The 72089-nt window shown below is 32.2% G+C and overlaps 7 protein-coding genes and 1 long non-coding RNA gene across 11 annotated transcripts in view; 3 read left to right on the top strand and 5 right to left on the bottom strand.

Annotated features, from left to right (window-relative positions):
* Positions 1–4852, bottom strand: part of LOC114400656 (caffeoylshikimate esterase-like) — a 5477-nt gene extending 625 nt beyond the window's left edge. The window contains exons 1-8 of one of the 4 annotated variants that reach the window (XM_028363216.1): positions 4720–4852; positions 4306–4505; positions 2490–2519; positions 2204–2330; positions 1961–2107; positions 1390–1520; positions 1171–1308; positions 838–994 (exon numbers count right to left, since the gene is read on the bottom strand). In XM_028363216.1, coding sequence (XP_028219017.1) covers positions 863–994; positions 1171–1308; positions 1390–1520; positions 1961–2107; positions 2204–2330; positions 2490–2519; positions 4306–4505; positions 4720–4780 — 966 coding nt within the window. In that variant the 5' untranslated portion in view covers positions 4781–4852 and the 3' untranslated portion in view covers positions 838–862. Of the gene's footprint in view, positions 1–837; positions 995–1170; positions 1309–1389; positions 1521–1960; positions 2108–2203; positions 2331–2489; positions 2520–4305; positions 4506–4677 lie in introns of all 4 variants that reach the window. The other 3 variants (XM_028363214.1, XM_028363217.1, XM_028363215.1) reach the window with 3 other exon arrangements.
* Positions 4853–9229: 4377 nt separating this feature from the next.
* On the bottom strand, positions 9230–13012 carry LOC114398551 (ATP-dependent DNA helicase PIF1-like). Its single transcript, XM_028360735.1, has 3 exons — positions 12826–13012; positions 9980–10243; positions 9230–9819 (listed from the first exon to the last, which is right to left on the bottom strand). The coding sequence occupies exons 1-3, from the start codon at positions 13010–13012 to the stop codon at positions 9230–9232; spliced, it is 1041 nt and encodes a 346-aa protein (XP_028216536.1).
* An 11688-nt stretch (positions 13013–24700) lies between these two features.
* LOC114398963 (60S ribosomal protein L36-3-like) lies at positions 24701–26530 on the top strand. The gene is made up of 4 exons (XM_028361053.1): positions 24701–24813; positions 24968–25073; positions 25960–26159; positions 26279–26530. The coding sequence occupies exons 2-4, from the start codon at positions 24972–24974 to the stop codon at positions 26307–26309; spliced, it is 333 nt and encodes a 110-aa protein (XP_028216854.1). The 5' UTR covers positions 24701–24813; positions 24968–24971; the 3' UTR covers positions 26310–26530.
* Positions 26531–32106: 5576 nt separating this feature from the next.
* On the bottom strand, positions 32107–32718 carry LOC114398550. Its single transcript, XM_028360734.1, has one exon. The coding sequence runs from the start codon at positions 32716–32718 to the stop codon at positions 32107–32109; it is 612 nt and encodes a 203-aa protein (XP_028216535.1).
* Positions 32719–35352: 2634 nt separating this feature from the next.
* LOC114398549 lies at positions 35353–52683 on the bottom strand. Its single transcript, XM_028360733.1, has 4 exons — positions 51899–52683; positions 51095–51637; positions 35525–35688; positions 35353–35426 (listed from the first exon to the last, which is right to left on the bottom strand). The coding sequence occupies exons 1-4, from the start codon at positions 52681–52683 to the stop codon at positions 35353–35355; spliced, it is 1566 nt and encodes a 521-aa protein (XP_028216534.1).
* A 138-nt stretch (positions 52684–52821) lies between these two features.
* Positions 52822–54274, bottom strand: LOC114398548. Its single transcript, XM_028360732.1, has 2 exons — positions 53681–54274; positions 52822–53583 (listed from the first exon to the last, which is right to left on the bottom strand). The coding sequence occupies exons 1-2, from the start codon at positions 54272–54274 to the stop codon at positions 52822–52824; spliced, it is 1356 nt and encodes a 451-aa protein (XP_028216533.1).
* A 1985-nt stretch (positions 54275–56259) lies between these two features.
* Positions 56260–58389, top strand: LOC114400828. The gene is made up of 4 exons (XM_028363472.1): positions 56260–56456; positions 56956–57149; positions 57254–57317; positions 57737–58389. Exons 2-4 carry the CDS (start codon positions 56989–56991, stop codon positions 58031–58033), a joined length of 522 nt encoding a protein of 173 aa, XP_028219273.1. The 5' UTR covers positions 56260–56456; positions 56956–56988; the 3' UTR covers positions 58034–58389.
* A 9555-nt stretch (positions 58390–67944) lies between these two features.
* On the top strand, positions 67945–70235 carry LOC114398354. Its single transcript, XR_003663586.1, has 3 exons — positions 67945–68271; positions 68369–69111; positions 69506–70235. It is a non-coding gene; the product is annotated as an uncharacterized LOC114398354 (long non-coding RNA).
* The last annotated feature ends 1854 nt before the right edge of the window (positions 70236–72089 follow it).

Genomic DNA, 72089 nt, shown 5'->3' with positions numbered 1-72089 from the left:
CAATCTATCAAACCCAAAAGCACGGGAAATTATTACATGGTCCAAAAACCACTATAGTCCCGACCAATCTTCACATGACATGACATGTAACCTAGTGTTACTTGTAAATTGAAAATTTTGATTATATATCACATGAAAATTGGTTAAGACCATGAACATGTAGTGGTTCTGATCCATGTATTATTTTCTCCTAAAGCAATTTTTCTACTGAGTCTATGACCATCTATAAAAATTCCAAGATATACTACCATGCAGAAAATGACACCATTTTTAGGGTTATTAGCTATAGGGTATGGACAAGGTAAAGTAACTTAGTAAGCTTTTCACATTTGAGGATAGAAGCATCAGCCACATTAATACAATGATACATGTAAAGAACTAAAGTTAGCTCATTTAGTGAGATAAATTATTCAAAGTAGATTGATGTGTTGTAAGAAGCATGCAAATATATTTATTGCCTTCTTAACTGTGAATTTAGATCAATTTAAGCATATTATAAATAAGAGACGAAGATCAATAGAAATGCCTATATAAGCAGCAGAGTCGTGTCTTGGGAAGCCAGAGCAAAAATGCAGTCTTAAAAAGGACCACTGTTCACTATTTCTACAGAAATGATTCTTAAACACTTGAAAATTTAAAGGGTCTTCTCTAGACACCTTTTTAGGGTTTTGTAGCTCTTTGTTTTAGAATTGATATATATATATATATATATATATATATATATATATATATATATATATGTGCACTAGTTTCAACTATTGAACTAGTTTTAGATGAAATACATACTAGCATCTTTGCCACATAAACTTATGACCTTTTTAAACCTATAACTTTTACCAAAATTTTCACCAACTCCAACCACCTAGTTTAGATAAGCCAGAAGATCAAAATATACTTCTTTCAATCGCTGTTCTATTTCTTCGGTAGTTTTAAGCATTTCTACAGCACTCTTCAAACGTGGTTTATCCTTGTAAGCAACAACATTGTAAGCAGTCTGCAAAATCATTAAAAAAGAGTCAATCTCTTAGTAACAACACACAGATTACCAAAAAGAAATGCATGAAAAGAATTGGGAAAAAATGGAGTCACACACAAGGAAAGATGGATCTTTGGATTTCTATTAGCAGACCAAAAGTAACATGTCGTTGGACTACATTACAAAATACAAACCTGTTCCCTCTTCTTCAAATCTCTGAATGCTGCTTCTGCTAAATCCTTGTTTGGAACTAACTTATGCTTCGGTAAAACATTGGCTAAACCAATCAGGATATGAGTGAGGAATTTTGGTGGAACCATGTCATCTGCAATCTACACAGATTTTTAGGTCAAAGGGAGATCAAAGCAAAGACCACCAGAACTCCAAACATGATTGTGTTTCAAGAATAATACTTTACACATAGGCGCAACAAGAATGGCACCATCCCATGCCTTAGGCTGTTTCAGGTGTATCTTTAATGCAACAGCTCCACCCATGGACTGTCCAAATAGGAAGCTGGGAAGAGAATGGAACTCTGGATTTTCTGCCACATAAACCAAATCTTTTGGATGAATACAACACTATCAATATGTAAGTAATTAGAAGATGTGAGGGATAGAGATCATCATAGGCTAACGCCAAGTAGTTTCAGACAGATGCAATAACAGAAAGAATCATATTGATTGATTAAAAGATGATGATGATGATTGAGATACAATGGTGTTCAATTTATAGATAACTGATTAACCATTTACTCTCTTAATACGATACTCCTTAATAATAAAATTTTTAACTTGTTTCCAATGCAAAATGAAAATAGATGTAACGTTTACAATTTTGTAAAGAATGTTTCAATATGTTTCCATGTTTTTAAAGCCACAGTTCTATTTTCCAGGCAAGGAAGAACATTAAGCAAACACTAACAATGTATTGAATCTCATGATGACTGAGAATTTCAAGGGGATGATGGGAGTATATAAATACCTTTGATTTTTGAGTAATGCTCAATGACATCATCAACAAGTCCATCAAAACTATGAATATAGCAATGGAGTCCTTCTGAGAGACCAAATCCTGGATAATCCATGGCAAAAACTGCATATCCAGATGATGCCAGCTTTCTAGCAATTCCTGAAAATAATTTCATAGAAACTGTTGAGTCGCTAATCCTCTAGGTAACTGAAGTTAGTTACTTAAAGCTACCAGTTCTTAGTACCAGCTACATGCCTTCAAAGAAAAAGGAGCAAGTGTCTCCATAACCATGACAGTAAAACACTGCTGCTTTTGGCTTAGATGCACTCGGAAGCCAACTTTTGCAGAAGATTTCTAGGCCCTTTGAGTTCTTCTCATATGACTGTTGTATAGCACACACATTAAGTTATATATCATCACATGTCAATAACAAAACAGGACAATGACAAGTTGTCATGGATGATATCAACTTGTTTGAGGTAAACTACTCAAAAGAAACATGAATTGCATGAAACCGTTTTAGACTAAACTTCTTGCTTACCTCTTCCATTTTTATTCCATCACATGGAGTCTGCAAAACAGAGAAACATAAAAGAGTTGATATTAATATTTAAAGGAAATAAAATTTTGCTAACTTAAAGTGAAATAGCAAATCAGATAAAAACAATCACTATGGAAATGTCTATAAATTGATGGATTTGAAACAACATGGAGAAAATAACTGTACAAATCTCATTGCATATGGTAGTCTGGATAGTCTGTGATGCAAATTGAGTTAGAAAGAATGAACAGGCCACAATACTAGAGTCCAAAAACAAAACAAAAAAAATAAAAAACAAGGAACCCAATATGTTTAAGGAATAATTAGTACTCAATCAAATTTACTCAACAATCTTAATTATCTTGAATCCCTACAGATTTTTCAGCAGTCTAGAAAATAAAATAGAAATTCTACAATACGCCTTTTTGAAATGTCTCTCTATAATACTTTATTGGATCGTGTTTCAAATTTGGAATAAACCATCAATTTCATCCTTGAAGTATTACTCTCTCTCTTAAATAGTTCTTAAAGTAGAAAAAATTATATAGTAATCCCTCAAATATTAAAATTCACACAACATAGTCTCTTAAGTACTGAAAAATCTTTCAAATTAGTCTCTCAACGTTAGTATAATATATTAACTTAGAGACTAAACTAAGAGATATTCAATAATTTAGGCTTGAGGGACCAAATTGATACTTTATTCTTCAAAATTGCATTCTGAATTGGAGCAATTCTTGAGCAAGTACAGTGCCCACAACCAAACAAAAACTTGGAAAATATTAGGATAACTTCAGCGTTGCATTCACTGCTCTCCTGTAAAAGCTGCACCGGTTATTATTTTAATACATCTTAAAACTTTGATTAATTGTGTATATAAGAACTATATTATGCAAGAATTACTCTAGAAAAAGACTGTTTTCCCCTAAATTATTGAATAACTGAACATGGTCAAATAATAATAAGCAAAAAAGTGTTTGAAAGAGTACCTATAACCTACCTAACATTTTTACTCTTGTATTATTATAGTTGTATTGATGGCTGACCCCTTTGCATTTAAGAAGTTGCAACTCAGCTACATTTAATAGCTACAACAGAAACCCCCCCTCCCCCCTGAATTAGACTTCGAGTGTTTATCTCACTAATCTGCCTCAATTTAAAGTTAATTTTGTTGAATTTGAGTTTCAACACATTTTCATTCTATTAACTCAACCTGGTTCAAAGTTAATTTTAACATGTTCAAATTAAAAGATTAGACCAAGGAGTCTAATTGCAAAGTGTGGGAGTATTGTAAACTCCTTAATATCATGTTTAATTCTTACGGATAAAAAAAATTAAAAGATTAGACTCATGTATTTTGAAGAATAGTTCACCTCACATTTAATACCTATAAGAGCGAACATACCAACCCCCCTAAAAATCCCCTTTGGCTTTACCAAAAAAGAGATAAACACAGAACACATTCTCTCCCTCTTTCCAACAGATTTGCCATTGCCAACAAGAAATCTCAAAGTCAATGTTCCAAATCCACGTAGCCATGTTGAACCGGTCTCAACAACCTATGTACTTTACCAATTAATATACCCTCAGCATTAAAGAAAGAAAAACAAAAAAAAGGCGAAAAACCAAATCTTCCTTGCAACATATCAATTGGATGCAGTCCCCCCCCCCCCCCCCCCCAGAATCAAAAAGCCAATAAAAACTTGCAAGACAGAATCAATCAAATTACAAAAAAAAAAAGATTAATTTCATCAATTCCACAAACAACACCAAAAGAAAAGAAACAAAACCAAAGACAAACCAAACCAAATCAAACCTTAAACAATATATGATCAATTCCAAGCTGAATATTCTTGAAGGCCTCACGTGCACGCCTTCTAGCACCAACTTCATCCATGTTAGCTTTCAAAATCTTCTTCAATTCTCTATCAACACCAGGTATCCCCATTATTGGCACCTTTATCACCTCTGTCCTATTACTCCTCTTCTTTTGGACACAAAATGCTGCTCTGAATTCTGCACCACCCCAAACACTTCGATTCAATTCTGATCTAATTTAATGTAATCTAAAGACCCAGAAACAGAATCATAGGAAACAGACTCTGACACACACACCCATTAAAAAAAACAGATATATATATATTAAAAAAAAAAATCGGTAATGGGAATAGAAAATTAAAAAGATTACTTTTTTTCACTTGTACTAGTTTTTATTCAAATAACTACCAACCATTCAAAGGGTAGCACCAGTAAAGCTTTGTGGGTCTTTGAGTCAATATGGATTTAATCATTATTTAATTGGAAACTGCATGAATGGGATCCGCAAAATAAGGAGAATATCTGACTCGGGAAAAAGGATAAGGATAAGTGGTGAAGAAATTAAAAGCTAATTAATAAGCAGCTAAATATTAAAAAAAAGTAAAAAATGAGAATAAAATATATTTTTTTATTTTCTTAATATGAAAGTTGATTGTGGAAGGTGGAATTTGACTAAGGTTAGAAAAATCTTGATTAAAAAATTTAAGAAGATAAGGAAAGAGAGAAGAAAAGTAGTTTTTGACTAAGGTGTTTTTGTTTTCTTAGTATGGAAGGAAGAAATATTGTGGGTTTGTTTGTTTATATGATTTTGAATTGAATACGTGTTGTTAAGGTTGGGATGAGATTGTCTCAATAGAGCAATAATTTGGATGATAGATTTCCAATTAAATACGAGTATACGAAAAAATATTTAATTAAAAAATTAATCTACTTATAGCATTTGTAAATATTTTTGGTTATTATTCAATGTATTTTATATTAAATATTTTCTTAAATTATTAGAACAAATATTAAGAGGATGTTATGAGAAGGATATAGTATTATTTTTAATTTATAGATGTATTTTACTTTTCCATAGAAATTAGCTAATGTATTTTTCATTGAATATTTTCCTAAATTATTAGAACAAATATTAAGAGAATATTATGAGAAGGATATAGTATCATTTTAATTTAAAGATATATTTTACTTTTCAATACAAATTAATTTTTTAATGGTTGAGTTTGATTTCCACAAATAAAAAATAGAGAATTTTAAAATAATAACTAGGGATTACTCAGAAATGACTAGTGATAGATTTAAGAACCAGTATTTTAGTTTATCTAATGCATAAGACAAATATTTATTTTATATAATTAAATATTATAATAAATAAATATATAAATATTATAAATTTATAAATTTATTAAAATTTTAAATATTATAATAAATAAATACTTTTAACATATAAATTATATTTATATTTATAATAAATAAATTGTATTATGATACACGATTTTTTTAGTTACCAATATTTTTTTAAAAATTATTGAAAATAAATTTAGAGATAAAAATAGAAATGATATGTTGAAAGAGATATGCGATTAAGAGTAATCAATACATTGCTTAAGGAGACTAATCTTATTTATAAATTTATTTTTGATACTTTGAATTCATTTATATTTGAATCAACAACTTGTTAGTTAATAAAAGAAGATTATTTTAAAATTATTGAGAAAAATAATTTAGACTAATTGTTAAATCAAATTATATTTTAAATTAAAATTAACAACTATTTAAAGAGACACACTTTGAATATATTTTGAGAAATTTGTAGTTTTTTACAACAAATATCTTGAAAAAATGAGTAGATATAAATTAGCAAATATCATATTTAAAAATAATTATAATATTAAATTAAATACTTAATATATAAAATTAAGATAAGAGATATAGTTTAAGGAGAAAGAGAATAATTTCTAAAAATTAAAATCAGTCTCATTCAACGACAACTCATAAAAACATTCATACTTTAAAATGTCACTTTTTTGGTAGGTACTTAAAACTATGTCTCTTAAAAGCATTGTAATTTAGATTATAACTAGTTTGCGACCCTTGCGTACGCACGGGTTGTTTGTAAAAATTTTCACATGTATGTTTATTTGATTTGTAAAGTAGGAATAAAATGAAAACTAATCTGAAAATTAAAATAGATTAAAGATTGATAATATATTTACATAGTAGAAAAATTGTTTTAAAAAGTAAGAAATATAAACATGACCATCATAAAGTGAAGTAGCAGTTTAACATTCTAAATTTATTCAGTATCACTGTCATCCCAGTTTTTCCTGTGTCAAATGATAATTTCCCATATTTTATCACGCCTGTAATAGAAAGAGATCTCATCACTGTGAAAGAAATTGTTGTTGGAAAGGAATTCATACCATTGTTGTACTACATATCTGTGGCCAATTCCAATGTCAAGGAGGAGAACATTCCACTGTAGTGGAGGTCCAATTTTTCTAAGTATCATCATGTGTTGGCCGCAGGCATTAACATGTGTAATGTCACAATTTGGGAGTCTCTGTAATGCGAAAAAAAGTGTTATACATAAACAACAATTTGTATAAGGAACAAAGAACAGCTTTTGATGGTTACCAACAGTTGGGGTGCAGCAAGCATTGACTGGGTGATTTTAATTGTCCAAATATGTTCTCTTAAGATTAGTCATGGTCTTCTACAGGTCTGGTGTTCTAGTGAGGGAGAGAAATGAAGGTCGAATATGGATTTGTTGTTACAAGCCAAGAAGTTAATGGTGATAGATTCATAAATTGCTAAATCTTTCCTGAACTGGTTTAGTCTGTCAGCGAAGTATATTTTGCCGCGATGTTGTCTTAGTATGATTTGGTATGTTGTTCCATCATATCTGATATGGACAAAGTCAGGGTATTCTAGTGCCCATTGTTGGTGGCAAAATGAAGGCACCACTATGGTGTTCTGCAAAAAGACATAGTAACAAAAGAAAATGAAACTATAGCAATGAAAGAACAAAAAAAAGCAAAGAGTGGACATATAAGATTACCCTATCATTGTGGAATGGTGTTGTGAACTACATGATTAATGGTTTTTTGTTGATTTGATATTGAATATGCAGTTAGATAGCATGGAAAAAAAAGATAAAATATGGTAATGAAAGATAATATTTTAAAGTATGTGGACAATGACAACAACATAATAAAATCAATGAATGTATGGTGGCATGAAGTGTATTCTGTAATTAATGTTGAGAGTGATAGTCATGGTTAAGGTAGCAGGTTTTATAAAGTGTATTATGCAATTAAAGATTGAGAAGTGAAGTGGGATTGGGTTGGAATGCAGGTTTAAAAATCAGAATAGAAAAGTTATGGCAAAGGTTTGGTATTTTTTGGTTTGGGATAGGACAACAATCTTGAAATTTGATGCACTGTGTCTGTTATTCTCATATGATGATATAGAGTAGGAACAATTATGTTGTTGTCTAACAAAACTCATGGTAGCCAACTAATACGCTATCCTGTTATTCATAAAATGATGAAGTATTGTATCAATTTTTGCATACTATGATTAATTTATATATGGTTATATCAGTTCTTGAACATTAGTTATTAATAAATTGTAGAAAAATAATGGAATATGGATTTCATATTGGGCATTCTTGTAGGTGTATATTCTATCTAATTACTATTTGAATCAATTTTATAATACTACATTGCAGATTAATATCAATAAACAGAAAAGATAGGAAAAATAATTCCCTATTTGTTGTTTGGCAGTCAAAGGATGACAAGACTAAATTTTTAGTGCTTATTCATATGTTGTTCATTGTTTAATTCTAAACTCAAAGTTGATAATATCAATCGGTCAAAATGGATCGGTGCATGCATTGAAAAGATTATCTAATTAAAAAGTTTTGGTTTGATTTATAGAACAGAATAGCAAGAGAAAAAGAAAACCTAAGTATCTAGTGAAAAAAGAAAGGCACAACTTTGGGAATCTGGATGGTGAGTTTCATCACAGTACCATAGTTACAGTTAAAATTTAAACAAAACAAAGTCAAATATAGTTAACAGAATTTTAATATATATTCTAAATAATTTGAGACTTGCCTTGCTTAAAACAGATGATGAGTATGAGCTCATCGTTGTCTCGGTTGAAGTGGAGGATGAGTCTAAACTCATGGTCGCAGTGGTCTAAGTATTGCTTTTTTTTAAAAAAAACAGAGGAGAAATGGATGGTTGGAGAAGAAAAGTTGTTTGGAAAAGAACCGTGGGACTAATGCGGTGGTTGGTGAAAACATGTAGGTGGTGGCACATAAATGAAATTGGGAATTGTAGAGCGTTGAATGCTGGTTTAGAAGATTAGACGTGGAGAGTGATCTGAATCATCATGATATATCTCTGGTGTTGCAGTCATCAAGTGTTTTTTTTTGTTACTGAATGTCATAAATAATATTGATAAATATAAAAATGCAGGGGAAAAAATTTATCAGAAAAAATCATTGTAATTATGTATTTGGCAAAAGATATATTCAATACTAATGGTCTCAACAAAACAATTATACATGTTCTAAATATATACTTTCAGAAGATGATATTTTGTACAGTAGATGTAATGATAATAATTAATTAATAATAGTAATAATAATAATAATAATAATAATAATAATAATAATAATAATAAATTTAAAATCAAGCAAAATAGATGCAATTTATAAATTGAATTTAGCAGTATAAATTGCAATAGAAAGATTTTAATGTAGAAGATGATATTATGTACCTTATAATAGAATATTCGACGGTGGCTGATATGATCTTGTATTTAGCTACATATGAGAGCGTATTTTTAGTGATTGTTAAATAAAGTAGTATTAGGAATAAAAACTAAGAATTGTGTTAGAGGAGAAATTATATTAACCTTCCTAGATTATTGAAGACTTCTTTGAAAACTACATTGGTAGTAGAAGTCATATTTTTCTGGTCTTTATCATGGATCAAAATTTTTAAACCTTTCTTTGTTTTGACCCTTGATAATGAAACATATAATTGACCATGGCTAAAAACTGGTTTTGGAAAATAAAGTCCGACTGTGGACAATGACTGTCCCTGAGATTTGTTAATTGTCATTGCGTAAGACAACATAATTGGAAATTGTCTACTTAAAGGTTTAAAAGGCCATGGTGATTGTGAAGGGGACATGGACATTCTTGGGATGTAAACCATATGGCCTGAATATTTGCCAGAAATCATTTCAGCCGCAATTACATGCTTTGCCAGTCTTGTAGTTATTATTCTAGTGCCATTACACAGGCCTTGAGTTTGATCTAAGTTCCTTAAAAGCATTATAGGAGTTCCTATTTTAAGCTTGATACAATGATTTGGCAGACCAGATGTCATCAATGAATTAAGGAATTCAGTAGTTATTGTTTGAAAATGACAACTTTCATTGGTTTCTGATTTGTCTATAGAGTCAGAACTTAGGTATTCCATGTGCTCACCTATGATAATTTCTGTAGTTAGTATAGCAATTGTAAAGTTAAAGATCTCTCCAAAACAGAGGAAACATAAAAGTAGATAATAATATTAAAAAAATTGGTAATTAAGCACGGTTAATTTAGATAGATGTAATATGGATTGGATTAGTGATTCTATGATTACCTGGGATTAATGATAGTAAATAATCATTGACCTGTTCGACTGTTTCGTTGGTTAAAGCTAATATTGCCCTATTGTTGAAGTACTGACCATCGTTGTGATGGTGTGTTAAATCTAGGAATGTTGAGTTAACTATGGCAGGAATTGGATCATCATATTCAGTTATCAACAGGTCCTCAGGGATTTCAATTGTGGAATAGCCATCATTTTCATGTCCAATAATTTCATCTCCAATGTCAAGGATCCACTTAGCAAATGTGGTAGTTTCTAGTTCATTTGGTGATTATTCATTGTTCTGCAAACGCATGTTTTTTGTCAGTCTTAAGACCTTACAGGAATCCCATAAATAAGAGGAATTGATTGTTGTGTTGACAATGTCTGAGCGACTTCCCCTTGGAATGACAGGCAGTATTTGTCGGAAGTCTCCACCAAATACGATGACTTTACCTCCAAATATTTGATTTGAGCTGGGTTTAGTTTTAATTATATCTCTTAAACTTTGGTCAAGCGCTTCAAAACAAAATTTGTGAGCCATTGGTGCTTCATCCCAAATAATTAGGCTTATTTGATTTAGCAATTCAGCTAATTCACTTCCTTGATTGTTGTATGCTGAGTCTTCAAAAATGGGTACAGGTATTTTGAATTTTGAATGTGCAGTCCTGCCGATTGGTAACAATAGAGAAGCTATGCCACTGGAAGCAACTATAATAGCAATTTGATTGTTTGCTCTCAATGAAGTTGTCAATGTTCTCCATATGAAGGTTTTTCCTGTACCTCCAGATCCATATAGGAAAAACATGCCACCTTGATTTTTGTTGACGGCTTCAATGATTTGTTTATAAATTGATGTTTGTTCATCTATAAATATTTATTAGTTTATGTTAGATGCAAAAGAAGAACAATTTAAATTTAAATTTGAAAGGTATGGCACTTATCATGGATGAAAAAAGTTGCAGAAGTTCTAATCTGGTGTCATCCTTGTTGTAATTTAGTTCTGCTAATATCAGGCTATTGGCTAGATAGGACGTGCAATCAGCATCTTGAGGATATGGCATTGAAGGATAGTCTTTAAGTGATTTTTGATTTACGTGCAGTAGTTGTTCAATCTCCAGCAATGCCAAATTACTCAGATGATTATCATCGATGTGTAATTCTAACACATTAAACGTTATCAGTCAAATTATGATTATGGTTCCAAACTTGTATTTATTGTTGTATTTATTGTTGATTGTTATAATGATATGCAATGTCATCAGCTAGCCAATGCCATGTTTGGTTCCAAACTTCTTCAAGTTTATTAATGGCACCTATTAAAAGCATCAACACAAATAATTTCCTCAAATAATTAGTTGTGCCCCAGTCCTTTGCCTCTTTGATTGCTTCAATGAAGTCTCTGTCATCTTGTAAAAACCCCATGGCAAAGCATGCTTCTCTATATGTAGGGTATTGAATATTTGTAACAGTTCTAATATCCTCAAATGAAGTTGCTCATTTGCAGGCAGTAAGCATCATCCTCAAATAAAACAATTCTCCTATCGTTGGTGGGACCCATATAAGTCTTCCAATAGTGCATCCTTTCTTTCTAAGTTGCCATGATCTAGTCTTTTGATTATATACAAACTTTGAAACAAATTTTGAATAAGTCAGATTTCTTCCTTCTGAAAAACATTTGTTGGTGTTCATCCAAGCTAAAAATTTGGAATTTGAAATGATTGGCTTGGATAGGACATCATCAATATCATCATGGTCCTCATAAAGAACACTGTGTTGGCTTGGAAGATGGAAATATAATCTTTCAACAGCAGACTTCCTAGCATGTATTGGAAAACTAAAAATTCTCCAAGCAGCTTCACAAGGAGAAATACACCTGGCATAAACATTAATTTAGTAAAACAATAATGGGCACATTAATTACATATGTTCAATTAATGGTACCTATAGTCTATATATTCTTTAATCTCATCTTTTTGGTTGGTAGAATTCTGGATTTCATCATTGTCATCATAAAGCAAAACAGCAGTGACTCTGTCATACCCTTTGTTTATGTATTTGAATAAATATTTGATTGAAGTACTTTGATTGCAGCATTCAATATTGACATGCGCTTGGTATTTTTTCAGTAACTTTGGATTATAAGGTACGATGTGTCTATTATCAAGGATAACACCATTCTTTGAAATTGTACGACCATCATTTCTCCTACGATATATTGGATAACCATTTGGATCTAAAAGGGTGCGAGGTTGGAACATTTTCGGATAAAATCTGCTACACTTTCCTTCTTTCATACATAGAGATTCGGAGCGTATAATTCCACATGGGCCATGAACCATATGATTTTGCACCAATCTATAGAGTTCTAGGTCATCTTCCTTTGAAGGTATCTCTGCTAATATAATCTGGTCAATTTCGTCTGAAGTTGAATATTTATTGTCTGGGTGCAAAAACTGCAATAAATGGACATGAGGAGGTCCTCATTTTTGGAATTCTATTGTATGCATTTCTGTGATTGTTGAATTATAGCATTAGCAGGAAAATAATAACATATAAATATGTAATAATTATGTTATAGAATAAGCAAAAGTGAAAAGTAATAAATTGAATTGTAAGTTTAACACAAAAAGTTGTTATCAACTTACATGCCACTGCTTTTCCAAGTAGGTGATTCTTTATTAGGTCTGAAAGCATTTCTTCATATTTCAACTTGAAAACTCAAGAGATAATGTCTGGTCTATCTGCTGGTTTCAAATTCAATGGCACAAGTAATCTATGGATTTCTGGCCAATTTGGATTACATGTTAAAGTGATAAAAAGATTTGGGAAACCAACATGGCTGCATATCGCCATACCATCAAAGTATAGCTGATCCATGTAGCGGGGGCTGCCAACAAAGGTAGAAGGCAAAATTACTCTCTTGCCTTTATTTAAACCTTGACTTGTCCCAGCATCCAGTGAATTTTGTAAGCTACAATACTTGTCAACTCTAAGTTTCTTTTGGTTGTTCCTGATGTAGTTGAGTCTTTCCGATTCAACCATGGTATATGTTTCAACAATTAATTGTTGAAATAGTCTTCTAGAATGCAATAAAGTTTGAGCTTCATTTGGTCTACACTGAAGTCTATAAGCAAACCACTCTCTCATAGTGAGACAATTTCTCTTTTTTTTTTTTTGTTGTCTGGTGTTGCACGGTGAAGTATGTCAGGCCTATATCCATCTTCACCATAAGGGAAAAGCAGAGGGAATTGTAGGCCTAGATAGCTAGAGCGCAATTCATGTATTCTCTGTAACAGTCCATTTTGAGTCTCAAGAATAATATCTCTTCTTGAGTTAGGATTAAAATCACCTACAATAAGTGCAGCAACTTCTGAAACAGTTGAAACATTGTATGTCTGACCATCCTTTTCACAAGTAGATATCAATCTTAATCTGACATTATCGACATCACTATTTTCCAATCTATCTCTAGCCATCCTAAAACTTTTAGCATGCGCATTGTGTTTATCCAACATTTCAACTAAACTTGAAACAATTTGCGGTTGAATTCCATCGTGCTGGCTGAAAAAAGTAATCTTAGAACTAATATGTAACTGAAACAATATCTGTCATGAATGTATGATTTTTATAATTATAGAAATGAAAAAATCAGTACCTGATGGCATTAATTCTATTTTTAACTTCGTTGTCTATGTCAAAGATATATAATTGTGCAAATTTGGGTTCTTTTCCAGACATTGGTAATAAACTGCCTATGCGGTGACATGGTTGACCCTGAATTTTAATTGTAGGAGGTCCTCTTGAACAGTTAATTGATTTGTCTAGCTTAATACCAACAGAAGTAAATTCAAACATCATATTATATGTGCGCATATTTTGTTGATAATTTCTACCATCAGCTAAACTATGATCAAAGAGAAGTCAGTGCAGATATTGGGGTGGATTTTATAATAATGGAAGTTCAACTTTGTCATCTCCACAACATAAGATGAACCTCGAGCTTCTACTATTTTTATGCTTTGATGTTCTTTCATTATATCATATTTTTGCATTACAGTGTTTACACAAGATTAGTTAGTCACCAGGATCAGAATAGCCTGAAATTGTTTAATAACATACGGAAAGATGATGGTAACAATTGATAAGATGGATAAAAAAATGTGTCAACTGATATGGTTATGAATGATTCAGAATTATAATTCTCACCTTCAGTGTCAATTAGAGGGTCATTGGTAGAAGATTGGTAATGTTCATTTCCAGGCAAAAAATTTAAATCAGATGCTGCAGGGATTACAACTACATATGGTTATTAAATTTCAGGAATGAAAAAATGTTGAATAAAGGAGTTTATTTGCATGGCACCTTGTGTTGATTCAAAACTTAGATCTTCTGATGAATCAGTTTCAATTGCTTATAGATGAAGAAAAATCAAAGTTAAATGGAATCAATTAATCAAAAGCAATGTATTTTACATGCAAGATGGTTGGTATAGTTTCTTACTGTGATAATTCCTAGATTGTGAAGTAGACTCCATAATTGGCTGTGGAGGGGCCCGAGCCTGAGGTTGTCGTTTTTTTATCTAGGATATGTTTTCTGTTTATTCTGGCATTCGCTGAATTAGACTTGTCCTTGAATTAGTTTTTTTCCATGGTGTTAATGACAATTGTTGACTTGATCGAGTTATAAATTAATGAGAAAATGACGATTGAGATCAACTAAGAAATAGTCAAGTTAATGTGGAATGCATGCAAGACATTCGGAAAATAAGAGAAATGGACAGCTGAAGGCCAACAACTATAGTTCAACATTGACAGCTGGGAAAATCTGCATATAGGAATGATGACTCCTGCATGTAGAAGCATCGGTGGGTGAGACTGATGGGAAAGCTAATATGAAAGATGTAGTGGAATTTTTTTGTAATCACATCTATAGTATATACCATTCAGCTCGATGTATGTTTTATTTTCTTCGGATGATGCAGAACAAAACAGGGCACAAACAGCTTAAGGAAATGCCAAATCAAAATAGCTTTTCGTTGATTTAAGCAATTAAGAATGTGTTTATTGTTGAATTAGACTTATTTCTATATTGAAAATTTCCACGTTCTTAATGGCAATTGCTGTACTTTTCCAAGATAGAAATTAATTTTTTAAAATTAAACAAATTTTGAAAATAATAGAAATGCCTAGGTGAGGGGCTAAGTGTATGGTTCAACATTGACATGTGCGAAAGTTGGAGATACAGGAATGATAATAGTTGTATGTAGAGCCATGACTTGCTGACATTTGGACAAAATCTAATATCAAAGATCTTCTGTGTGCAAAAGTAGGGAGAATAAATTTTGGTGAACTACAAAAAAAATGTCGTTGCTTTATTTGACATTATGATAAAAAAAAAAGTGTATCATATTTATTGTGGTTTTATCGTATCATGTACCATTTCTCGAATGAGTGATAAATGCTATTTGTGTTAGACCGGGAAGTGCATCATATTTGCTTTTACAGATGATCGAGAATACAATTTAAATTGGATAATAGCAGCACATGAAATTAAGTTTGGGGGAAAAAACTTTTGGCTCCACAGTGCAAACACACAACAGGTTCTAGTGCTAAGTTAACACATATATAAACTTTTCAGCAAGAGATTATGGAGAACTGCAACCAAGAAGCTACCATATCATGGAAAAGATATTTTCTTTAAAGAAAAAAGGGTGTAATAATTGATTGTCCTTAATTAATTGGCTTAATTAATATCAGTTACGGTTATGCTGAAATAAACCATAGTCTGGTAATAATGATTTGGTAATCGGTTTGAGAACTGATTAAAAATATAATTCAAATTGGACAATCTTAACATAAAAGATATCTAAATAGCCAAAAGTTAATTCCTGTTTTCGCATTAGGAATCTATCAGACATGTACACCCTGACAAAATGTTAAACAGGGACAATACAACAAAAAAAAGTCAATGTTTCAACAATTGCACGACTTGCAAATAATAGAATCCATACAACGCGAAAAAAATGCATGTAGTTGCATTCATTCAATTTGATCTTGTCTTGCTAATTTGTTAGATGAAAGTTGGGCCGGTGAAATCTGAGAGGCTTTCGGTTCATCGTCACAATCATCAGATGTAAACCGTTTTGTAGGTTTCAATGGGAGACCCAGAAGTGGATCATGATCTGTTGTGTCAGACACAGATTGCTGCATAATACTTACACTAATCAATAAACTAAATTTGGAATTAGAGGCCGTGGAGTTTTTAAATAAGATTATGTCAGCACACATAAAATATGGAAAATGCTATCACAGTGTCAACTTACAGATTCGAGTTGGGAAGGATCATCGGAATCAAGAATAGGAGCATGAACATTGGAACATGCCTGTATAAGATATAAGTTCAGGATAACAGATATGAGAATAATGGGTGCAACATGCTTTAAAAACATTACCTCGGCATCAGGCAGCATGTCCACCACAACATTGATCAAATCTAAGTCATTCGAGTATCTAAGAACAACAACATTGTTAAACTTGGGTTGAACTTTGATTTTAAATGCAAGGACATAACCCAGCAACTTATCAAGAGCTAGAGGAGAAACATTCAAATCAATATCACCCTCCTTGACCAAAGAAAAAAAATTTGATAATTAATATCTATAATCAAATTCGATAGTAAACTAATAAAACATCATTCAAATGTTAAAAAGCATCGTATGATAATTTGGTTAGGTACTTCTATTTTCAGCTTGTTAACTTCATTAGCTGATTGTCCAATCAGCTCAATGCATTTACGGTCCCACATCAAAAATTTTGTGCTTTGTTCTTTGTGGGTGACCATCATTTCGACTCTATACCTGTCAATGTACATAAGAGTGTAAAAAAGAATGATAAATGAAGATGACAACAATGAAACATGAGTGCAATAACCTCAGCACAGGTTGGTCATTATGTTTGCCACATGCACATGTGAATGCGACTGTCTCAACATCAATTTTTCTGTAGCAATAACTGCAAGCTGGATAACACCATGAATGGTTATCCATAACAATTCTATTAATGGTGCTGACAGTAACACAAACAATTTCTTGGCAAAAAAAGATAGGCATCAGATTCCAAACCAACTGGTACAATCATTGAATAAATAGCAGGACTTTAATTACAGTTCATAGACTTTGATCACCAGGACTTTTCATTAGGTTTTCTATTAAATTGAGTTAACAGTTTAGATAAGTAACAGTTTTACCTTAGAAATGTTGTTAATGTCAGAGATTGTCTTTGCTTCAACTTTTGAAAGAAATTCATCTTTTGACGACAATTGGCTTGAACCTGAAACTTGGGAACTCCCCTGGTCACCAACTGTGAAAACTAACCGAACCTGAATGCCTAAATCAGAAAGGCTATAGACATAGAATAAACCAAAACTATTAGAAGAAATAATGCACACATGTAATTAAGAAAGTTTATAAATTCAGGACCAAGGTCATGACCAACAAACCTCTCCCTAAATTCTTGAATTTCTAAAACAACTTCATTGATCAATAATTTGGAGGCCCTCAACGAATTACTGACTGAGGGTGCATAAGATCCTGTATTTGTTTGTGACAAAAAAAAACGCATAAGATGTTATTTAATAAGCACAAGAATTCACTAATTTGACAACATGTTGTACCCTGGCCTTCTTTGATTCGTGCATGCGTCAATATAATAATGATGGGGAGATTGTTTTCAGACTGATTCAAGTAGTCTATTAACTGCAAGCAATAACTATCCCATAGAGTGCAAGACAGGATTTGGCCACTATGACAAATGAATGGTTCATGCATCAGCTTATAATGATCAAATATAGATAGCAATTGGACACCATACCAAACAAACAATAATAAGAGTAAGAGCATATAATAATTTTAAAAGACATAATTTGTCAAAAGGTCAATTGTACAATATGACCTCAAATCCTTGAGTTTGAAAACAACCAATGTATTCTTTGATCCCACATGATGATAGACTACCTCATCCACAACACCAATAATGTCTGAAGAAATTATAGAATAAAAAATGTCATCAAAAGAACTATAAATTTTGTGGACAAACTAATTCAACAAATTGTAACTGAACTTACCAACCAACAGTTTAGGTTCGAAGAGCCCAACAACGATATTGGTGAAATCAAAAAATTTATATTTCTTAAAGGGAAGATCCTCCAAATTGGATTGCCTGAGAACAGTAACTCCAGTAAAAACTAATTTATACTGGTAATCACAGATTCTAAATTGGCCGTCATTCTTCATGACTTTAAAATTATGCATTACGTAAGTACAATTTTCGATCAAATCAGCCTTCCAAGATTTTAACTGATCTTGTTTACAGACAACATGGATTGTAGCTCCCTGTAACAGACAAAGTATATAAGTAACTAGTTGAATGCTTAATAATGAACCCAAAAAAAAGACAAAGAAAACCATACATGAGAAACAGAGAAAACCAAACATGAGAATCAATTATGACCATTTCTGCTTGTTCAGATCTGTTTGGAGTCCCAACGAATCAAAGATCAGTAATTCTTACGACAAGTTTAAGTGCCTCTTTTGATCCATTAATAGACTTGATGTTATCAGGAGCACGTGCCATAATTCTGCCACAACAACATGACCGATAAACTTTGAATGGAAATGCAGGTGGGATAATCAAAGAAGGTGCAGCAAGGCAGCAAAGAAATGTGGTAACAATGAGAAACAAAGCAAAAACAAACATGCATAAGAATCAGGCAAGCTGCAGACACAAGTGCATAATAGACATGCAACTGTCAGCATGAGATGAAAAAAATATATCAGAAAGAAGTACAAAAGATAAAATGTAGAACCAAAGATACATAATAGGCAAAACACATTGGAACATAATTTTTAGCCTCATTCAAGTACTCTAAGAACTGCTACCAATAATTATCCTATAGGGTGCAGGACAGTATATAATAGACATGCATAGGAATCAGTCAACTTGGAGGCACAATTGCATAATAGACATGCAAGTATCAACATGACATAAAAAAAAATATAGAAACAAATAATGGTCAATGTATCACTTTATAATCAAAACACAGCCACAATTTGCCACAAACAAAGCCGAGCACTAACTGGCTCAAACACAATGATAGAAAAAATTCAACCATGCATTGACAAAAAGCAAAAAATCTCCAAAAAAACACCCATGGAAAAATTGGGAAAAAAACCTTAAGGCAAAGAAGCTCAACCAAACGTCAACGGGCTAAAAATTTAGACAGAAAAGAGGAAATTTAATTTCCAAAAATTTACAACCAAAAGGAAGACCAAAGCATTACCTTCACTCCCCACAACCAAAGAAAACAGTGCAGCAAATCAAGCTATAGAAAACAGGAAATTTATTTTATGAAAAGGTATAACCAAAAGCAAGACCAAAGATGAACGCAAGCATGCAGCAAAAGAAAGGGAAAAATAATAGAGAAGAACTGAAAAAATCAATGCTAGCTTAACTCCCCGCAACCAAAGAGAATACCGCGGCAAACCAAACTGCAAAAGAAACCGAAATGCACTCAAAACTTAGACAAAAAGCTGGGGATTTATTATCCAAAAACTTACAACCAAAAGAAAAACGAAACATGAACACAAGCATGCAACAAAAGAAATTGAACAACAAAGGAAAAGAACCTGGAAAAAGCAATGCTTCATTCACAAACCCAAAAATTGAAGAAGAAACAAAACAGCAAGGCAACGTAAGATATAGTGGAACAAATGGAAGTAGAAAGAAGACCAAACCAACACAGTAAAAGTGTCACATGATAGAAAACAAAAGCAATACAGCAAGCCAAGTGGCAGAAAACTAAACCCAAAGCTGGAAATAATTAATTGAAGCTATAAACATATAGTGTCATATATTAATCCACAGAGAAAGAAAAGGAAAGCATTGTTTGGCGAAAGGAAAATTGACAACAACAAACCCAATGAGGAACTTAAAAATTCAAACAGAAAGAACAGCAAGAAGGGGCAACAAAAGAGAGTAACAACAACAATTAAGAACGAAGAAACAAAACAAAATTGGTGATATTATTATTACAATAATGATCAATAACATTATTAGTATTATAATTATTATTATTATTATTATTATTATTATTATTATAAAAATCGGTTAAATTCTTTTGTGTACTGAGCAGAACATTATCTGGAGTGGTTAAAGACAATGATTGAAAAACTGAAGATATAATTATTGAAACTTTCAAAACGATGATGTTATTTATAGTGTTTATATCATACAATAATTTGAGATTTTAAATCAAACATATATATATATATATATATATATATATATATATATATATATATATATATATATATATATATATAATATTTGTGTTATTATTAGTATTATTATTATTGTTATTATTATTATAAGATGAATATTTTCCAAGTATGCTTTATTGTTATTAATAAATAAGATCAACGGGAGTCATATTTGTTTTGTCTTGGTAAGATTTTAATTTTGTTAGCTATGAATCATGTTTGCAGTCTAACTAATAGTGATATTTAGGATTGTCAGATTAAGCTCGGGAACATAATGTGAAATTTAAGAAGATCAATAGTAATACCGTATTTTTCCAACTATGTAGTTTGTATAATAGGATTAAGTTTTGAAACTTAAAAATTGTGTCATCTATTTTTTGTCCATGCATGCTTTTATTGTTAATAATAAATAACATGAATAAGATCAACAGGAGTCATATTTTTTTCATCTTGGCAAGATTATAATAATCATCCTACAGAGTGCAAGACATTATATAATATACATGCAAAAGAAAAAGCAAACATCTATAGGAATCAACCAACCTGTGGGCACAACTGTATAATAGACAAGTGTCAGCATTACACCAAAAAAATATAGAAGACAACACAACAAGCGAGGTGACAGAAGATTAAGCCCAAAGCTAGAGGGGTAAAATCACCAAAAAATCAGTAAAAATGCCACATGTTAAGCTCTCAGCCATGGGCATTTTAAGGTTTTCTACTGCCTTCTCTTTTATTATATATCTTGGATATAAAAATAAATAAATTGTAAATATAGAGAAAATTCTGCTCCTCTATTATAACTAGGTGGAACGGTTCCAAATCCACTTGTGTGGAAAGTTGTCCACCTATATGAAACATATAATAATGGTTGATCTTTTCTAGCAACGCTTCAGTGTAGAGAATTGGAAAGTGCCGTCACTATACATGAATTTGTTTAAATTAAAAAAAAAATCCTTATGATGATAGATAGAGTTTACTAGTATTTAAAAAAAATAAGAAATAGATAAAATTTATTTCTTTAAAAACAGAAAATTATCTATAAAAAACAGATTTTTTTTAGTTTTATTAAAAAAACATGCCTTCAGGAATTAGCCACGTGTCAAAACTCTACAAGTGATCATGGTTTGCTATAGGTGTGCTGTTGTAATTTACATTACATAGCATGAAAGTCCTAAGTCCCATAAGAACACTAATCAATGCCAAGTCGAGACTGTCCGCTGAACGAATATCCACTGTTATGTTGATGTTAATGTTGTTGAAAAAGCACACTTACTCTATACTCACTATTTTAATTTATTAATTTAAATTACTAGTAAAAAATAATTATATCAAGGAAGAAAATTTTAGAAATTATCTTTTAACAAAATATCTTAACTTTTTTATTTTTTACAATCTATTTTTTATATTTATTTTCTAAAAAAATTAATTTTTTTTCAAAAGATTAGCACTAGTTAAAATTTACTTTATATCACAGTATATATTATTTATTGTAAACAAAATATAATTTATGTATTCAAAAATATTTATTTATTATAAATAGTAATTATAATATAATTAATATATTCATAGTATTAATTAATTATAAATTTCAAGGGCTTAAATAAAAGGTTTTTTTTTTATCTTCTTACCTAAACTTTCTTTTTTTTATTTTGGTACTTGACAAATTTTTATTTTTAAAATAGGTGCTTGTTGTTATTGAATCCCCGTTAATCCCCAGCACCATCTCATCAAGTCCAATTCATTGAAAAATTGTTGACTCAATAGTCAAGTTATTCACGACAAATACTTTTAGAAAAATTGTCTAGTGCCAAAATGAAAAAGCAAAATAAAAGATTAGGTACCAAAATCAAAACACTATTATTAAATAGTTACCGAATAGTCATTTAAGCCTAAAATAAATATATAAGTTAATTATCTTTGTCATTGACCACACAAATTCTTCGATCTCTTCTTCCTTTTACTCTCATTGTCATTAACAATTGATTATAACTTTTTACTCTTGTGGTTTATGAAGGAGATATGTACATGTTAGATGCCCTCTACACAGAATATTGGGAAGAGAATTTTTATTCAAATTACATTGTTCTTTTGTTGTGACAAACCGACAATAAATTGTCATATTATATGCACCTTAACTCTCTCCCCGCCCCCAATTTAATGTTTTTCCTATGTTTTATTTGTTCATTCCAAATCAAGCAAATTTTTAAACTTTCTTATTTGTACTACTAACGATAGGGTCAATCCAATGGTAAGTAAGGCCTAAAGCAAATTAATTTTTTTTTTTAGATTTTAAAATGAGGTTTTGTGGGCTCACCAATAAAAAAAATGTTGGCATTGGTTTTTATAAATTAAAAAGGTCACATATGTTAGAAAAAAAAGTCTAATATATAGTTCTTTCACTCTTAGGTTTTGTGTAATTACACAAGTGAAAATACTCGGGTCTAAAAGTTAAATTTTAATTATTTTATCCTTAGGTCAGTCTTGCTAATGACATAAGCATATGATTCCCCCCTTAAGCACCTCCTAAGGTCAATTTCATATCTATACACCCACCATGACAACACTCTCCATGATGTTGCTCTTAACTCACTAGCTAAAAATGGATGCTTCAAACAGCTACCGCCAAGGCTTCCACCAAAATCTTTCAAGTGCCATTGGCGACAAGATAGTCGGAGAATCCTTGGGGGTTTAAGGAGTATCACATCGGAAAAAATGAAGAAGAAGGGAGTGAATAATTATGGTGCAATGATGATGATAATTAACCTTTAATTTTAGAGATAAATAACTTTTTGGTATGTATAAAATACCGGTGTTTTGGTTTTGGTACCTAAGCTTTATTTTTTTAAAAAAAAATTGGTACCTAGCAAATTTTAAGTTTTGAAAAAGTGAAAATGACTTGGCTATTGAGTTAACTATTTTTAAATGACTTGGACTTAATGATGCGATACTCTATTAATCACATTATTACAATGAATACATGTTTCAATAATAAAAATATGTGAGGTACCAAAATTAAAACACTTTACTTTTTAAGTATGGATGACCATTCCTCAATACACAATGGACACCCTAAGAAGAATGGGGAACCACTCCAGTCACCAAGGGATGCCGCCCAATATAAATTGAGGAAAGAATGTTACTCTTACTTTAAGTTCACATTAGGGCACCTTGTTAGGTAGTGACTAGTGTGAACAATTAATAAATTTATCATACATGATAATTTGTAATTGTATAATAATATAAAACCATTTTAACAATTAACATTATCAATATATAACCTTTTTCTTTCTCATTTTAAAATATACGTCTATATACCTATGTGGTGATAATATAACACAAAAATAATTAAAGATAACTCCAAAAACTAAAGAAAAATATAAAGTTAAATTAAATGGTATAGAAAGAAAGGCATTCAACTTGGGTAACCACATGCTTCTTCTTTTTATGGCATTTTCTTTTTGCACTTCTTTATTAGCTTTTACACTTCTCATTTTAAGTGTGTGGACAAAATTACCCTTAATGTGTCTCAACACTCCCTTCCCCCAAATATCTCACCCCCACGACTACCAATGACTCATTTCCCTCAATCAGAAAATCTCACACAACAACAATTATAGCAGTGTCATTCACCCCAATCATGTGACATCACCAAAGTCGTTTGTGGCCTTAGCCTTTAGGCGCAACGCTAACTAAGTGGTTTGTGGCCTCACCCTCTCGGCAGGACACCCACAAAGGTAAGTGATGGTTGTTTATTTTGGTTAAAAATGCTTTGGTTTGTTGTGGTGTTGGGTTCTGATGTGTGTGTTTTGGAACATATTTTTGTATTTTCAAGTATATTATGGAATACTAGTCCGTAATACACTTGTAAATCCATAAAATGTTCTATGAAATACCTATTTTATAATACATGTTTTTTTATTTTTTTATTTTGGGAATAGGTATTTCGAAACACATTCTAAATTTACAAGTGTATCACGTAATAGGTATTTCATCATAAATTTGTAAATCTCAAAATGTCTTGTAAAATACGTATTTTGGAATAATATTTTTGATTTTTTTTTTCTTTTAAAATAGATGTTTTGGAATACATTTCTGAATTACAAGTGTATTGTAGAATGACTATTTCATTTAAAGACTTGTAAATCATGAAACATGTTTTAGAATACTTATTCCAGAGCAATCTTTTTTAATTTTTTTTTCAAATGTTTCAAAATATATTTTTAGATTGGATGTGTATTATAGAATATCCATTCTAGAAAGTTATAATATAGAAATGGTAGTTTAGGAATATTAAAAAAAATTGAAAAGTGCACCAAGGTAGGGAAGTGCAGTAGATGTCTCTTTTCAATGAAAAAAAAAATGCTAACTTATGGGCCAGGCTCAGATATTACCGAGAGTGGATCCACAAGGCCCAACTTTAGCCTCTCATATAAAACCCGAAGCAGGTTCGGGAAGAACCCTAGTTTCTGTTCTCCCTCTTTCACCGCAGTGTTAGGGTTTCTGAAGCCTCCAACCAGAAAGAGAGGTAGTGTCTTGTGCTTTTCATCATCATCTTCTTCTTCTTCTTCTCACTCATCGCTTCACACAAATTCACGATTTCGTGTTCGGCATTCAGTTTTAGCTTCTTGTTTTGTAAGAAACCATTAATGATTTCTGAATCGTGTTTGTTTTGGGGACAGGGAAATGGCTCCCAAACATCCTAGTACGGGTTTGTTTGTTGGATTGAACAAGGGTCACGTTGTCACCAAGAAGGAGTTGCCTCCACGCCCTTCAGATCGTAAGGGGGTAAGTTTTATTTAGTTTAATTTAATTTAAATGTGGTTCTGATTTTATTTTTTTTAGTTTCATATTTGTAATTTTTCGCGATTTATAAATGTTGTTGGAATCAAAGTATCATTCAGTACAGTGACTGTCGTTGTAGTTGGAATGATGAGAGTGGAAAGCTTTTGCTCGCCATTGTCTTGAAAATAACAAAGAAGCTATTTAAGTATTTGACTATTTTGTGTTCATTCTATTGTATGATAATGTATGCTGATGATATGTTGACTTAGAAGATCTCTCTTTAAAAAAACTCGAATTTATAAAGATTTTGAAGATGTGTTAAAGAGTATAGCTTCAGCCCTGAGAGATTGTTGTGTGTACTGGGTGCAATGAATATGACTTAAATTTTTTTTCTTGTGTTTTGAAAAAAAAACTATAATTTGTAAACATGTTAAACAGTAATGCTTCAGCACTGAGAGAATGTTGTGCTGTTTGTTTCCATGTACATTTTAAAACCTTATTGCTTTCTCAAATTTGAATTTTCCTCCGATTACTGGAAAGTGGAGTTGATTGTAGATGATGGATATGTTTTATCGTATTTTTTCCCTCCCTTTGTACTATAATTACTTTGTCTGTACATTAGTGAAAATTGCAAAACAGCAGCAAAGAATTGAAATTTTGTCACTTTCAGTTGTTACTGCTGGCATTGATTTGTTTGTCAATAGGGAACACTCAAATTTTGAACACACTGTCATTTTGTTTTCAAGCTGATCACAATCCTTGGAGACTTGTGTATTTCAACTTGAATAACATAAGCAATTTTGAACACACTATCATTTGGTTTCTAATTCTTCTTAACTTGCTTTTGTTATATTTTATGTGGCTTTAACAATATGTTTACTCAAAACAGAAAACAAGCAAGCGAGTGCACTTTGTGAGGAACCTCATTCGAGAGGTTGCCGGCTTTGCACCTTATGAAAAGCGAATAACTGAGTTGCTCAAGGTTGGAAAAGATAAGAGGGCACTGAAAGTTGCCAAGAGAAAGCTTGGAACCCATAAGCGCGCAAAGAAGAAGAGAGAGGAGATGTCCAATGTTCTCCGGAAGATGAGGTTGCTCTATGTTCTTTTTTCAATATTATGCGTACCCTATAATTAATCTTGTTGGCATTTTGGAATGTTGATTTGTTGGTAATAACTATTGCTTATGTTATTTTCTTAATTGTGTGTAGGGCTGGTGGAGCTGGAGACAAGAAGAAATAAGTCTTGTTTACTTTTTCTAGTTTCACTAGACTGTTTCGATGTACGAGTTGTCTTATTTTTGTTTTAGTTCAAGATTTTGCTTTGAGAAATATGTTTTACCTAATCGAGACATGATTTACTGAAAAAGTACAATTGGCTTATTTTCGACATGCATTCCAAATTGATGTTTTATTGTTACATATTGAAAAATGTTGTAAGCCTGTCTCAGGAGGTTTATCATATATTCATTTGTGTATATTTTTGAAAATGCAAATTCAAAACTTCTTTTTGTATTATCTGGATTAAGTAATAAGGAAATCAATTGTTTTAGATTACTTAATTTGGCATATGCAAGAACAAGTTTTTGATGATTTAAATATGTTTTTGGTTGCTGTAAGTTAATATTTTTGTTTTCATTTTTCTAATTTTAGTCCCTACAAGTTGGTATTTTTACAATTTTGGTTCCTTTAAGTTTTTTTATTCGTTTTTCAGTTCTTATAAGTTTTTGTTTTTTCAATTTTAGACCCTTTAAAATTATATTTTTTTTATTTATAGTCCCCATAAATTCGTTCTTATAGAAACTAAATTTGGAAAAATGCTAACTTATAAGGATTAAAAATAAAAAAATATCTTACATGGACCAAAATAAAAAACACAAATGTATAAAGACTAGAATTAGAAAAAATAAGCTTACAGATATCAAAAATAAAAAAACACGCTAAGTTACATAGACCAAAAATATATTTAACTCGTTTTAAATTAACAAAATTGCTTAACAATTTCTTTTGTAGCAAATTTCGTGTTTCATAAAATAATCATATAAAAAAAGGGACAGATGATTTGTTTGAGGAAGAAATTGAAGAATTAGAGATTATGGAGGTGCATGTGAAACTTTATGGGGTGCAAGAACTAATTGGGCTGTAGGGTTTAATGGTTCTTACATCTATTGAAAACCTGATCAAACAAATCAATAAGTTGAGTTGTGAAATATCGTAAAAGGTTGTAGAACCAGTTCACAGGGTATAGCACATGTATCATTTGATCTTATTAGCTCTTCGAGAAAGGGAGTTGTTGGATTGGGACCTCTAATGAGGTTGAAAGCTTGGCAATGTGACATCATCTATCCCGACATACATATAAATAAGAAAAACATATAAAAATTTGAAATTTAATTAAATCAATTTTATTTAAATCACATAAACAAATTCACGTGGGTAAAAAGGTCACATTCGTTTCATTGTTACCAAATAAAACTTATTAAAAACATCTTCGGATTAAAACAAGGCTGTCCAAGTACAGAAAAACATGCCCCAATATCACATTTTATTAGAGTATTGTGTCCTAGCGTCCTCTTGCACAAGGTTCTTTAAAATCATCCACTTAGCCATCTGCTCCCACGAACGCAAGGTTCGAGATCGTCATAGGATCCAAACACAAACAACACATAGGGAGTGAGTTATCACATTTATAAATAAAATATGGATAAATAAATACATAAGCAAAATACATTATAAAAATATTGATCACATAACTCAACTTAATACAATCCACATCACTTCATCACTTTATCCTTAAAAATTCATTTTTCAGTCACCAATCACATTACACATGAATCACACACTCGACTCAAGACATAACAACACTCACCAATCTCATAATTAATAATTCACATGCATTATACAACAATTATACTAAGATTCAAACTTATATGCAATGTGGTACCATGTCAGTGAAAAACAACACTAGGGCGCTTAGGAGTACATAACAAGACACGCCACATAATGGATATGTCAGGTCACTCTCACTAAGTAAAATCATAAGGTAACTGGTCACTCTGTTTTGCGAGAATGCTCCAATCATATGGGAACATAGGTTTAAAGGAGCACTTAAATTGAGTGCATTTACCCCCAAGGCCTAGACTCCGAAGAATCCGTTAGAGCCTCACCTTTCTAATTCAGGTCCAACCCCTAAAACAATTTTACACGCAGACACTGCTCATGAATTATACAATACCCACAACTTCACACTCGTGTTTCAAGCACGTTTAACACATTGCGCTTTAATTTAACACTTTAGGTTCCTAATTAGGAATCTTACACTCCCCCTTTAACACTAGGCATAAACATTTTTCTTAAGGTAAACACTAGTCGGGTTATTGTATAATTCACAGCTCACAACACAAGTATTGTCACATCAAGTATTAACTACCCACTTATTTACAACCAAATCTCATGTCCACAATTTAACATCTCATAATGTTACAATTCACAATCACATGTTTACATGTATCTCACAAATTAGCACATGTTTAACTTTGCACTTATACTCAATCCCAATAACAATGTTATGATCTCAATGCAACATGTTATCTCACAATTCATCATATAGTCAATCACAATTTCATGATCCCAATATAACAATCTCGCAATTATAATCATACATGAAGAATTACAATACAATAAACATCTTAAAATAAACCCCAATTTGATCCCTTAAGGATCCCTATACATGTTCATTCTAACCCCAATTGCGATAAACTCATCCTTTACCTCTAAGCGGGCTCACGCGTATAGTCCAACAGTGATAGCAACGTCTCTAGCAATTCCCTATTATTCCTCAAGTTTTTCCTTTGTTTACTCTATTAAGGTTTTCAAGCGTTAGAGAGAAGAGAAAGAAATTGTAACCTCCATTTTACTGTCAATGAGCGAGACTAATTTTTCTCTTCACAAACATTATCTCGCAAATCCCAATGGTGAGAATGTGCGAAAATGAGTTCTAAAGGGGGTTTCCAAAATTTATGACGATCCAATGGTTGAAAAGTCTGGGATCATTGTTTTACTGGGACAGGTTTTGAGTGTCTACGGGAAAAGAGAAATCTTAGTGCGAGAGATATTTCTTCCACCAAAGACAATATCTCGAAAATCCCAATAGTGAGTGTGTAGGAAAATGAGTTCCGAACCTCACATTAAAATTTCACAATGATCCAACGGTTAATAAGTTCGGTATCATCGTTTCACTGAGATATGTTTGAGTGTATGCGGAAAAAGAGAGGATTTTGGGAAAGGAAAAAGAAAAAACGGATTTGAGAGGAAGAGAGGAGACATGTGGTAAATGTAAAAAGTGATCTGTTACGTCTCTATTTATAGGTAGGGTACTTCGGCCTTTTATTTAATCTATTTCTTTTATTTTATAAAACAAACTTTATTTTATTTCTTATCAAATAAATAAATAAAATATTTTTTTTATTTTCCTTCAAACCATTAGTTTAATTAATAAAGTTGTTTCTCCTTATTTATTTAATTATAAAAATCTCATCATTTTTTTAAAACTCGGTCTATGTTTAAATAAAAAACTTTTTAATTTATTTTACGAAAAAATGGGGTGTTACACCACGACCTCCCACTTGTTTTCAAACATATTTAACACATTGTGTTACAATTTAACACTATAGGTTCCCAACTTGAAACCCTACACTTTTCTTTTAACATCTCGCGAATAAACACTTTTCTCAAGGTAAACATTAGTCGGGTTATTGTATAATTCACAACTCACAACACAAGTAATATGACATCAAATATTAACCACACACTTATTCATAACCATATCCCATGTCTATAATTTAACATCCTACAATGTCATAATCCACCATCACATGTTCACGTGTATCCCACATATTAACACATGCTTAACTTGCCACTTATACTCAATCTCAATCACAATTTCATAATCCAAAAATGATGTCATTAGGCCTCTAAATTGTTCTAGGAGATCCATCTCTCTAACCATTAAGGCAAATATACGTAGGGACTTCCTACTCAAGGCGTCAACCACTACATTGGCCTTGTCGGGATGGTAGCTAAATTCAAAATCATAATCTTCAAGAAACTCTAACAATCTTATTTGACGCATGTTCATCTCTTTCTAGCTAAACAAGTACTTAAGGCTCTTATGAACACTAAACACCTTAAACTTGGAGCCAAATAGGTAATGCCACCACATCTTAAGGGCAAAAACTATAGCAGCCAACTCCAAATCATGGGTGGGATAATTCCTCTCATGAGTCTTAAGTTTTCTAGAAGCATAGGCCACTACTTGGTCATTTTGCACCAACACTCCTCCTATACCCATCTTTGATGCATCACAATACACCTTAAAGGGTTCTCTCAGGTTAGGCAAAACTAGCACTTGAACGGTCGTCAATTTTTTCTTAAGGGTTTGGAAACTATGCTCACATTGGGTATCCCACACAAAAGCTTGACCCTTATGAGTCAATTTAGTTAAAGGTAAAGCTAACTTGGAGAAACCTTTTATGAATCTCCGGTAATATCCTGCTAAGCCCAGAAAACTCCTAATCTCAAAAACAGATTTAGGACTCTCCCACTTAAGAATGACTTCTATCTTAGAGGGATCTACAACTATACCCCCTTGAGATATCACATGCCCTAGGAAACTAACTTTCTCTAACCAAAACTCACATTTGGACAACTTAGCATAAAGTTGTCAGTCCTTAAGGGTATGCAGCACAATCCTTAAGTGTTCTTCATGTTCCTCTCTAGTCTTGGAGTATACAAAAATATCATCTATGAATACTACCACAAAACTATCAAGGTAAGGGTGAAAGACTCTATTCATGTAGCCCATAAACACACCTGGAGCATTAGTCACACCAAAGGACATGACTAGATACTCATAGTGACCATAACGAGTCCTAAAAGCAGTGTTCGGTACATCCTCAGACTTCACTCGGATTCGATGGTAACCTGACCTAAGGTCTATCTTGCTAAACACACAAGCTCTTACCAGCTGGTCCATAAGGTCGTCTATTCTAGGCAAAGGGTACTAATTCTTAATCGTCACCTTATTTAATTGGCGGTAGTCTACACACAACCTCATGGTCCCATCTTTCTTATTTACTAACAACACTGGTGCTCCCTATGGAGACACACTAGGTCTCATAAACCGTCTCTCCAACAACTCCTCTAACTGTTTCTTAAGCTCGGCTAACTCTATAGGAGACATCCTATAAGGGGCTATGGATATAGGTCCAGCACCAGGTACTAGGTCTATGGAAAACTCTATCTCTCTCTCGGGGGGTAGACTAGATATATCCTCAGGAACACTTTAGGAAACTCTCTGACAACAGGGAGGTCACACATGGAAACCTTTGTCTCTATTTCTAGGTTAGACAAGTTCATGTACACCTGAGCATATTCTTTTAAAGATGTCATAACTTGTTTGGCAGAGATAAACATCATATCCTTACTCACTCCAGAACCATCAAACACCACAGTTTTATCAAAACAGTTTAATAAGATATGGTTGGAAGATAACCAGTCCATACCCAGAATAACATCAATTTGGCTCAAAGGAAACAAATCAAATCAATCAAGAATGTTCTACTAGAAATTTCCACAGGACAATTCAAACACACATTAGAAGTTAACACAGAACCACTAGTTGGAGTCTCTACCACCAGATCTTTATTTAAAGAAGACACAAAAAGCTTAAGTTTTCCTACACACGAACAGGATATAAAAGAATGGGTTGCATCGGAATCGAATAACACAAGTAAAGGAATCCCATTTATGAAACATTTACCTTGGATTAGATCTTTGGATTTCGAAGCTTCGGCACCGTTAAGGGTAAAGACTCTTCCCGTGGCCTTCGGATGTCCAGTTTGATCATTCAGGCCCCCACTATTCTGCTCCTTCTTGGGATATGGACAATCTCTCTGAATATGCCCCATTTGTCTACAATTAAAAATGGTCATGCCTTTATCAACACAATTTGAGGAGATATGCACTGGCTTACCACATTTTTAACAAGTGATATGAGTGGGGAAAGTATTGGATTTGCTACCACTACCACCCACAAACCCCATAGCAACAGTCTTCTGATTGTTGGGGCGACTACCATATTTCTTAGGAGGGGTCGAGTACGGGTTTCCCTGATGTTGAGGTCCATTCTTTTTGTTCTTCATTGGAACCATACTCCTATAATAGCTCACCCTGTCTCGAGAGTCTTCATCCCAAATCCGGCACATGTTAACCAAGAGTGGAAATTGACGAACACCTTGGTAATTCACAACTTGCTTCACTTTAGGTTGCAAGCTGTTCAGAAACTTTACACATTTGGAACTTTCACCATCTCTCCCTTGATAATGGGGAAAGTACCTCACCAACTCCTCAAAGTTGGCTACATATTCAGCCACAATCAGGTTTCCCTTCTTGAGCTCCAAGAACTCCATCTCTTTCTTGTTCCTAACATCCTCAGGAAAGTACTTCTCCAAAAATACCCTTTCGAAGACATCCCATGTCACATCTTGACCTTCAACCTCTAGGCATTGGCGAGTATTCTCCCACCAATACTCAGCTTCTTCCACCAGAGAATATGTACCAAAAGCAACTTTTTGCCCCTCCGGACATGCCATTACTCAGAAAATTTTCTCAATTTCCCTTATCCAATTTTGAGCACCATTAGGGTTGTATCCTCCATTGAAAGCAGGAGGATTGTTTCCTTGGAAGAGGTCCAACCCTCGGTACTCAACAACTCCAGCAGCTTCTCCCCTATTTGGATTCCTTATAGCCTGAGCTAAGGCTTGGAGAGCATAAGCTATCGCACAATCATTTCGTCCATCCATCACTCCCTATACACACTAGGAAGTGAGACATGGAAAGAATACACACAAGAAAAAGAACAACACAACAATCATAACCATCTCAAGTTCCTACTTGGTTACTTTTGAGAGTTGATGCGTCGAGAAAGTATTCCTCTAAACTAGTCCTCTCTTGAGACATTATCACTCACTTTCCATCATTTGTATTTCCTGATCGCTTGCCATATCATCCTATTACAATTCACAAATTATAAAGATGGCCAATCTGATAACTCATGACACGACATTGAAACTCATGGTATAGCAGACATCAGGACAACAAACATGTTATGACTACAACAATCAAATCTCTATAACTCATGGAAACACAACAAAGTGAGTAAGTTCCTATTGCAACCAACAAACAACGAGCATTCAACAAGGCAACCACAAAATGCACAGAAAAACATAGCAGACTCACAACTCACTGGCCGAAAAGGTACGACTGGCTCTGATACCACTAATGTAATGACCCGCCTCGTCGCTACGATATCACCACTCTAAACCGCGAGAATTTCAATTTTTAAATGAAAACTCCGTTAATTTGCTTATGATAAAATGAAAGCAATTTTTTTCTCGATATACATTCACCAAACAATGCACCATTACTTAAGTAAATGAATATATATATATATATATATATATATATATATATATATATATATAGGTATAGTAACTCAGTACACATCATTCACATAATGGAAAGTAAATTTGTTCATACATATAATTAAATTTGTGATTTACATCCTCAATTCAACAAAAGAATTATGGAACCAACTATGGAGGAGTTGATTAACAAAACACAACTTTCTCCCAAAATAATCCCAACGTCATCATGTCAACTCGACGACTCCACAAAAGAATCTCATTTCTCATACTCTACTGCTATCATTATGCTCCTATGAACAAAGGTTCGCGGTCATCACATGTACCAACCACATGGTACAAAAATTGCGAGGGGTGAGTTTATTATAAAAGAAATTAATACAAAGATTACATAACCACAATTAGTAAGAAAACATTAACAAATATCATAAGCTTACACAAACATTCACTAGTCCAACACACACTCAACAAATAGCCATCATCAGTCCATAGTTCCAATCAATCATGCTCAGTATGATGCATGCACATGACCTCAACTCTCAAATGCAATGTGGTACCATCCCCAAGGAAATAGCCTAAGCGTGTCCACACGACACTCTCACTTAGGAAAACTAGGCAGTAAGTGTCATGGTCACCCTGTCGTGCACAGGCAACTCCCCCTCCCCCCCACTGTAATCAGCCTGAGCCTCAAGGGAGTTCCAAACCGAGTGACATGCCCCCAAGTACAAGTATTCCTCCTCGTGAGAAACTACAAGTACTTACTAACAAAGTTTATACTATTTTCATGTCATATGAAGTATGAAACATGGACATCATCAATGCACTGACCGTGGATAATTAAAGATTTTAAGCCATCCCCCTCCAGAGATGCTTAAAACTCTTTAACCACTCTATTTTCCCCACCAGGGATATCCAACAAGGTCACTGCACCCCCCATATACATACATAACATACAACGTATGAAACAAGGGCACCATCAATGCACTGACCGTGGATAATTAAATATTCTAAGCCATCCCCCTCCAAAGATGCTTAAAACTCTTTAACCACTTTATTTCCCCCACCAGGGATATCCAACAAGGTCATTGCACCCCCCATGTAGATACACAACACACAACGTATGAAACATGGGCACCATCAATGCACTGACTGTGGATAATTAAAGATTCTCAGCCATTCCCCTCCAGAGATGCTTAAAACTCTTTAACCATTCTATTTCCCCCACCTGGGATATCCAACAAGGTCACTGAACCCCCCATGTACATACACAACATAACATCATGACAATGCATTTTCAACATCATCAACATTTCATCTCAATATCATCCTTAACATCAACATCACTTAATCTCAATGACATTATCAACAATAACAACATCATCTTACATTAACATAATCATCAATGACAACATTAACTCACATTAACATAATCATCAATAACAATAGAGCTGTCAAAACGGGCTAGCCCGCAACGGGTTGAGCTAAAAGTGGGCTAGCCCAGCTCAGCCCACTTTTGGGTGGGCTAGCCCAGCTCAGCCCACTTTTGGGTGGGCTAACAAAATGCCAGCCTGGCCCAGCCCACCACGGGTTGGTGGCTTATGCGGGCTGGCCCATTTTTCTGCCTTTTTTTTTGTAAAAAAAAAATTATTCCAAACAACTTAAAATAAAATCCAATATAATAACCAAACTAAATCAAATCCAAACATTCAATATTAAAGTGATTGAAGTCTTCAAAATAAACATTCAACATTAAGATAATCGAAATTTAAATGTCATCAAAAATAAACTTCTAAACTATTGAAATTAAACATTAGAGTCATGGACTGTGAAATCTAGAACAACTTCCTCTTCTTTCTCAGCATCACCATTAATTTCATCTACAAAGACAAAAAAAACAATATCATTAATAAGTCAAATAAATAAAACAGCACACCAATAACAAACTAAAAATTATGGAAAAATAAATGTAAATTACCAATATCTTCAAAACCATTTATCCAATTTTGGGTTAAAATTAGTGCTTGAACGTTGGAAGGAAGAAGACTAGCGCGATACTTGTTTAGCACACGAGCACCAAAGCTAAATGCCAATTCACTAGCAACAATTGTTATAGGAATGCTTAACACCTCACATGCCAATCTACAAAGATTTGCATAACGTTCTTGATGGTCCTTCCAATAACTCAAAATATCCAACTTAGGAAAAAACTTTGGCTCAAGCGGTGTCTCAGCCAAATAGAGATCTAATTCAAACTTGCCATTGACATTAACATTTTGGCTCACATAATTGATATATTCCTATGACAATATAAGAATGTGAATTGCCAATTGGGCTTGCTCTGTTACTGAATGTGAATTGTCAATTGGGTTGCTAGCTACAAAATAAAAATTTAATTTCTTAACAAAAACATTATTTTCTTGAAAACTAGCATGCAACAAGGACATACAAACATTCCCATAGTTAGGTTCCCTGACCCCAACTATGGTATTAAAAAAAAATGTAAACAATAATAAACTCCCCTTACCTATCGTGAGCTCTATGTCAGTTTCTCTTTGTGTTGCTCAGAGACCTCTCTCGTTCATGTTTGTCAGTCCAAAACAAGGTTCTATATACCAAATTGAAGGAAATTTAGTGTACATTTCAGAAACAAGGTTAATGACAACATTCGGAGTCAAACACCCCTATCAAAACATAAATGGTTGACGGGTGTTTCGGATTCTACTAAAAGGCGACATCATTTTAAAATTCTGATCACGCCAATGTGACCGAGGTTCAGTGAAGGTCATGAAAATAACATCAATGTTATAAAAAGATAACTTTTACAGCGTCTCATTCTCAAGGGTTTTCAAAGGAAATGTAAAAACACTCTATTACAGTACCCAAAACATAAGAGACTCTAAGATAAACTCAAACTAACTAAGAGAAAGGCTTAGAAGTCAAGATTACTTTAGAGAAGCTTTGAAATGGAGGATTGAGGAAATTTTCTCCACCGAATCCTTGAGGAGGATTCTAAGGATTTTGCTCTGATTAAAATGTTCCTCTTGGTGTGGGGGTTCAGCGACAAGCAACAACAGCTCGTGGTGGCCACCGGTGGTCGTGAGTGGTGGAGAAGGAGGTGTTAGAGTTTGGGTGGCGTTTGGAGAGGAGGAGAGAGTGAAAATCATGTTTTTTACGCTGAAAAACGTATTTATAATCTGCCGATCTTGCTTAGCAAGCTCGTCTCGCTAAGCGAAAGTCCACTTTTCACGCTTAGCGCGACAATTCATGCTTAGCGCAACTCCCTCAGCACTAGGGCTCGCTTAGCAGGCCAATTCTTGCTCAACACAATTCCCTCTTGGGTTGAAATTGCGCTTAGTTCGCCTTTACTCACTCAGCACAATTCCCTCTCAGGTTGGAATTGTGCTTAGCGCGCCTTTCTCGCATAGCGAGACATCAAAAGTTATTGTTTTTAAAATCGCAATGGTCAGACTCTGTCGCATTGTCTTAGGAATCTCCAAACAAAATTTGAAGATGATCCAACGGTTAACGAATCCGGGACCACGATTTTTCTAAAATAGGTTTAGGCAAAATTTGAAATCTCATAATTTCAACTTAGTTCAATAAAACTCCACATAGCTCAACATCTACTCAAAAAATCCACACATGACTAATTCAAGCCATACCTCAACTCATTCAAGTCAACTATATAGTCAAACAACACAATAAATACAATTAAACATCGATTTATAACTAGTAATATTTCAGGGTGTTACAATGGAATTATCTAACCTAGTAACAATCCATTTTATTCTCCAGTTTTGTTGGTCTGAAAGAAGGATGGGATGTGGACCAGATTTTGTGTTGACTATAGGGCTATCAACACCATTACTATGAAGGCCAGTTTCCCAATCCCAATTATTGATGAATTATTGGACGAACTCAATGGGTTTAAGATGTTCACCAAATTGGAATTGAGGTCAGGCTACCACCAAATTCTCCTCAATCTTGTTGATTCACTCTAAACAAAATTTTAAATCATTGATGGCCACTTTGAGTTCTTGGTCATGTCGTTTGGCCTCACCAATGCACCTTCCACCTTTAAAGTGGCCATGAATGATTTCTTTTGCAATCTTCTGTGTAAGTTTGTATTGGTTTTTTTTACGATATCTTAATCTATAGTCTAGATTTGCAAACACAATTGGAGCACCTGCGACAAGTTTTGGAGTTATTACAGACAAATAAATTATTTGTCAAATTCTCCAAATGTGCATTTGGGGTCATGCAAGTGGCTTACCTAGGTCACCTTATTTCTCAGCAAGGGGTAGCCCCGGATCCTGATAAGTTAAGTGCCATTGTTGTTGGGCCGCTTCGATATTCCATTACCACCTTGTGTGTCTTTTTAGGTTTGGTTGCATATTATCGCCGCTTCATATGCCACTTTATTGTCATAGTCAATCCCGTCGATGACCTTTTAAAAAAGAATTCCATTGCCACTCTACAACATTTCAGGCATTGAAGTCTGCTATGACATCCTTGACTATATTGGGACTTTCCAATTTCTCTTAGACATTTGATGTTATGATTGACGCTTCTAGAGTGGCCATAGGAGTTGTGCTTTGTCAAATCTCCCATTTGATTGCTTTCTATACTTGGAAACTCAACATTCATATGCAACCAACTTCAACATATGAAAATGAGATGTTTGTTATCACCTTTGCAATCAAAAAGTGGTGCCATTATCTCATGGGTTGTCATTTATGAGTTTATATTGATCAACAAAGTTTATGTTGCCTTGTTAGTCAAACTATCCCAAATCAGACTCAACAAAAATGGTTGGCTATGATTTTGATATTATTTACACTCCTATATGTGATATTGTTGTTGCAAATGCTCTCTCTCAAGTTTCATATACTTCTCAACTATAGGTCATGGTTGTTTCTGCTTTCCAACCTATAATTTTTGAACAACTATGTCAATTTTATACTACTACAATTCTAGGAAAAAAGTTAAGACAAAAAGCAGAGGAAGGTTCAGGATCCAAAAGATTCCATTACCATAATGAGTTCCTATTTTTCAAACATAGACTTTTCATTCCCTTAGAGTTGGACTTGTGACCTTCCCTTCTTACATAATGCCATTCAAATACATGGGGAGTCAAAGGTACCCTTGCATGGCTTATTGCTTCTTTTGCATGGCCACATATGGCCATAGAGGTGAAATTTTTTGTTCAAACCTTCACCATATGCCAACAACATAAGACACCTATAAAGAAAAATAGAGTAAATTATAGGATCAAAGTATCCTACTTATAAATAAAGACATATTACGTTAGTTTTTATATTATGATATGTTTCTATGCTTTTTCTTCCTCCCAAATTGATTCTCCCTTCTTCCTCTCCCAAAACTCTCTTTTTCCCTTATACACCCAAACATGTTCCAGTAAAACTATGATCCCAAACTAGTCAACCGTTGGATCATCCTGAAATTTGGACACCATATTCAAAACTAATTTTTGCACACTACCACTATTGGGATTTATGAAATAATGTCTATATATAGAGAAATTTCCCTTGCACGGAGATAGTGAAATTGAGGCTCTAATCCCTTTTTCTTTTCTCTAATGCTTGGAAATCCTAATAGAGAAACCAGAGGAAAAGCTTGAGGAATCTTACGAAACCGCTAGAGACGCTACTATCACTGCTAGACTACACATGTGAGCCTGCTTAGAGGTAAGGGATGACTTTATCGCAATTGGGATTAGAGTGAACATGTGTAAGGATCCTTAGAGGATCAAATTGAGGTTAATTTTGGGGGTCTTTTATGCATTTTAATTTTGCCTATACAATGATAACTATGAATTGCTCATGTTTGACTGGTCAATTGATTCCTTGATGCGAATTGGATGGTTAATTGAGTGTTTAGCTTTGAATGTTACAAACCTAGAAATTTGAGAATTCTTGATGCTTGCATGTTTTCTTGAAATTGATTGAGGGATTTTGTTCCTCATGATGTGATCACATATTCTGTGCTATTCGTTTTGAATTTTGGTTTGTTTTAAGGTCTGAATTGTGTCTCTTTTGCTTCGCAAAATGGAGGTTTGTAGCGAAACACGACCATGCTTGATGTGAGCACACCCGTGTTTAGTGAAAAACAGTTGTTTTAAGCCTGTGCTATTTTCCTGACAATGTGAGTTAACTTTTAGCTTGAAAATGACTAAGAAAATGATTGAATTAGGTTTTCTGTTATTCATAAAAGTTGTATGCCTGGATGTTAGCTAACAAATTATGTTGGTTTCACCCAATTAGGAGTTGTATAGCTCCCTAGAGAGTCAAATTACTAAGCAAAGGTTGAGCTGTTAGGATTATGCAATGATCCAATGTTTACCTTAGGTTTAGACATAGTTAATGATCAAATCAGTTTTTGTAGATAATTGTCTTAGCTTTCAAAGAAGATAAGCATGAAATTAATAGGATTACTACATCCTATACTTATAATTTTACTCTACAAGGGTCGTAGTAACTTAGGAGGAAATGTAAGGATATACTTGTTTACTATATAGGTATGTGTAGTTGCTATTAACTGAATGAATAAGTGAATATTATATGCCTTAATGTTGGAGTATTGCTATTGTGTGATATATATGATGTATGAGAAGTGATAATATAGTTCGATTTAATATATATATATATATATATATATATATATATATATATATATGTTTTATGCCATGTAAATATTACTACTGTGAGATGTGTATATGAATCATGAGGCGCAATGACATGATGTTTTAGGATTATGAAATTGTGAATGAGACTGAGTATAAGTGAAAAGATGAGCATGTGTTAATTTGTGAGATACACGTGAACATGTGATGGTAGATGACATTGTGAAATGTTAAATTATGGACATGAAATATGGTTGCGAATAAGTGTTCGGTTAATACTTAATATGATATTACTTGTGTTATGAATTGTGAATTATATAATAATTCAACTCATGTTTACCTTGAGAAAAGTGTTTATGCGCGAGGTGTTAAAAGGAAAGTGTAGGGTTCCAAGTTAGAAACTTAAGATGTTAAAAAGGAAAGTGTAGGATTCCAAGTTAGGAACTTGAGGTGTTAAAAGGAAAGTGTAGGGTTCATAATTAGGAACATGAGGTGCTAAATTTTAGTGCAATGTGTTAAACGTGTTTGAAAATAAGTGTGAGGTCATGAGTATTGTATAATTCATGAGCAATGTCTGTATGCAAAAGTTGTTTTAGGAAGTTAAGGCCTTAACGGATTCTTCAGAGTCTAGCCCTTGGTGGTAAATACACTCGGTTTGAGTGCTCTTTTAAGCCTATGTTGATTCCATATGGTTGGAGCATTCTCACAAAACAAAGTGATCTTGATTGGTCACTTTATGATTTCACTTAGTGAGAGTGACCTGACATACTCATTGTGTGGCGTGTCTTGTTATGTACTCCTAGGCACCCTGGTGTTATTTTTCACTGACATGGTACCACATTGCATATAGGATTAAGTCTTAGTGTATCGGTTGCATAACGCCTGTATGATGATCATTGTGACTTGTTATGTCATGGTGTGTAATAAATTGTTTAAGTGTGAGATGCAATATTGTATTTGAGATGTGTTGATGTGAATATGTGATTAATTGTGAAGGCATGAAATGTGATTTTTTATTAAATTCTAGGACAAGTGATGTTACGTGTTAAGTGTTGAAATGATGCGAATTGTGTCAAAGTTGAGCCTTGTTATACCTATATTGTTGTTATAATTATATTATTGTTATATTTTATCATACATGTATGCTTTCGTTTATCTCTATTTGTTGAGGAATGCAATGACTCACTCCTCGTGTGTTGTTTGTGTGTGGATCTTGTGATGATCTTAAACCGTGTGTTTGTGGGAGTAGATGATTAGGTGGATTGCTCTAAGGAGCCTCGTGCTGGAGGACGCCAGTACATAATACTCTGATAGGATGTGACATTGGGACATGTGTTTCTGTTTTAATTGCATCATATTCCAAACATGTTATTTTACTTTATTTTATTCTAGTGTTTAACTTGAGTTCTTTTGTAAACTTGAACGATCTTGTTGTGAGCCGGAAATGTTTTTGATAAGTTTTATTTGCTAACAGTGAATTGAATGTGAATCTTTTACCCACGTGAATATACTTACGATTTTATTAAATAAAATTGATTTAATTAGATTCCGTATTTTACATGTTTTTATTTATTTATATACATGTTGGGATAGAGAGTGTCACAAATTGCATGTATGATAACATGTTTATTTTATCCTATGTATAGGGTGCATTCCTATCCAAGATTGTTAAATTCAAGTTTGAGCATTGCACACATTTTATTCTCTGTCTAAGAAAATTTTGATAACATTTCCCATGGTTCTCTAAGTATATGACCTAATTGAGGTGATATTATCACCTTAATTAGGTGTGTACCTAAAGAGCAATAAAATTACAATCTCATATTCTTAGATGAAAAAGAGAGACACATAATGATATATTTTTATAAGAATTTATAATTTCAAATTGTCTCAACTTTTTTATACAATTCAAAATCTACTTGTATACTATGCAAGACATAATATAGAAGTCTTGAACAAGAAACTAAGGGGGTGTATTGGATTATGATTTTAAAAGACTCTTTTTGACATGAAAAAATGTTGTGGATTTTAAAAAAAGATTTTGTAAAAATGTAATGACTTTTAAGATTCTTTTTAAGGACTTTTGTTATTAAGATTTTATAATTTGGGTTTTAATGAATTTATATAAGATTTAAAATGACTTTTTTGGATTTACAAAATTTTAAAGGATTCCATCAATTTTAAAAAAATATTCAAAATGACAAGAATAGATTAAAAAAATAACAAATAAATGATAATAAAAAAACAAAATCAATACAATTTTTCCAATTTTAATAGTTAATTGATAATAATTTCGTGTCCTCTTATACAATGTTTTAAAATTAACATCTAATCATTCCTCTTGAGTTTGAAATTTAAATAATAGGTTCAAAATTATAATATCAGTAATAATGAAAATGAATATTTATCTATTGATTCAATTGAAAATTTTGTAAAAAAGATTATAATTTCTGCAATATCTATATTGTCTTCAACAAAGAAAAATTATATCTAAATTATGTAAACCAAAATGCTTTGTCAGGATGTGATTTTTTTTTTCTGCTTTAGAATCTAATGACATGTAGTGATATGGGTCTATACAGGGCGATGAAGCCTCTTCACACATGTGGCTGAGGCATTTGGCCCCAGTGGTGGACCTGCATATATACGAGGGTGTGCAAGTGCACCCCCTGACTTTGGTAAAATTATTATTAAGTATTTTAAATTTTTTTATTTTGCTTCCCCTAATCCTATATATTTGAACCCACTGTTCTATAGATCTGTGTATAGTTAAAATTGTACAAATACACCACCTAACAAAATTATATAATTTATTTGTTTCTATTTTATTATTATTATTTTTATCTAACTAAAGTAAATTTTTGTCTTTTTCTACCCTTTCATTCCTTCTCTCACACGTTTTCTTCTCATTCCATAAAAGTCTTCTTTACTTTTCTTCTTTCTCTTTTGTTACTTTAAGTTACTTGCCTCTTTCGCTTCTACTCTTCACGTTTTCTAGTGGTGACTCTTCCGCTTCTACTTTAAATTTTCCCTCTTGTTTGCATAGAGGAGTTAGAAAAATAGAGAGCTCATGAGCGTTATATGAGGCTGCAAGTCTACAAGAGCAAGGAAAATCAAAACAAGCAAAGAAAGATTTAGGTATCAAATTACCAATAACTGTTATAATTTATAAACGTGTCTCTGGTTATATGCTTTTTCACAAATCTTTTTCTTTTTTTCCCCTTAAGTTTGATATATAAGTAATATATTTACATATTAATCATGTTTGATGAATTTATAGATTTTTAATTTTTATGGATATTTTAAATTGAGAATTATTAATTTCTTTTAAATTGTAAATAGATCATGGATAGATTTTTGAATAGGAAATTACCATCAAATGAGCAACAATCTTCATCAAAATCTTGTGAATCAAGTCTCCAACAACAATGAATTGAAATTAATTTGGAAGACTTGCCATCAGATTCAGGAAAGCGAATTAAAATTCCAGCATATCATCCTAATGATCGAGATAAGATACGGAGAGCATATTTACAAAGAGGACCATGCCAACCTACTCAACATAATTTTCCCCAAAGAAAAATTGGAAACTCTTTAAGAAGATTTTGTCCTTCTTGGTTTAATGAATTTGGCAACTGGTTGGAGTATAGCATAGAAAAAGATGCTGCATTTTGCTTGTGTTGTTATCTTTTTAGGCATGATTTTGGAAAGCAATCAGGTGGTGATACATTTGTGATAGAGGGATTCACAAATTGGAATAAGAAAGAAAGACTTTCATCTCATGTTGGAGGTCCTAATAGTCCTCATAACATTGCTTGGAGGAAGTGTCAAGATTTAATGAATCAAAATCAACATACTGAAGTTGCTATATCTAAGCAATCTGAACAAGTTCGTGACTTGTATTGAAGGTGTTTGACAATGTCAATTGATTGTATTCATTTTCTATTAAAGCAAGGATTAGCTTTCCGTGGTGATGATGAATCAACCATTTCTGCTGACCAAGGTAATTTCCTGGAACTTCTTAAATTTCTTGCTGAACACAATGAATCAATAAATCATATTGTCTTGGAAAATGCTCCCGAAAATCATCAATTAATTGCTCCAAAAATCCAAAAAGATATTGTTAATGTTGTTGCATTGGAAACCACTAATGCTATTATTACTAATCTTGGAGATGAATTATTTGCTATCATTGTTGATGAAGCACGTGACATATCAAACAAGGAGCAAATGGCTATTGCTTTGCATTATGTTAACAAAAAAGGAAGTATTGTTGAGTGTTTTTTTGGTATAGTTCATGTTAAAGATACTACAACTTTATAATTGAAAATGGCAATTGATGAATTGTTTTGTAAACATGGGCTTAGTATATCAAGAATTCGTGGACTAGGTTATGATGGTGCTAGCAACATGCAAGGGGAATTTTGTGGTCTCAAAAGTTTGATCTTAAAGGAGAATTCATCTGCTTTTTATGTACATTGTTTTGCTCATCAATTACAACTCACATTAGTTGCTATTGCAAAAAATCACATTCAAGTTGCCTCTCTTTTTAATTTGGTGTCCACTTTATTAAATGTTGTTGGGGGATTTTGCAAACGACATGACATGCTTCGTGAAAAACAAATAAATTATGTTAGAGAGGCATTGGGAAAAGGAGAAATTCCTAGTGGACAAGGTTTGAATCAAGAAACTAGTCTTAAACGAGTTGTTGATACTCGTTGGGGTTCACATTATGCAACTTTGATCAATTTGATATTGATGTATTCTTCTATAATTGATGTTCTTGAAATTATAAAAGAAGATGGATCAAATGCAGATAAAAAAGCCGAAGCAAATGGTCTTTTACATTTGCTAGAGGATTTTGATTTTGCATTCACATTGCATTTGATGAAAAATGTCTTGGGTATTTCAAATGAATTGTCACAGGCATTGCAAAGGAAAGATCAAGACATCATCAATGCTATGAACTTGGTTAACATCACAAAGCTACGATTGCAAACTATGAGGGATAATGGATGGTAGTCTTTACTGCAGGAAGTAAATCCATTTTGTAATAAGCATTTCATTAACATTCCCAATATGGAAGATATTTTTTTTTCTTCTGAGGGGAGATCACGACGTGGAGGTAAAGCTCAAGCTATCACAACTAAGCATCATTATCGTGTTGAATTATTTTATACTGTTGTGGACATGCAACTTCAGGAACTTAATGATCATTTTACAGAGACAAATACTCAGTTGCTTCTTTGCATGGATTGCTTGAATCCAACCAGTTTATTCTCTTCTTTTGATAAGGCAAGGCTAATTGAATTTGCAAAGTTTTATCCATATGAATTCTCTGCAATTAATTTAGTGATGCTTGATAATCAACTAGAGACTTACATCATTGATATGCGTAGCAATGTAGAATTTTCATCCTTGAAAGGAATCAAAAATATTTCTGAGAAGTTGGTTGAAACTGAAAGACATATTGTTTATCCATTAGTTTACCTTGTTTTGAAGTTAGCAATGATTTTGCCTGTTGCCACAACAACTGTGGAAAAAGCCTTTTCTGCCATGAAAATTGTGAAAAATAGGTTGCGTAATCGGATGAGAGATGCATGAATGAATGATTGTCTAGTGACTTATATTGAGAAATATGTGTTCAATAAGATTGACAATGAATTGATCATTCAACGATTTCAAAACATCAAATCACGTAAAGGACAATTATAAGTATAAGGTATGTAATTTATTTGAATAGATACATTAAAATTTTATGATTTTAGTACTTATGTCTTTATCTTCATATGCATAATAATAATTATTATTAATTTATATTATTTGAAAAGTAAATTACTCCCATTAACTTAGGCTGTTAGTTCTACCACTGTTTGGCCCTTTGGTGTTGTCAGGTTCAGGTAGATGCAGCTTGGTAAAACACGTCTCTACATTAACTCCAGTGGTTCGCACACCTACCAAAAAGCTTGATAGCAAAACGTCTTATGGGAAAAAAATAATAAAGAAAGAGTTCAGAAAAATCTGAAGGTCTAAGGTGAAATTGTTTTATGAGTAATTTTATCAAAAATCATTTAAAATTCACTTAAATTTATTATAAAAAATAATATATTTAAATATGTATATTTTAAATATCATATAAACATTTTATTTTATGAATGGTAAAAAATCTTAATTAAATACAATAAATTTTATTATATTCTTTAAAAAAATGTGATAGTCTTGATTAAATATTACAAGATTTATTTTTATTATTTAAGTCTTGATTAAATATGACATAAATTTTTATAATTTTTAAAAAATCCTAATTAAATGAACTCCTCCCAAGGTAAAACTATGAGACTAACTTAACCAAAAACAAGATAAGTATATATACACACACCTTACTAAGACTTTTGAACAATTAATGAAATATTTAATTTTAAATTTTATATGATAGAGATAAATATATATTTTAATTTTAAGTATAAATTATATTCAGATTTTTGCAAATGTAATATATACGACTAAAATACATTTTCGTGATCTAAAATATAAAATAAGCATCAAGTAAATTATAAAGCCGATCATATTTACTTAAGCTTTAAAAATGAAAAAGTAAAAAATACTCATTATTTTTTATAAAATATGATTATATTTTTTGTTTTTTTATTTAATTGTCTCATTATATAGGAAACTTTTAAATATTAAAAATTATAAAAGGAAATTGGATCCCAAATATCTTGAACTTGTAGCACGTGCTTGATCACTTTTCCTGTGCGTAAATTATACGTGTTGGTTGATTCATCGTCATACGAACAGATTATTTTTCTTTCTTTTTTTTTTTCTGAAAATAGTTCCTCGTTTTGACAGAAAAGTCAAAGGGATATATGATTTTGTCGATTCCTGCTCGGTGCTGTGTAGGTCTTCTGGTCTAGGAATCATGTTCCTTTGGCGCATTTTCTTATGGTTTATATTTTTTAGTTTATAATGCTTTGTAACTAGCTAGAAATAATCATTGCCCCAGTCATTCCTCAAATAGTAAAATGGTCGTTTTGTCTTTCAAAATCAAAGCCCTATTCAATGTCTTAATCTTGCTATATATGGTTAGCCTTTTAAAAAAATTCAAAATATATATTTTTAATTCAGAAATGAAAGAATATTTTTGGACCGAAAGCTTCATTATATTTTATTTTAATGTGTTTTTAAACCCATTGGAGGGTTGTTTCTAAGATTAGGCAGTGTTATGTTTAGTGGCCCTAATGACATTGGAGAATTATCTGTAGTTGAGAGTCTATGGCATTAATAATCATAAAAAAGATGTATTAATAAGATATAACAAGTGCGGGATTATACTGCAGTTGTGCATATTCGACCTAGACCTCATTGGTTGCCAAGATGATGGTTTAACAATTCCATTATAAGCTCAGGTATTTAGATTTTTTGCCTGTACGTAAGATAGATATTCTTACACTTAAAAGTTACGAGATTAATCCTTGAAGAATAAAAGTTATGAGATTAATCCTTGAAGAACCTAATCTGAATCTTTGCCAACATATTTAAAAAATCCAATAATAATATATTAAATGTGTTGGATCTTGTTTGTAATTTAGGTATTTTAGATATCTATTTATTTTATGAAAATATTTTTTTATTGTTAATTATAAAAACGTGATGTTACTTTTACCATTTAAGGTTTTGTATAAAAAAATATAAATTGAAAAATAAAGTAAAAATGATGTGATATATTTATTATGAACGAAAAAGTGAAAGTGGAGAGATTAGGTATCTATTTGTAGGGACGGTTCAAGGACTTGAGAGGCCTAAAATAAATTTAAAAATGAGGTCTTTTATTTATTCATAAAATAATTTATTAAAATTATCATTATTTTATTTAAAATTATTTTTTTAGACTTTTTGTGATGTAAAATTATCGATTAAATTGTCATAATTAATTTCATTTAACATTTATTTTTCAATAGACAATAACATCAATTTGTTCCATCTTTATTGAACCATTGTAGATCTTAAATAAATTTTTATTATTTTTAACTTTAAAAAACTCCATGAACTATAGCAATAAAAAGATTAACGGTTACTTATAATATTTTAATTAAAATTTATTTTTAAATAAATTTTATAATAAATTTTGTTGAGATATATTAGTATTAAAAAAAAAATTGAGATCTTTTTTGTTGGGGTCTAAAGCCCTTGCTTGGACTCCTTGAACTTTAAGTCGACCCTATCTATTGGTTAGATTTGGGTTCTTTAATGTACTAATTTACTAAAATAAGTTGATAACTCTACCTAAGGATCATTTAAAATTAACCGAAAGCTTCATTTCATTTTTTTCTCTATTTATATTTTTTTAAAGATCACTAATTTTATCCGCCAGTGACAATCCTACTTAAGTTTAATAGAATTATCATGAATAAAAAAAAATCTTAAAAGATGAGTAAAATTCGATCAAAATTATTTTTATCAAAAAATTGAACTTAAATAATATTTAAATGATTCCATTTCAATTAACTTTAATATATTAATTATTTGTATCTAATCTTTTATTTATAATTAATTTACACGCACAATAGTTTTCTCTCTGTACCAAGGCAAGAGATTCAAAAATTAAATTAGACTATCGATACTAACATAGCAGAATCAGAAATTACCTTATTATTATTATTATCATTATCTGAAAAGATATTTAGTCACTATTTCAACTTTGTTAGCAGTTTGTTGGGTTATAAGTTGTTTAAAAGAATATTTAAACAGTGAAGAAGCATCGTTTGATAGTCTACCAATCACAATCATTATAAGATTACAATGTCTCTAATATCCGCATGAATAGAAAGAAATTGGACTCTTTCTTACACCACAATGGTGACTACCTAGGAGATTGTTTCACACTTTTTTTTTCTTGTAATGTTTCAAGAATTTTCAGAAATATTTGCACTATTTCATTTATGAATAGAATAGTCATTTTTAAGTAGTGTTCAATCGATTTCATATTAATCAATATTCGATTGATTGGTATGAAGTTATCAACAAAAAAAAATTTGTCTAAGTCACTTTATTTCTTTTTTTATTCAAGTTTCTTCTTTTGTCATCCCCAATTTCATTAATTCATTAATAATTAATAATAGATCATTCTATTTTAATTAATTCTATATTTACTTTTTATTAATCGAACCCCTTCTTTACAAAAAAGATAAAATAAAAACTGACGAATAAGAAACAAAATTCATCAGAATCATAATTTTTTTTGTAAGTGTAAATCAAATAGAAATTTATAAAATCTATGATCCTAGAATAGTTCCCTAGATAAAATAGAAGTAAGTTTATAAACAAGATTCAAGAATAAGATTATCTGATGAAAAGAGAGAAATATAGATGAGGATCCGAACCACAAAATATGAATGTTACAAGTGATGTGATATTAAAATACTCACCTTAATTCTTCATTTGAGTCCTGATATAACACAAATATATTATCCTTGACAGGAGTTATTGGACTGACAAATTATCTTTAGATATTTCAATATTTAGATATCAATAATAATGTTACAACTTTTTTATCAAGTCGTAAGTACTTAGTTACTCATAAGAGATAAATTATTTTTAAGCTATGACTTATTTACTAGTTATTTTCTACAAGTTAGAAATTATCTATCAGCGTTGTTATACAAATTTCATCCTTACGAGTCTTTTGTTCGTATTCTCCTAAAAGAGAATACCTACAATGAAACCCATTCAAGGTACATCTCCCCTCAGATATCACTCAATTTCCAGATTTTGATAATTACATTCCCTTAATTTCACTCTGCATGGGTGGTTAGGATTAGGAAAAATGTTATAAAAATGGTTTTCTTTCATTGTGCGTTATATTGGTCAAATACATCTCATGTACTGCAGAATCACATTATACCTGCTCATAATCTTATCCTGGTAAAGTTTATGTGTGCACCTCTAATTTAGGTTAGTTCCTTTATTCTAAATAAATACCCTTTTTCATTAGGATTTTTTTACTGCATCTGTATTAGGATTTTATTCTCAATAAAAATTTCTAATAAATTTATCTTGCATTTATTTAAGTTTCAATTTCACCAAGTGAATGTATTACAATTCCATTTTAAAACTAATTGAAATTAAAATAAAGAGAAAACCCTTAATCAATCATTTAAAATTACACGCATCACCGCCAAGCCATATCGGACCTTTAAAATTTGGACAAATAAATTATTAGTCAATCAGAAATTTGATTATTATCTTATCAATTCTTTAAGAATTTTATACCAAATTAGTCTTCCAAATTTTGATTTGCTATCAAAATTAATCTTTCAAAGATCTAAAATATAATCACATCCAGTCAAAAAAGTATATAATTACATAAATTTTGATGAAAAATTAAAGCGATTCCATAAGCATTTTTTTATAGGCAAGATATAATTTTTTTAAAATTAAAATGATATCAAACAAATATTTAAAAAACTAAAATGATGACAAACAAATATTTAAAAACCCAATTAAAAAATTATCTAAAAAATATAATTCAACAATAACAAATATTTTTATGAATTATTTTAAATTTTTAAATAAGAATATTTGTAGCACCTTTTTTGTTAAACAACATATTTTTTTTTGAATAAAAGTATATTAATTCAAAAAAAGTACTAAATACAAAGCATGACGATCCAATGATCCAGCCTCAAAACAACCAAAAGTTCAAACAACCCAAATTCAAAAGAACTTCTCTAAACCTATAACATCAGCTCTGCAATGCGAGCTCTAATCTTATTACTATATCAGTCCCTGTATGTTATCATATTTATAATGTTATTTCGTATAGTATCTATATCTTTTGGTTTCCCAAAACAATGTTCATTCCTATAGTTCCATAAACCGTAGATGGTTTCAGTTACTGCTAACCTTAGTAAAGTCGCCTTCCACCCTTTGCCAGATTCGTAGCAGAGTAACCAAATGATTTCTCTATCCCAGGTATCTGGTTCATGATGAAAACCGATCCACACCAGAATATCTTTCCACACTTTTCTCATAGTGGCACAACCAAAAAATAAGTGGGCAGTAGTTTCTTCTGCATCACAGAAACAACAGGTGTTGTTTGCAACCATTCCATATCTCACAAGCCGAGTTTTCATTGCAAGCTTTTGGTGGCAAGTGAGCCACAAGGTCATAACTGCTTGAGGTCTTGCTGCATTGCAGTACATCAATTTCCTCCAAGGCATAACCTCACCATCCTTTTTCCTAAGTTCCATGTAGATATCTGTCATACAAAATCTCTCTTTCATCATCATGTCTTCCCACTCCCCTTGGATAGACGACACTTTTTCTCTGTTATTCAAAATCACTTTCATTATCCAAGTACTATTTGGTTTCACATTCTCCTCCATCACGTTCTTGTTTTTGAAATAGTACGTATGAACCCAACGAACCCATAAACTATCTGCCTTCCTGCAAAGATTCCAGAGAAGTTTAAGCATAGTGACTGTATTCCAAATTTCCAAGTCGATAACATTCAAACCCCCATTTTTAATAGGTTTACAAACATTACTCCACGCAACTAGGCTTTTTTTACTAGTCTCCGCACTACCTGTCCACAGAAAAGTACGACAAATAGAATTGATCTTCTTAATCACAAACTTCGGTAGCGGAATACACTGAAGCCAATAATTAGTAATAGCGAAACTAATACTTTTGAGAAGCTGCAGTCACCCAGAATAACTTAGCAGTCTCGTGCTCCAGTGCTTTTCCCTATCCACAATTTTATCAATCAACATCATATAGTGATCAATAGAGAGTCGCTTTGTTGTGAGAGGAACACCGAAGTATTTGAATGGGAGTGATCCTTCCGCAAATAATGTTTTCTGCAAGATTTCAGCTTTTGTACCATTATCCACTCCACCAAAATAAATGCGACTTTTAGTGGCGTTGAGCATCAAACCCGTGGATTTTGTAAATTTATTAACGGCTTCCATCATGATCTCAACTGATATCGTGTCACCCTTGGAAAACAACAAAATATCGTCCGCAAACGTCAAATGAGTGATACTTAGTTTCTCACATTTCGCATGATGATTGTAGTCGGGATTCCTTTGCATCTTATACAGCACCCTATCAAGATATTCCATAATGATCACGAACAGGTAAGGGGATATGGGATCCCCTTGCCTCACCCCCCTTTGAGCCTTCATAATGTTACTGTAATTCCCGTTGACATTGAATCTGTAAGAGACCGTGGATACAACAAGCATTATCCAATTAACAAATTTCGTTGGTAAACCAATCTCATTCAGGATGGACTCTAAAGCTCGCAAATCGACCATATCATACGCCTTCTGTAAATCCAATTGGATCATACATCTAGGTGTGTCGCCCTGCCTACTATACCCTTTTATCAGCTCATACGCCAGCAGTATATGGTTGTGTATTTGTTGTCCAGGAACAAATGCAGCTTGGCTACAGCCCACGATATCTTGCATAACCTTACTCAATCTCATCGTGAGAATTTTTGAAATGATTTTGTACAGAGTAGTACAGCCTGCAATTGGTCGATATTCTCGAATTTTTTTTGTCTTGTCATGTTTTGGAACCAGCGTTACTAGCGTGCAATTTACCGCCATGTACATCTTCCCATGCTAAAAAAATTCTTTTACTGCAGCAGTCACATAAGTTCTTATAGTATTCCAACTAGCCTTAAAAGACTTCGCACCGTAACCGTCGATCCCGGGAGATTTCAAGTCTCCAATGCTATTTAAGGCCTTAAAAATCTCCTGATCAGTAACTTGCGATGTCAACATGTCAACCTGCTCTGGTTTTACTTGGGTGCCTACTCTCATTGCCACTATATCAATAGCTTGGATCGTTTTTGTGTTATCCCCCATTAAGCTCTTATAAAATCTCAGCACCTCAGCCTCAATCTCGTCCTGATCTTGAACAACACTGCCATCATCCAATTCAAGCTTGTCAATACGTTTTGCCTTATGTTTGGCTCTAATTGAGGCATGGAAGTACGCTTTATTTCCGTCCCCCAGTTTGAGCCAGTCAAGTTTTGATCTCTGTTGCAGAATTTCCTCATCAATCTCGTTCCACCTAATCACAGTTTCTGTACACATCTTCACTTTATCAATTTTCTCTTTATTAATCTTGTCATTTACAAGCGAGTCTTGAGCTTCAGCAAGATCTTCCCGAGCTTTGGCCAGCTGGAGTTTCGTATGAGCAAATTGTTTTGACAGAGTACCTAAAACTTTTCTTAATCTTTTCAATTTCTTCCACACCACTACCATAGGACTACCATCAACAGGGCTATTCCAACTCTGCGCGACAGCGTCATCAAAACCTGGTAGCTTGGTCACACAATTGAGAAACTTAAAATTCATCTTCCTGCAAGGGGGTGTTTCCTGCCCAGTCAGGTACATTATAGAGTGATCAGAAACACTTGGGCGTAAAACATGTAAAATGGTATCCTGGTGTTTGAAACCAATCTACATTGCAAACCATTCTATTTATCCTTGAATAAATAGGATCCACGCTATGTTTGTTAAACCATGTGTAATAATCACCTTTGGATTCCACTTCAAATAGCCCAACTCTAATAATCATATCTTGCAGGTCCTTGTATTCAGCCTCAGTTACTCGATTCCCACCAATTCTGTCTTTTGTCCTTAGCACATTGTTGAAATCACCAACTATATACCAAGGCCCTTGATGTTGGATCTGTTCAATATCATGCCATAACTTCCTCCTATGCTCCAGTTTGTTTTGTGCATAGACAACAGTCAAACAAAAGCTTAAATTCCCCTGCATATCTTTAACTTCGCAGTGCACCATTTGATCCGTACTAATAATCTCAGTAACGTGTATGTTAGCATCATTCCAGTTCAACCAGATTCTTCCATTTGGGTAGTGATTATAATTATCTATATAGCAACCCGGAAGATTGAGCTTGCCCCTAATAACCTTCGCCTTTTCTTTTTTAACCCTCGTTTCCAGCAGGATGTTTATATCAGCTCTAATGGAGAGGAGATGAGAGCTAATCTCTTTATGTTTACCTGCTTTGTTGAGCCCCCGTACATTCCAGGATACTAACATGGGCCTGGATCATCTAATGCTCTCGAGTTCTTCGAAACTTCTAGAGCATCAAATCCATTTGTACATCGTAACCAGTTTGGTGTTGTAGTCTTCTTATGGTCCTTTCCTCTTTCATTTGCATTCTTTGTAGGAGTAATCCACTCTTTACTTGGCTGTACTTGGAAAAGTAATGGTCCATGATCATAAGAAGTACTCCCTTCAGGTTGCTTTGCTGGAGTTACCTTTGGTACAGTCGTTACTTGTATCTGCTGTTTTCCTGTGTTGATCGCTTTAGCTCTAGGCCTCCATTGTTTTTCCTCTCTTTTTGGTTCACCACATTTATGCCCAATCTTTTGGAATTTGGGGCAGAATTCTGGTTTCCATTCAAATTCTATGGCCTGCTACAACTTGTTTCCACTTCTATCTCGGATGGTGATCTCTTGCGGTAATTCCTTTGTTATATCAACTTCCACCAATATTCTTCCATAAGATACTCGAAGTTTGCTCGCCGTACATTCATCTGTCACGATTGGACTACCAATGGCACTCACAATTTTTTCTAGTGTGTTATCGCCCCATAGGTACAGTGGTAAATATGGAAGTTTAACCCCATAATGGTAGGGTTCTTAGCAGGTCCTTTTTGAGGTTGAAATCTCTTCTCCATTCCCTAAGCAGTACCGGCATGTTTCTGATTGTATAAGGGCCCTTCATCATTACTTCCTCTCTTTCTCTGTGTGAACTAAATCGCAGAAGAAAGTACCCTTCATCATGATAATACATGTCAGGAAGGGGAACAAAGTTCCAATTTTGCATCATGAAGTGCTTAACCGAATGCATACTCATATCAGCCCCAAGAACATACATGATTAAGGTTATATCACAGAATTTCAGTTCTGATTCAATATCCTCATCTTCAATCATTACTTCGACCTCCCCATTGACTATCTGTGGCGCAAAATACTTTAATGGCATCCCCTTCGCCGGATTTCTGTTCTCATTTACAACATCCACCCACAACTTCTGTTGTCCGTCATCAATCTTCTTTTCCATTAGGATTGTTGTTTCTTCATCAGTAGCCGTTGGTTTTTCCCCAAATCTGGGATTTAGGTTTTCTGCAGTACTCCGTTCATCTTCTTCTATCTGTGTCACTTGTTGTGCTAGTTGGTTTGATTGCGGTTGTGACGTCGATGTCGACCCCTTTTTTGGCCGCCCACGCCCCATCGAAAACCAAAAATCAAGCTACACTCTTTCCCTCAACGCTTTCGCCGATCTCACCCACCATGAATTCAAAACCACTCGTCTCGGTCTTCCCCCTACCTTGCTTCGATTCAAATGTCCCCAGAATCAACAATCCCGTGACCGAAGACGATGTTAGTGGGATTCATGGCGACATCACCGATCAAAGGCTCGGAATCGATGAAAGCGACGTAACAACATATTTTATCTTAATCTTATATGTTTTTCTAAAAAAAATAATCTTAATCTTATATATTAAGTATCTAGTTCTATTTTTTTTTAAAAAATATTTTTTAATTTTAATTTTAAATTTAAATTTAATTTGATTTAATAACTAATCCAAAAAATTTATTTCCTAATTATCTCAAGCTACTCTCTTTTTAATCTTTATATGTATATGCATACTTTATTTTCTAAACCACTTATCTCTTGCAGTAAAAAAACATACATTTATACATCAATAAGTAAAAAAAATTCGTATTGCAATATAAATTATTTGTCATAATCACATATTAAAAAATATTTATACTTTATAAATTTTAAGTATATAAAAATATATTCTGTCCAAAAAAAAGTATATAAAAGATATTTTCTCTATGTATTTTACTAGTTAAAATAGTAATTAATTTTTTAAAAAAGTTAATATAATAACGCCCACAATGCCAAAAAAGTAAAGTAAGATTTTTGTCCGAAATAAACGTTATATTAATTTTTAAGCGAAACGTGACAAGTTATTATAAGATAATATGGCAAAGTGCAATTGAAAAAGCAAGCATAGCAATTAGCATAGGTAAAACGTGGGAATGAATAGGATGAGATTGAGATGATAACAACGAACGACGCCGTATGAACCCCTCAAACCGTACAACACGTATCTTCCATTATTATAAATCGAATCCAGCTCCCATTTCTCTCTTCCTCTCCTTTCTCGTAGCTCCACATCCCTTCATTTCTTTCTCTCTCTCAGGTTTCTCTCTCTAACATGTTCTTTTGTTCTAGATCTAACCATGTTTTAAACATCATTGTTTCTTCAAAATTTTGGCAAAGATTTGTCTTTTGGTTTGGAGTGTCAAACATAACCTGTTTCATAGGACAGATCTTCTTTCCACACGTTACTATGTTGTTGTTGTTGTTTTTTTTTTTTTTTATGGGGATTGGAGATTTTTTTTTGGTCGGCATTGGAGATTTTTTTGAAGCCACCCTTTTGGGTTCTGGGTCTGGGTGCTTTTGGAAAATGGAGGCATTGTTTTTTTGTGGGTTAATTTGAACTAAAGGTTGGCTTTTTGGGGTGTGCCTTCATGGGTCTCTTTGACCCGGAAAAATAGTTTGGAAATTTTTCATGATTTGAGCTTAGATTTGTTGGTGATTTGTGAAAATTCTCTGAATCCTTATCTGTTACAATTTTAAGATCTAGGTCTCAATTTTGACATGTTATGAGTATAATTTTGTTTTATTTTATTGTATAGGCGTTCTACTGTGGAATAAAGTTGATTTTGAAGATGAACTGTTATGGTCTTCAGCAGAACGCCTTTGCAGCCTGTGAAGAGATGAGAGGCCCTGTGAATTTTGTTGAACAGAAGGAGCCTGTCATTTGCCCTAAGCCGCGCCGAGTTGGGGTTGTATCTAACATGCCTATGAGGCATTTGAGATGGCATTTCAAGTAATTTATTGGAATCCATTGCTTCCCTTTTGAGTTTTGATGACATTAATTTGTTTTTGAAGCCTTTCAAGGTCTGATCTGTTGTGTTTTAATTTTTCTTGTAGTCCACAGGCTGAGGGTTCTGACTCAAAAGCTGGGGCAGAGCTATTAGAGATAATGTTTAAGAAGGTAAGCCATGACTTTTTGACAATTTGTCTAGTTTTTATTTTGGCCTAGGAAGATAAATATGTCAATTAGGATAGTCTTTGTTTCCTTTGGTAGACATTTTTTTATGTATTTGAAACAAAGTTTTAAAAAATGGTTTGTTACCGTGATTTTGGTCTTGATGTCAAGGTTTTTGGACTTTTTGCAATTGCAATTGTGGCTGCATTGGTTGCATTGAATGTCCAAAAATGTGCCAAAACCGCAACTGCAAGCCTTGATTTAAAACTTTGTAGAGTGGTTTTGGGTTTAGAGGAATGTAGTCTTAAATGAAAATATGATTATTATTGAGGGGTCTTTTTGATAAATTTCATCGATCAGAGTGTAATGAATGTTCTCTCACATACATAACTTTGATTTATGAAATGGTATGCTTATATGAACAGGAGAGCCATGGGGAGGAATTTTCAAATCAGGTAGCTTCATCTCCTCCATTTTTTTGTGGGTCTCCTCCGGGCCGAGCTGCAAATCCCTTAGTCCAGGATGCTCGTTTCGGAGATGAAAAGCTTTGTCCGACATTATTAATTTCATCGCCCTCAGGTTTACTATCTCCATCATCAGCGTCACGCAAAGGAGGGTGTGTTAGGATGAGTTTCGGACTTAAACCGGCTGCAGTTAGAGTAGATGGATTTGATTGCCTCAACAAGGATTGCCAGAATTCTAGGATCCCTGTTGTTGCTTAAACTCCATTCAGAGAAATGTATATAGAGGAAGCTGAGTGTGACTGCTTATAAAAATGACTTGACTTAACTAGGATGAATATCTTTGAGTAGGTTGAGGGAAATGCTGAAGAAGCAAACCTTGTGTTCTTGAGAAGGTTTGATGTGTAAAGAGAGCATCTTCTTTTTATAATATATGGTTGGATCTGAGTGTTTTCTAAATAATTTTTAGGTCATCACCACGAGAATGTCCTGTATAGAGATTTGGTGATTTTGGTTATCAATTTTGTGAATATGGTTAGCTAAATTTGAAAGAACTTTTATTGTGTTTAATGAAATTAAACCGGCATTTATAAAGAGAAATGTCATTTTCTAGCCCTTATTCAAAGTTTATGGTATCCATTTTGATATTTGGTGTGGAATATTGTGATTTTTTATGCTTAGAAACAGTGCTTTGTTTGGTGTGGAATATTGTGATGATAGAGGACAAGTAACAGTGCTTTTTCAAGACCATTGACAATCATATATTTTTTAGATTAGTATGTAACTATGTATTCATTAGTTTAATTTAGGTTAGAGAAATGACCATTTTTTTTTAAAGTTCTTTTATATGAAGATGAAAGAAAAAAATGATTATTTTTTAAAAGCAAGTTAAAATCAAATATTGCATTTCTTAATTGTGGAAAATTTTCTCTTGGAACGAGGAGTAGCTTAGGATGATTGTTTTCAATGTAAGCAATGTGAGACTGTTATGTCTCTCACTAAGATTCTCATATCTCTAAATTTCACTTGGGCAGTGTTTTAATTTGAGCTTCTCTTCAAAAGTAGTTGTTCTTTTAATTAGAATTTTTGTGTGCCAAAAATAATTTTGGCATGATCTGAAATAATGAATTTCTTGGGAATTAGAAAGTTTACCCAAACAACTGTATGCTTTATTTATAATCTTTTCTTTATTAAAAAAGTTATTTTTTTTTTATTTTAAGATCTTTCTTTTGAAATTGCTTGACTTAATTTCTCTTTTCAATATAAGACTTAAAAATGTCACTTGCCAACAAAAGATTGTAGTGTCATTTGTATTGACAAGAGAATTCTAGTTGAAGGTTTTTTTGTGCTAGGTTAGAGACCATGGATATATTTTAACTCATTGGGTTAGAGATTAATTCTGCTCATAATGTATGACTTTCATTAGCTCAAGAGAATTTTACACACAATAAGAATCGAACACAACTTCTCCTGTTAAATAGATCGTTCTCACTCATATGAACACATATTAAGCAGTGTGTTAATTCTTTAAATTATTCTAGTTGATGGTTTAAGTCATGCGTGATGCACTATTAATTTTTTTTCCTTGACATGTGTCCTCCTTAGAAGACAATCTTATTTGAGGCATGATCAAACATTAAATATGAATATTACATTATAAGAGACTAACTCCTTTTGTTGGATCCAATCCTCCATTGGTGTATTATTGATTTTTATTTTCTTGTGTTAGTAATTATTAAATATAAATTAGATGACACTTAACATCTTTTCTTCTGTTATAAAATCTTTTATATTTTAAGTTCAACGTGAGAGAATCATCTTTATTTAACAGTCACACAATTGGAGAAAATATTAATATTAATAATGTTACAAAGTCAAGGGATTGAGATATATCAACGGATTCCAAACCTAGAATGGCAGCAAGGAATAAGCCTCTGTTACACAAATTTGTTCTTCAATCATCTGAACTATTGCTGCAACTTTCAGCCATGTTTGTTGCTGTCTTAGTTACATCAATCCTCCAACTTCATTATTCTTTGATATTATTTGCATTATACCCCACGGGGAGAGGTGATATGTCTCTCTTCTAGTACTATAATTGAAGCATTATACCCCACGAAGAGAGGAAGGTACTTATAAATTAGATCTCGATTCCTAAGTAATGTAACAAAATAAGTATAGTTATTAAATTTCATAAAAAATAGTATGATCTTAAAAAATATTTTGATGAATATGATACTGATGAGATCACACTTTCAATTTTAAAGATTAATAACTTTTATTCTTTTAAAGAAATAAATTTTTTTAGTTTTGATTATATATATATATATATATATATATATATATATATATATATATATATATATATCAAATCAATTTATTTTCTTTTATTCATAATTTATATAAACAAATTTAAAATATGAAATTAGTTTGGAATTTTTTATTTGAATCCCAATAGTTGAGAGTTTTAAAAGGGAGTGAATTATTGGAAATATATTAATTTTTGAGACAAATTAAGTTTTAGTTAGCATTAAAAGAAATACTTACAACTGAAAAAAGAAATTAATATCCTATAAGTATTAAACTATATTAAAAAAGTACCCAAAAAATTAAACTATATTAAAAATTGATTAACTATACACGTGTGTAATGTTTATATATAGAATATTGTTAATATTACATGCAATAGTTGTTATTGTAAAAAAAAATCAATTTTTTTTAGATTCAGTTTGAGATTAACTACATTGCTATATGGTGAATGAATGGATTATGATTTAAAAAAAATGTTGAAATTGCTTCTTTTTTATTTTTAATTAAATATTTTATAGTTCAGTAAAGATACGTTTAGTACATACCAAAATACAACACTACCCCTATGATGCATAAAGATAAGCAACAATTTGTTTTTGGGTGAATAAGCAATGAATTATTTCTATAGAAAAATACTTATTCTATTAATTATTTTTATAACATTAAGCAAAAAATTAACGTTATAGAAATAATTAAGAGAATGTGACCAGTTCAAGGATAGTCGACTCTTACAAAAAAAAATTACAATAAGATTGTTTGATAATGTCTATTATATATTTTGAAATTATTTAAATCTACTAATATTTTTCTTTTTATGACACAAACTCTTTAATTAAATTTACATAGTTGAGTTTAGAAATTAATTTTGGGTGATCTTAGTCTTGTAGGAAAGATAAGGAATAACTCTACATTTTTGTCTCTCACAAGTTTAGGCTAGTTTGGATTATTTGGGAGTCAAATTTGAGCTTAAAAATTGACGCTGCACTTTGATTTTTCTGTTTTAGCACTTTGGGCTTAGCTTTGTAATTAGTAGTGCAATTAGGATCTTATTAGCTATTTAGAGACTTAATTAAGTGGGTTCAGTTATTTTAATGAGCCCACGGAATTAAGTCCCTCTTTCTCTTATAATAAAACAAATTACACTTTGTAAAGACATACTTTTTAACATTTCATAATTTAAGAATTAAGGATTTTGCTCTCTTCTCTCTTCTTTTTCTTCTTCCTCTTTTTGGTTTCTTCATGTTTTGTTACTTTGATCCCTTCAATGGAGGGCTAAGTTCCATTTCAGCTTAAGGATCCCAATGATAACGGTAAATTTGAGTTCCCTTCTCAATTTTGAATCCATGTTCTTTTCCCTTTTTTGTTTCAGTTTCTAGGGAATGCGACACGCACCCGCAGTGCCTCCACGAAATTTAAGCAACAAAAATAAGTTTTATTGATGGTTGCTCGTGGGCCAAACATTAGTCATGCATAAACAATAATAATCTAAAAGCACAAGTTAACCAAGCCATAGAAACAAAACCAATAGTAATATCCAAGCTTAATTATATAATTCATCCCATAATTATAATTAAAAATTCAATTTGGATTCCTTAATTATTAAAAAATTTAATTAAAATTTTCAATTATTTAAAACATTTCTATTGAACTCCTCAATTATTTAAACGTTCAATTAAGTCCTTTAATTATTTAAAACACTACAATAAAATCATTTTATATAAAAAAAATATAAAAATTGAATTTTTCAATAAAGATTTAATTAAAGAATCTGATTGAACTTTTTAATAATTAAATAATTTAATTGAATTTTTTAAAAATAATTAAAAAATTTAATTAAACTTTTTAATAATTGAAAATTAAATATATTTTTAGTCCTTCTAATACATTCTCTAATACATGCTATTTTTGTTTTTGTTTTTGATCCTCCAAAGTTAAATATGATTTTTTTAATCCTTGGAATTAGAGAAATGCTTTTTTCAATCCTTATTCAGTGTTGCCAAATGAGAAATAAGGAATTTACAATTTGTGACAGTTGTTGATTTAGAATTTAATTTTTAGTTTTAATTTTAAAATGTGATTTGTGATGATTATTTGCCGCTGAAAAATTTAAAATTCAGTTTAAAATGTGATTCTAATTCCAGTAATACTGTATTAATTCAAGCAAAAGTCTCCTTTATGTACTCGCAACTCGTATGACTTAAAACTTTGCATCAGCTAAATCACCTACAGATTTGGCACGTCAATCTCCTTCGCCAAATTAAAAACTCCCTTTGCAGTCTGCACCATAAACATTGACAAAAAAAGGTAAGATTCTTTATTCAACTATTCATGATAAATACTAAAGCATGTACGTTGAAAGTGGTATTTGTTGATCTCCTTGCGAAGAGCTTCTTGGGTGGAGATCCTTGTGGAGTTGTTGGGTGGAGATCTTGGGATATTTGAATTTTTATTTATTTATTTATTTTTAATTTGTGGTGGTTAGAAATTAAATTTTAAAATTTAAAACATAAAATTAAATTTTGACAGTTAAAAATTATCATAAATTACAAATTCAATATTTTTTAGTTGACAATGTTATTGACATTTAGACAAAAAGATTAAAAAGAATATTTTTTAAGTTTAAAGGACTAAAAAAACATTAATTTGAAGAACAAAAAAAATAAAATCTTAATTTAAAAAACTAAAAATATATTTAAGTTAAGTCTACAAACAATAATACCAAATCTCTTTATGCTCACTCGAAAAGCAAAACACCACCTCTTAACTTGTTAAACCCAATGAGTGTCATGTTACAATTTAATATAAAAAAGGTAAAATTATACTTTTGGTTCTCCACTTTTGATCCAATTTCATATTTGGTTTCCCGATAATTTAATTCACAAATTTGATCTCCCATTTTTATAAATTTCTCCAATGTTGGTTCGGGACGTCCCAATTGGACATTGACCGTTATCCTCAGACGTTGACGGCCACGTGTCAACGTCTGATAGGCACGTGAAATAGTTTACGATTTTTAACCTCAGTGATAATTTTTTTTTTACTCTCGAAACTCCAGCTCTTTCTCTCTTTCTCGCTCTGGAACTTCCCTCTCCTCCACCCTGGTTCCAGAGAAAATGCCATTTTTTTTCCTTCTAGCACCCAACAACAACAACACCCCTTTTGTTTCCTTCCAACAAGAATTGATTTTGCCACCGACCATTCCTCCAAATTCTTCTCCTCCGCCAAAGCGCCGTCGTTTCCTCCCTCATTCTCTGCTTCTTCTTCCCACCATTGCTTTGCCTCGGAATCTGCTCTTTCCCGACAACCACAGACGACGACGCATTCTTCCACTACATCGAGGCGCCAGATTACCGAAACGGGGCGGGTTGCCCCTTTTGTCAACCTCCACGGCTCCATCGCCGCAGTGCACTCCGTCCTCCGCCACTCCTTGTGCCTGGAAAACGTGTTCTTCCACTTCATCGCCGCCGAGTTCGACCCGGCAAGCCCACGGGTCTTGACCCGACTCGTTCGCGACATCACATCCTTAGCTGCTAGATGAAGCAACAAGAAACCAACATGCGCAAGATCTAATTTTTTTTTGTTAAGATCTAAGCATTTTCTTTTTCAGATTTGAGTTTCTTTGTTTCAAATCTGAGCTTTTCTCCCACGCACATTCTCATTTGAACTTCAACTGTTCATGGTTTTTGCAACCTTCGTGACTCTGTTTTGTGTTCATTGTTGTTCTTGTGTTCATAGCTGTTGGTGGGTATAAGGGTTAGGGTCGCAAGCGGAATTGGTGAATGTGGCTGTGGTGCGTGCTAGCGACGGTGGGTATGGGGTTAGAATGACTGTCCTATTTTAGGGTTTCTTTGAGAGTAAAATCCTCAGCATAATTGATGTTTTAGGGTTTTCATTTAGGGTTAGGTTAAATCCTCAACATAAAATTTTTTTTACCACATCACAGCAGGGTAAAAAAAACCAAGCCTTTCCAGAGAACCTATCAAATGTTGACAAGTGACAGTCAACGTCTGAGACTAATGGTCAACGTTCAATTGGGACGTCCCGGACCAACATTGCAGGGATTTATAAAAATGGGAGACCAAATTTGTGAATTAAATTATAGGGAGACCAAATGCGAAACTCGAGCAAAAGTGGGGGACCAAAAGTGCAATTTTGCTTATAAAAAAGGCATTTGTTATATCCATTTCCTTTTTTTCCTTCTAAATATACTCTCCTTACTACTATAAATACTCGCTATTCCCAAAATATCCCTATACCATCATTTTAGAATGTACATTCCAAAATTAATGTTTAAATTTTTGTGTTTCGGAAAGTACTCTTTGGAATAAAAAAATTTAAACATCATTCTGGAACACATACTTATAGTTTCTGAATAGTACTTTCTGAAATACAATTTTAAAGTTATATTTTGGAAAATACTTTCTGAAGTAAAAAAAAATTCAGAAAGTACTTTCCGAAATTTAATAAAAAAAACATGTTACATTTGTTTCAAAACCCACAAAAGACGATCATTTTAGTATAGTGACAAACAAAGAAAGCATTCTAATGTGTCTATATTCCACCACTTGAACCTCTAATCAAATTACACAACATGTGCAAATCATGTATAGAGATTCAAAGCTTGTAAGCACTTTTCCTAGTTTGTAGCAAGAGGATAAAGCTACCAGATCAGTAAAACCAAAAAAATGAGGAAGAACAAAATATTTTGTTGCCATGGGAGTAAAAAATAGAGTGAATGAAAGGAAAAATTCTAATGAAAGAAATGGGGAATATTTTGTTATCATAGAAGAGGTGCAATGGGGGGGGGGGGGGGGATTGCTCGTTCATGTGAGGGAAAGAAAAGAGTTTGAGATAAGGTTATTTAATTCATTTGAGTTTAAAAAAGAAGGGAATATACTTAGAAACAAAGGGGAGTGGACATAGCAAATGATATCAAAATATGGTAATGAAAAAAAAAAGCCATAACTAAGCCCATTTTCTGGGGTACTTGAAGTTGGGTTTTTTTTTTTTAACTTCCCATATTGTTTTCGGAATTGCTTCCAAAATGATTCTGAAAAACAATATGAAAAGTGCATGAAGCAATTTGGGTAGTACAGAAAGCAATTCCCTTGAAATTGTGTCAACTGTCAAACTCAAGAACTTAAAAGCTTGATGAGTGATGAGCCTGTGGGCAAAGACCCACAAGGGAGTCACATCCTAAAAGAACAACAATGGCAAGGACTGACATTGAAACATTGATTGAGGAAGAGAAATTTGATCTTCATTTTCTCCACTTCTCTTCTTTGTTCTCATCTGCACCACATTTTTAAAGTGTAGCCGAGCCAAATACTTACAATTCAGTCCTAATCTTACAACCCTCAACAATAATGACCCCTTTGTTTTGGTCCCAATACAAAGCAAGTGGCTATCATGCCTTGCTTCCTTTGTTTTGTTTGTTTTCTTTCTTGCGCAATAGAAATGGATATTTTTAAGCACTAAGAGTATTGCATTAAGTTAGTATTTCACTTTTTTTTTTTTTGACTTTTCTTCTTAGAAGCTCCGACATATTATATATATATTTTTTTAAAAAACCTTTTAAAACAACTAATCAACTGATATTTATATAAAAGGCAAACAAGTAACTTTTTTTATAAATAAAATAGTTCTTCTTTTAATATAAAAAAGTTCTCTTACTATCTCTGTCCTTTCTCTCCATGTTCCTCATTCCTTTTTCCCTCACTTTATTATCTCTTCCCCCTGCTCCCCCCTCTATCTTCCCTCACTTTTGTTGTTCAACTTGGTATCTCACATGAAAGCAATTATGCTGGAATTTGATATTTATGTTGAGTTTTAAAAGATTATCAAATAATTTTTATTTTATTTTTGAAGTTTTTATTTTAAATTCAACTTTAAATAAATTTTAAGTAAAATAAAAATTGGCTAACATATCCTAGAATACAAATTACTAATAGCAATGAGATTGAATAGACAGAAATAAAAATAAAACAAATTACTAATATGTTGTTATCTGTTCAGAATCTTTTTATAGCTAGCCAGTAGCTATTTGATCTTTCATTCACAAAATGCAATGGAAACAAAACCAAACAAATCATAAAATCGTATCACATTACCTATTCCTCGACCTCAAATAATGCATGACAATGACTTGTTTTTGTTCTACCTTTTTCGCTACGACAGAGTCACAATGGCTAGACTCATTAGACCGCACATTTATATAGCACTTATCTTGTTAAAATTGTTGGAATTTTCAATTTTGTTCCGATTTTTCTGAACTGTTTTCAATTTCTCTTTTTGCCGTTGTGATTTCTATGGGAAGTGAGTATCATAACGTGAGGATATGAAAAGTTAAAACTGTGTGAAGGTTGAAGAAGATTAATAGCAATGATGGAGGTAGGTGTTAGGAATTTTAATAATTCTTAATTAATTAATTAGTGTGTGTTACATATTATATTTATCATTTATATTAGTGATTTACATTTGTGATCTAATTTGGTGAGCCTATTGGACTATCATCATAAATTAATTAATATGGGCTTGATAAGCGGAAACCAGTTTGGTCCGCTAGGGAATAATGAAAACTCTAATAGGTTAAAACCTAAAGTAAGATTGTGGTCCCCAAGACACTAAATCAAAAATTGTATTCTCTTCTCCCATCAAGGAGAAACCTAAGGTCCCAAAAGGAAAACGATAATTTGGTCGAGGAAGAACACAAAACCAATAGTTTCTTAGACTCATCAATTCCACTGCTTATCATGAATCCAAATATTTTTCACAATCCCTCTTAATAATCTAACGTAATGTATTTCCGGTGATTATTAATATTTTATTAAGATCTCTAAAATGCCAAATAATTGTTACCTCAAAATTATTGTTTTTCTCTGCTTTCACTATTTGGTCTGAATGTGTTGCTTATGGTTCAGACCCGTATATATTTATGCTTTTACAAAAATAACAATTTTATATTTCTTCCTCTCCATAATTAGGGAAAATCTTAAATATGATATGCTGTAGAACTTATTTGAAAACTCTTGAAAAATATATTTCTTAGTTTTGTGTTGTGAGAAAAAACTAAAACAAATGAGACGTTTTTAAAACTTTTATTTTTGCGAAGACAAATATTGAGGCCTTTAAGGAAATAAGGTTATATATGTGTTGTTCGCTTCAAATTGTACTACGCAAATGGAAGATTAGTTTTCCATGTACATTCTACATAACAAAGGATAATGGGAAGGATTGCAACTGTATAATTGATTCTCTATGATCCCACACTCCAGTGCCCACAGGAATATATAATGACCAATGAAATAAAAGAAAGGGATGTATTGACTCTAATAATAAAGTCTTTATGCTTAATATTTTTATATATATAAAATATGAACTTAAATTACCAAATTATTAAATTATGAAATATTATCTTAATGAATATCTTATATAAGTCACTCATTAGTATACTTGTATTTTTAAAGTACAATATCCATTAAAATCAAGTTAATTAATAAAGTATTAATCTAAGCTATCTATCTATTTATATGTCCACTGCCGGAGCTCTGTCATGTTGACACCTGTCCAATTATAAACCTTCTTTTATGCTTCTTTGCTCATTGGTGTGTGTTGCCACCTGTCCAATAATAAACTCTCTTTTATGCTTCTTTGCTCATTACCACGTGAAGGCTTCATCCTTTTCTGAAGGTTTGTGTTTTACAAGGTCCCTTCTCTCTTCTTTGTGCCAGTTGTTGCAATTCCTTATTTCCTCAACCACAAGCCACATGTCACTTTCTAATTGCCAAATTTTACCTTACCATTTAATTCTCTTTAATCCCAAAACTTTTCTCTCTCTCTTCCATTTCTATTGCGTCCGTCCAGATTCTCTTCCCCCCTGTTTCTCTTCCTCAACTTCTTATCTTTTCTTCTCTGTCAATATTCAGTTTCCCCTTTTTTCTCTTCCTCAACTTCTTTTTTTCTTCTCCGCTTTTGTTTCTCCTCCTTTATTTTTTTGCATCCATCCCGTTTTTGTTTCTCCTCCTTTATTCTTTTGCGTCCGTCCATATTTTGTTTTACGTCAATATTCTATTTTTTTCCCTTTTTGTCTAATTTTTTGTGCTTTGATTTTTAGGACAGTCTAACAACGGTGCTGAAGGTTACGAGGCTTTGCCCATGGAAGAGTTGGGATAGGCTAGTAAAGAATAAAGGTATTGAAGAATAAAAGTTCCATTTTTATCTATTTTTGCTCCTTTTTTTGCCTAATTTTTTGTGGTCTGATTTTTTGTTGTTTGATTTTTGGGACAGGCTAACGGTGGTGTTGAAGGTTACGACGCTTTGCCCATGCAAGGGTTGCAACAATAGGACTTGAGGTTACTGTTCTTTTTCGTTTTTTTAAAAGAAAATTATTTCCTGTCATTTTTGCTACAAGAGTTGTTGCTGATTTCTTTTTGTTTCTCTTCTAATTCTTTTTCGTTTTTTAAAATGCAGGTTCGTAGACACAAAAGCTTAAATTTTTTGTGGTGTTCTGCCTTTATTTTGTTTTCTGACTTCTCCCAATACAAAAGTTTAATTTTTTGTGTTCTTTTGGCATGTTGTATGCAGAGAAGCTGGAAAAACACATTAAAGTTACGATTTTTATCTCAAAAACTTCATGGGTTCAAGTTCGTAAACACAAAGGCTTTAATTTTTGGGGGTGTTTTGCCTTTATTTTGTTTTCTACATGAGTACAGGTTCTGTGTTGAAGAACAAATGTGTCATTTTTTTTCGTAATTTCCTTTTTTCAAAAAATTATCTTCTCCCATTTTTGCTACAAGAGTTGTTGTTGATTTCTTTTTGTTTCTCTCTAATTCTTTTTCGGCTTTTTAAAATGCAGGTTTGTAGGCACAAAAACTTAAATTTTTTGTGGTCTTCTGCCTTTATTTTGTTTTCTGACTTCTCCCAATACAGAAGTTTAAATTTTTTTGTGTTCTTTTGGCATGTTGTATGCAGAGAAGGTGGAAAAACACATTAAAGTTGCGATTTTTATCTAAAAAACTTCATGGGTTCAGGTTCGTAAACACAAAGGCTTTAATTTTTTTGGGTGTTCTGCCTTTATTTTGTTTTCTACATGAGTACAGGTTCTGTGTTGAAGAACAAATGTGTCATTTTTTTCGTAATTTCCTTTTTTCCAAAAATTATCTTCTCCCATTTTTGCTACAAGAGTTGTTGCTTATTTCTTTTTGTTTCTCTTCTAATTCTTTTTTGTTTTTTTTTAAAAATTATCTTCTGTCATTTTTGCTACAAAGAGTTGCTGATTTTTTACATCCTCTCCATCTTCCATTTTCGTTCCTCTCCATTCCTCTTCATATTCATATTCCGTTTTATTTCTATTTTTGTTTTGGTTCCATTTTCGTTTATCTCACTGTCTGTTCATTGTTTTTAATGAATTGCTATTGTATGCAGAGAAGGTGGAAGAAGACACTGAAGCTGCCATTTTTTACTCCAAAAATCTTCCATTTTTATATGATTTTTATGTCAAAAGGTTTGTCTCCTTTGTTTCTCTGTCTACATGTTTGTTTTCTTTGTTTATTTGTTTCTCCATCTTCCTTTTTCGTTCCTCTCCATTCTTCTTCCTTCTTATTCTGTTTTCTTTGTTTCTCTGTTTCTTCAACTTCCATTTTCGTTCGTCTTCATTCCTCTTCATATTCCATTTTACTCCTATTTTTGTTTTAGTTCCATTTTTGTTTATCTCGCTGCATGTTAATTGTTTTTTTATGAATCGTTATTGTATGTAGAGAAGGTGGAAGGAGACACTAAAGTTGCCATTTTTAACTCCAAAAACCTTCGATTTTTATCTGATTTTTATCTCAAACAGGATTCTTTTCTTTGTTTCTCTATCTACAAGTTCGCTTTCTTTATTTGTTATCTTTATATTCCGTTTGACTTTTGTTTTCGTTTTGGTTCCATTTTTGTTTATGTCATTGCATGTTGATTGTTTTTCATGAATCAGCATTGTATGCAGACAAGGTTGAAGAAGACACTATACCTATCATTTTGTACTCCAAATATTACACTAAGTAAAATAATATTATCATTATCTTCATATCCTAACGGAATAGACTCATTAATTTGAAGATCATGACCATTTTCATACTCCAACAAAATATTTAAAATTGATTGGCAAAAATTAATTGGCAAGTACCTATTAATGGAAAGGTGTTTTTCAATTTTCCTAACGTTTTTGTTTCATTTTTAAATTGGCAGTATAATATTTAAAGCTGATTGTTAAGTAACATAATATTATGATTATCTTCATATCTTAACGGAATAGTCTCATTAATTTGAAAATCATGACCATTTTCATACTTCAACAGAATATTTAAAATTATTTCCAAAAATTAATTGGTGAGTTCCTATTAATGGAAAGGGTTTTTTCAAATATTACACTATCAATTTTACCAAATTGACAACATAATATTTAAAACTGATTGTTAAGTAACATAATATTAGGATTATCTTCATATCCTAACGGAATAGTCTCATTAATTTGAAGATCATGACCATTTTCATACTCCAACATAATGTTTAAAATTAATTGACAAAAATTAATTGGCAAGTACCTATTAATGGAAAGAATTTTTTCAGATATTACACTATCAATTTTACCAAATGGACAATATAATATTTAAAGCTGATTGATAAGAGAATCTTGACGGAGGCAAAAGACATGGAGGAGAGAGGAGAAAGTTCTGGAATTAAGGGGAATTAAATGGTGCGGTGAAATCCGACAATTAGAAAGCGACATGTATGACTTGGTGGTACTGGAAAAAAACTTCAGCATGTGAGGAAGGTGTGAGCACTGAGAAAAAAAAAATAATTAAATAAATAAAATTAAAAAATGACATTGTAGGACACCTGGGTTGAAGTGAGAAAAGAAGGATTGGAGAATTTATTATTTTTTATTGGACAAAATTAATTGGCAAAAATTAATTGGCAAGTACCTATCAATGAAAAGGTTTTTTTCCAAATATTACACTAAGTAACATAATATTATCATCATCTTCATATCCTAACGGAATAGTCTCATTAATTTGAAGATCATGACCATTTTCATACTCCAACAAAATATTTAAAATTGATTGGCAAAAATTAATTGGCAAAAGTACCTATTAATGGAAAGGATTTTTTCAATTTTCCTAACGTTTTTGTTTCATTTTTAAATTGACATTATAATATTTAAAGTTGATTGCAAGCTCCTTTTACTTCCAAAATCACGAATTTGCTATAAATTAAAATAGAGAAAGAACAAAATGTGATAAACAAAATACTCTTCACTATATGTGCCTTTCCTTCATAAATCGGGTTTATAATAGTGAAATCAATTTTCGTAACTTCGTTATTATCAAAATAAAAAGATCATATCATACTTTTAATGAAAAAATAATTTCATACAAAAGTGAAATGAATAAAATTACTAATGTTAAATAACTCAGTGTAACTAATGTAAAAAATGTGTTTTCAATTTACGTTTTTCAGCAAATTATAAACAATAAAATGCATTACCTGAAAATCATAATGATTAAATTACAACTTTAAACTGTCAAAACAAAGTAACATAAAAATTTCTCCATCAATCAAAATAGGGTCATCATCACTCTATTTTTATATCTGACAATTAGAAAGCGATACGTGTGGCTTGGTGGTACTGGAAAAAAACATCAGCATGTGAGGAAGGTGTAAGCACTGAGCAAAATAAAAAAATAATAAATAAAATTACACGTGGATTGAAGTGAGAAAAGAAAGATTGGAGAGTTTATTATTTTTTATTGGTCAAAATTAATTGGCAAAAATTAATTGACAAGTGTCTATTAATGGAAAGGTTTTTTTTTCCAAATATTACACTATCAATTTTACCATATTATTCAAATCAGCTTTAATTTTCTATTTATTTTTAAATTGGCAGTATAATATTTAAAGCTGATTGCAAGCTCCTTTTACTTCCAAAATCACGAATTTGCTATAAATTAAAATAGAGAAAGAACAAAAT

The sequence above is a fragment of the Glycine soja genome, chromosome 19, assembly GCF_004193775.1.
Source record: "Glycine soja cultivar W05 chromosome 19, ASM419377v2, whole genome shotgun sequence".
Lineage (NCBI taxonomy): Eukaryota > Viridiplantae > Streptophyta > Magnoliopsida > Fabales > Fabaceae > Glycine > Glycine soja.
Note: the sequence above shows the minus strand (reverse complement) of the source record. Positions and strands in the feature narration are given on the sequence as shown.

Coding starts and splice junctions, on each gene's coding strand:
- LOC114398551 (XM_028360735.1), bottom strand. CDS start 13,012: ATGGTTGAATCGGAAAGACTCAACTACATCAGGAACAACCAAAAGAAA. Junction 10,244..12,825: donor GGATCAGCTATACTTTGATG/GTATGGCGATAT, acceptor CAAATGAACTAG/AAACTACCACATTTGCTAAG. Junction 9,820..9,979: donor TTTACTATCATTAATCCCAG/GTAATCATAGAA, acceptor AAATTATCATAG/GTGAGCACATGGAATACCTA.
- LOC114398963 (XM_028361053.1), top strand. CDS start 24,972: ATGGCTCCCAAACATCCTAGTACGGGTTTGTTTGTTGGATTGAACAAG. Junction 25,074..25,959: donor GCCCTTCAGATCGTAAGGGG/GTAAGTTTTATT, acceptor TACTCAAAACAG/AAAACAAGCAAGCGAGTGCA. Junction 26,160..26,278: donor AATGTTCTCCGGAAGATGAG/GTTGCTCTATGT, acceptor AATTGTGTGTAG/GGCTGGTGGAGCTGGAGACA.
- LOC114398550 (XM_028360734.1), bottom strand. CDS start 32,718: ATGGCATGTCCGGAGGGGCAAAAAGTTGCTTTTGGTACATATTCTCTG.
- LOC114398549 (XM_028360733.1), bottom strand. CDS start 52,683: ATGAGATTGAGTAAGGTTATGCAAGATATCGTGGGCTGTAGCCAAGCT. Junction 35,689..51,094: donor TGGAAGGCGACTTTACTAAG/GTTAGCAGTAAC, acceptor AAATCTTTGTAG/ATTGGCATGTGAGGTGTTAA. Junction 35,427..35,524: donor AAATGGTTTTGAAGATATTG/GTAATTTACATT, acceptor TTGTCTTTGTAG/ATGAAATTAATGGTGATGCT.
- LOC114398548 (XM_028360732.1), bottom strand. CDS start 54,274: ATGTTAGTATCCTGGAATGTACGGGGGCTCAACAAAGCAGGTAAACAT. Junction 53,584..53,680: donor ATTCAAGGATAAATAGAATG/GTTTGCAATGTA, acceptor CTGACTGGGCAG/GAAACACCCCCTTGCAGGAA.
- LOC114400828 (XM_028363472.1), top strand. CDS start 56,989: ATGAACTGTTATGGTCTTCAGCAGAACGCCTTTGCAGCCTGTGAAGAG. Junction 57,150..57,253: donor CATTTGAGATGGCATTTCAA/GTAATTTATTGG, acceptor TTTTTCTTGTAG/TCCACAGGCTGAGGGTTCTG. Junction 57,318..57,736: donor TAGAGATAATGTTTAAGAAG/GTAAGCCATGAC, acceptor TTATATGAACAG/GAGAGCCATGGGGAGGAATT.